At 49.3% G+C, this 71,380-nt stretch overlaps 5 gene segments (V, D, J or C); all 5 read left to right on the top strand.

Annotated features, from left to right (window-relative positions):
• Nucleotides 1-10,938: 10,938 nt before the first annotated feature.
• On the top strand, nt 10,939-11,450 carry LOC118997237 (probable non-functional immunoglobulin lambda variable 11-55). The segment is given in 2 exon segments: nt 10,939-11,016; nt 11,092-11,450. Coding segments are annotated over 2 exon segments (390 nt in total).
• Nucleotides 11,451-35,967: 24,517 nt separating this feature from the next.
• On the top strand, nt 35,968-36,606 carry LOC118997222 (immunoglobulin lambda variable 7-46-like). The segment is given in 3 exon segments: nt 35,968-36,066; nt 36,152-36,460; nt 36,545-36,606. Coding segments are annotated over 3 exon segments (420 nt in total).
• Nucleotides 36,607-41,329: 4,723 nt separating this feature from the next.
• LOC118997238 (immunoglobulin lambda variable 1-40-like) lies at nt 41,330-67,602 on the top strand. The segment is given in 4 exon segments: nt 41,330-41,336; nt 42,914-43,013; nt 46,649-46,776; nt 67,369-67,602. Coding segments are annotated over 3 exon segments (420 nt in total).
• LOC118997236 (probable non-functional immunoglobulin lambda variable 5-48) lies at nt 50,582-51,089 on the top strand. The segment is given in 2 exon segments: nt 50,582-50,627; nt 50,737-51,089. Coding segments are annotated over 2 exon segments (399 nt in total).
• A 3,523-nt stretch (nt 67,603-71,125) lies between the features above and the next one.
• Nucleotides 71,126-71,380, top strand: part of LOC118997229 (probable non-functional immunoglobulin lambda variable 5-48) — an 834-nt gene continuing 579 nt past the window's right edge. The window contains 2 exon segments of the V gene segment in view: nt 71,126-71,184; nt 71,294-71,380. The exon segment at nt 71,294-71,380 is cut by the window's right edge and continues 579 nt beyond it. Coding sequence covers nt 71,139-71,184; nt 71,294-71,380 — 133 coding nt within the window.

Genomic DNA, 71,380 nt, shown 5'->3' with positions numbered 1-71,380 from the left:
AACACCTAGACTTCACCTGTCCCCTTGGCTCCTGTGTTTCCAACACATAAGATTCATTGGTACAGGTGACAAGAGTCATTCTTACAGTGGACGATGCGGTCCAGTGCTGGTGTGACCATCAGGGATTCAGACACATGTGACTCCTCACCCAGGAGAGCCTGAGGACTGCTGGGGAGTGAGGTCACATGAAGGGAACAGAGAACAGAATGGATATGGGACGGAGGCCCAGGCCAGAGCCTGGCTCACTGCAACAGGAGAATCCTGGGACTCTGCAGCAGAGGAGGGTGGGAGGGGTCTCCAGAGAATTCCCTGAGTCTGAGGGCTCCCTGATGTCTCCCACAGGAGTCAACAGAGAAGACTATGGGCATCTTACAGAGCCTGCCCCCACAAGCATGTGTCTCGGGCAAGATGGGCAGTATCTCTGTGGATAGAGGGCCCCATGGGAGAAGGAGGGCACAGCCCCTGTCCTGAGGGTGGGACACAGCAGCTCAGGCCCTGGTGGTGGCCCTGGAAGTGCACCACTCACACCTCCTTCCCAGACACCCTGCAGGGGAGCAGAGGCCACCTGCAGTGCCACAGCCTCCTGTGGCTCCAGGCCAAGAGGGGCAGCACAGAGCACAGGGCCCCACCTTTCCTGCTGGAAGCAGTGTCCCCTAAGGGGCCCCCACCTGCAGGAGACTTCCAGGCACTCAGCCTGCCTCAGCCCTGCCCAGGCCTGCGCTGTGGTGGGAGCTCTTCCTGCCCCATCCTGCCTTCTCTCCTCCTCCTCGGAGCAGCGCTGTCCATGACGGCTCTCCCTCCTTCTCCATCCCTTCCCCTCTTTCCTGCACTGGCGTGCCCACCTCCAAGGTCACTTCTCTACTCATTGACTGTCCTCTACTCCTCAGATTTCACAGGAAAGAAATTCCAGGTCAGAGAAAAAAGCAATCCACAAGAAATCTTTTGTTAATTAATAGAGTTAATCAATTTGTTCATTCATTCAAAGTATATAGTTTAAAAATGGAATTACTGCATGAATGTATATGTATACATATTTGAATGTATATACAAGCATATACATTACATATGCATGTATTTATGAACATGTACAGATAAGTATACACATTCACATACACACAAATGCTTATATTTACTACGACAGGCCCAGCACTGATGTGCTGTCTCTTCTACAAACTCCTCTTAGATCAGGTTCAAGTCCAGAACAGTGACAGTCCCTTGGAGGCCTGTCCCTTCTGTGCAGAACCAGGTCCTCTCCTTGTATGCAATTCTTCCCTTCTGCCCCGAGCTCTCCTCCTTGTGAATGCCCTGCCACCCGAGGAGCGAGCAGGCTCTTCTGTCCAGGGACGGAGGTGGTTGAAAGGAAGGCCCTGTGTGAGTTCCGAGAGGCTGATGTGTGATCCTTTACTGTCTGTCAATGTTCCCATGTGCTTGGACACAACTGTCATTCCCATGGTTCTTGCAAGGTGGCCGCTGGGAACCTTTTCTTCAGGCAGAGAAAGCAGGTTTGCTTTTAGGAGACATTAGCAGTAACTTTCACAAATGGAGAGTTTGAGAAAATATGTGGTTCCTGCTCCAGAATGAGTGCTGTTGGGGCCTGATTAAAAGTCAGAGAAATTGATATGCTCTTATCTGAAAATACGCCCATGCCAGATTGTGATTTTCCCAAAAAGGTCAACTCAGGAAATAACAAAACCAGAGCAGAATAAAATAATGAAATCATTGTATCCAAGGACTAAATTGAAAATGTGAAAATAAAAGACCCTATCACTCATCATTTCTCTGAGGAGGGTGGACATCAGGCTGCTTTGAGACACAGGACTCTGGCCATGTGATCCCCATGTCAAGGAACCACATTTTTCCTCAGGCTGGTGAAAGTGGGGAGCTATGTCTTGGTTCCCCATCTGAGTCCTCTGCCTGCCGTGCTCCGCTATAGGGCAGTGAGCAGTGGGTCGGCCTCTCCTTCAGGCTGCGCTCTGGGGAGGGTCAGGGCAGCTTCGTCTCAGAAATGGTAGTCTGAGAAGCAGGCAGGGCTTCAGGGCAGTTTATTGCTTGTGCCATAAATCAGTGTTCTGGGGACTTGGCCAAACTCCTACTTGATCATCTGCGAATAGTGACTATTGGTGATGGCTCCTGTGCCAGAGCCGCAGGTGAGAGTGACCATCTTTCCTGGGGACACAGTGAGAGATGGAGAGGTACCACAGCCTGAGAAGTTTACCTTTAAATGAAAAGACACACAGGTCAGGAATGAAGGATCAAAGCACAGGGATCCCGCCAAAGGCTCCCTCCTGCGGTGAGTGAGGAAGGGGAGGAGGAGGCCTGGTCAAAGCAAAGACTTTCCACAGTCCTTTGGCCTCAGGGTGGTGTTGGTCTCTCAGGTGTCCCTCTGCCTCCTCCCTAGTCTCTGGGGTACAGGGTGTCTTTGGTGGGGCATTATGCAAATATGAGCCCACAAACACCCTCATTCTGGGTCCTCTGCCCAGTTTGTAGCCTCACTGTCAGGAGGCTGCTGGGATGGTTGTGAGCTCTGAGTCTGTCCCTTGAGAGGAAGCACCTGCTGTCACGTCTAACTCAGGCCAGTGAGCATGAGGCAGGGCCCATCAGTCAGAATCACTGCAGTTTGTTTCAGGCCTTGCAGCTCTGAGAAGATCCACAGCGCCCCCTGGTGACCCTCTGAACAGAATGTTAATGGTAGGAAATGAGCAGAACACAGAGATAGTGGGACAGGGTTGGGTTTTCACGAAGTCCCTTCCTCCCTTCCATCCTTCTTTCCTGTCAACCCATGTTCCTGACAGCCAATTCCATGCCAACAAAGATCAGCAGTTTGGGGTGTGGTCAAGAGGGAAACTTAATTCAGTACCAACAACAGCGATGCAGCATGGCTATGGAAACAGCCCTACTGTGGAGCTGCCCAACTGGGAAGCAGCAGAGCTTTGGAANGTGGTCACCTCATCTTTGACACTGGACATCAAGGTCACTGTACATTTACTTTTGCAATATCATCACGGGGGTTGAAACCAAATTAATTTGTCACTTGGGTACAAGTCTGCATCTCCCACAGTTGTGGATTCCTGGGAGTGAAATGCTACATAACCAGTACAGTGTATCAGTGTCACAGCATCTGGGAACCAGACCTTGGATGTGTGAACAGAGTCAGTGACCTGCTGAGCTGCAGAAACCAGCTCTGCTCTCAAGGTTTTGGTCCAGGGAGACATGTGTGCCTTTTGACCATCAGGGGGTGCTGTGCAGCTGCCCTGTTGAGCCTATTCAGTTGCTCAGGAAGGACCACTCACTAACAGGAGCCTGAGCCTGAGGGTTGGGCCCTGTGCTCACAGATGGGGACTTAGCAGCTGTGACCTCTCCGGTTTTATATGGTCCCCAAGTTGGGAACTTGTGTTCTCTCAGCAAGTGCTTCCACTGCAGGGCTCACTGAATGGGTAAAGCAAACCCTTCAGGCTCTCATTCTGGGTTGTGAGCTGAGCTCCAGCACCAGGGCTCAGGGAGATGCTGGATAGCACCTGGATGGACACACGTTTGCATGGACAGCCCCTCCCCTGGCAGAGAGTGAGGAGAAAAGGAGGCCTGGGCAGCCCAGTTCCACTGTGAGCTCAGAGGCTGTGTGCACCATGGCCTGGACTCCTCTCCTCCTCCTACTCGTCTCTTACTACAAAGGTATGGATGGACGTGGGGCAAGTGGAAATCCCCCAATATTACTTTCTCTTGCTCAGAATCTTGATAAACTTTACCCCGGTGTCTGTCTCATCACCTATGAGTGTCTGTGTGTCTGCAGGTTCCCTCTTTCAGATGGGGCCGCCTCAGCTGCCCTCTCTGCATCTCCTGGAGCCTTAGCCAGACTCACCTGCACCCTCAGCAGGGACATCAGTGTTGGCAGCTATAGGATATACTGGTACCAGCAGAAGCCAGGGAGCCTCCCCAGTATCTGATGAGATATAAATCAGACTCAGATAAGGGCCAGGGTCCTGGGATCCCCAGCCGCTTCTCTGGATCCAAAGACACCTCGGCCAATGCAGGGATCCTGCTCATCTCTGGGCTGCAGCCTGAGGATGAGGCCGACTATTACTGTGCGATCTGGTACAGTGGTGCTTCTTACAGTGACTCACACAGATCGGAAAGTGGGACAGAAACCTAGGCCTAACAGAGTTTTCCTTCAAGACATTGACCATTTCCAAATAATTTCTGTGTATGTAAACTATACTCGGGGGACCTCCTGGTTTATCATGGGTCTACTCCCAGTTTTCCATCCCAAGTCTAGAGTCTCAGGGACACGGAGGCCAAACTGAACACACAGTGGTCACGGTGACACTGCAGAGCTGCCTGGTGTTCACTGTGGGAACAGGGGCTTGCGGAGCTGCCCTCATCCTCTTGAAATGAGACAATGAAGTCTTTTCTCCCTTAAGTCTTTGTTATGATCCAGGGACACCCCGGCAGGTGACAGGCTCCACAGAACCAACTCTGCCAGGCCAGGGCTCTGAGCAGGGACCCACCGGTCCCTTTTAGTTCCATCTGCTCAGAGTCCCCAGGGCACACCATGTCTCAGGGATGAGGCACTAAGCTGTGAGATGCTGTGTGAGGACAGAGAACACAGCTGGCCTGGACCCCTTGTTGGGGGCCTGGGCCTTCAGTTGTGACATCAGGCAGAGGAGGGTTTGGGAAAGGAAAATTCTAGGCCTGGGCCAAACCCTTCTTTATGGGACTTGAGTCAGTGGGGGGATGACCCATAATTGCTGTAAAAATGCTGAGCCCGCCCAAGGGAAAGTGATGACCTGGCTCATGGATAAATGCCCCTATGGCTGACACCACTCAAGAGCAGGGGGACTCCTGCCAGTGGGATCCCTGAGCAGGTTCCCTGAGCCCACTGGCACTGACTGGGCTCCCCTCTCCTCTCACACACCACTGGAGCTTTCCCAGATCCAGGGTACAGACTGGGATATGGGGTATCAGGTGCAAGAACTTCCCAGTGTTTGCCCATTTCATTTACACTTTAAAGCTCTTGATAAGCACAAATGTGAGGCTTCCTTTTCCTGCACAAAGAGCAACCAATGCGTTGGGAGTGATGATGAAAATGGTGTCCAGGGGTCCCAGACAGAGTCCCTACATTGTGAGCTAAGAGAGTGTGATCGATCCTAAGAGGTTTGGCCCTCTTCTCTGCCTTCTGGTGTGTGCACAGGGCCTCCTGGACCAGCTCTGGGATGCAACCTGTTGAGGAGATGGGTGCTCACTGTCACATAGCTCAGGACAATGCACTGCCACCAAAGGGCGGTAGGTCCACAGAGAAGTGAGGTGAATCCTGCTGTCCACTCTGCATCCTGTCTCATCAGGGCTGTACCCCTGATTCTGTCCACACCAGCGGAGGTTTTGGCGTCTGCTTTCATGAACACTGTGAAACCAGGAAGCCTCAGGTTCTCACCCTTATCTGTTGTTGGTGCTCAATGAATGTCCCCTTCCTTACTGCTACCCAATGCAAACAGAACCACTGAGGCTACCCAACTACTTGAAGACACCTGGGCAGACACTGTCAGTCCAAGGCTCTAGAGTGACTCCATCACGGCCCAGACTCCTCTCTTTAGCATTTCAGTCAATGGACCAAGCCTTCACTTTAGGGGACAAGAGAATATTATTAGGAGAAGGGGACATATGCTGCTACAGTCTGGGCACAGGTGATTGTCATTCAACTTTCTGCTACCTTCTAACTGTCCTTCCAGGGCCCTTAGGCAGCTGCTGTTGGCTTTGCCATCCACAGTGTCTAGGACTTTGTTTAATAAAAATCATATAATGATAGAGAGGGCAGGACTCCTCGACATATTTTTTTTATTTTACTAATCAGAAAATGCCAACCTGACAGGAGCAGAATGAGATTTGACAATTAGAAGCCAATGTCATTTATGATCATAGCTGATACTTGCACAAGCTATTCAGCACATGAGCAAGAAAAATCTATATTATATCAACAAAACCCCATTTGTCTCCCTGGTCAGATTGGGACTGAGACGAGGGTATGTGTGCTCTCTCTGGGGGGTGTTGGACCTAGAACTTGGGGGAGAGCAGCTGTGAAGAGGCCAGCGTGTTCTTTCAGAGAGAAGAGCTCCCCCAGGACCCATAGGGGGAGCTGCTCTGTCTCCCTATTGCATGTGAGGGGCTCCCTGGTGTGTCTCCCACCCAGTCTAACCATCCCTCCTCACTCCATAGGAATCTCTGTGCTCCTCATTCCCCATTGGTTTTCCTCATGGACACACTAACTGACCTGTGGTGTCTGGAAAATGCCTGAAGACATCTGTATGGGTGACAAATCTCAGAGATCCTTACTGCTAATATGGCTTCCAATGACTCATGATGAAATGCGTTATACTTTCATTAGCCTTTTTTTTGTTATCATATCAGTTGTTTTCTTCTTATTATTTTATTTGTTCTTTTCAATATATTCTAATGACTTAGGAAAACTGATATGGTTTGTGTTTTCAGCTTTGTCATTTTTTAACTTTTGTCTTAATACTCTTCATGTCAATATTTTGTAGATATAATATTACATATTTTTCTATACTATGAGAGGTATACTTCTATAATTGTAATATATTTCAGTATGAACATTTAATGTTAACAGAGTTGGGACTCTCATAATTTATAAAGAGAAAGAAAAAACATCATACACGTTTAATTAACTCAAAACTTAGTAACAATTCCAAAATGAAGACCAAACCATATTTTCCTTTCAAGTGTGCTAAACACCAGTTGTGTAATTCCTCATTTCCAAGTACTTGGGACATTTTAACTATGTTGTTATCTTCACCCAAGGACATTGTTCAAGGCTTTGAGAAGGAGGAAGAAAGAGAGAGGAACATCCATGGGAAAGAGAAACATCCATCGGTTGTCTCCCATTGGCACCCGGATGGGGAATGGAACCCGCAGCCTTCCCAGCACAGGATGACGTTCCAACCAGCTGAGCCACACCAGCCAGGACCTGTCACCTGAGACACTTCACCTTCCTGCTCATTTTTCTTCCATCACAAACGCCCTCGTCCACTCTGCCCATTCCTTCTGCTCCACAGCAGAAGGTAGAGAAAGTGAGTCTTAAAATGTTCTATGATGTTTACCCCAACTTGTTCCAACCAAGTGTTGGGTTTTTTATATATCTGATTATTAGAAAAGTGTCCTCTTATTTTTCGAGATCTGATGTTGCCAGATGTCTCATAATTTCGTGGAGACACTTTGACCTTTACTCCTCAAAACCCACAGTTATACTGAAGAGACCGCATGGAGTCATGGCTTCCGAGGGCACAGGGGGTCTGCCCTCCCCAGGTTTGTGGTGCAGCCCTGTGAGTGCACAGCCCACGGCATGGTCCCACGCTGCTACTGGAGACAGGTTACAAGATGCTGTCAGAGGTAGAAATTCCTTCTACAACCCAGACACAGCACTGTGATGGTCCCTGGGATTCATGAAGGAGAAAGGAGTAGCTTCTAAGCTTTTCCAAGGAAGAGAGAGAGAGTTCTCACCGAGGAAGGGAGATCTGCCTGAGGAAGGAAGAAGTTGTTCTCAGGATCGGGGTTAGATTTGAAATGAACTGAATCACTGGGGACAAAAGGTAAACACACACATCTCATCATTCAGCCTCAGCCACTGCAGGTAAGACTCTCAGGAATAAGGTCACTAGAGTCATGAGGAAGCTGAGTGGGAGGAAGATGTCAGTTGTCCAGAACAGAGGGGGTCTCAGTCACTGTGTGGTCATTGGTCTGTGTGAGATGCCAGCATCTGCCTCTTGCAAGATGACCCCCAGGGGACATCAGGGTGACACTGGGGCAGGACTGGAGAGGGGAAGCTGGTTTGCATGAAGCACCTCTTCCTCCTACTGGGCCTGGGAGGCATGAAAAGGCTCAAAGACACCACCCTCTAGCATAGGACCTGTGGAGACTCTGACCTTGATGTCCCCACCGTGACCTGGACGGGGCTCCTGCTCAGGCTCCTGGCTTACAGCTCAGGTCAGAGGAAGAGGGTCTGTATTTGGGGATGGAGGGCAAATAAAAATTGGATCTGAGTTTCATCCTTTTCTCTTAACACCATCTCTGCCTCTCTGCTCTTGGTGTTAGGTGTGGATTCTCAGACTGCGGTGACGCAGTAGCCATCGCTCTCTGTGTCTACAGGAAGGACAGTCACACTGACCTATAGCTTTAACTCTGGGCCAGTCTCCAGTGGTAACTACCCCAGTTGGTTCCAGCAGACCCCAGGCAAGGCTCCCCCGATGCTCATCTACAGCACAAACAGCTGCCTCTCTGGGGTCCCTCATCACTTCTCTGGATCCCTCTCTGCCAACAAAGCCATCCTCACCATCACCGGGCGCCTGGTCTGAGGATGAGGCTCCTTATTGCTGTGCTCTGTATACAGGTACTAGTGTTGGTACTTGCACATTGATGTGAATCCGTGGAGAAATGAATCCAAAACCTCCTCCTGATTCAGAAGGGCTGAACCATTAGAGGCAGAAGAAAGGAGAGAAGGTGGAAATGGTTTGCACAGTATGGGGATTGGCTCCTTGGCCCTTGTTTCTATCCAGTTCCTCATCTCCATGTGCCTCCTCCAGTCTCCCAGGGTGTGTCCATCTCCCTGTGTGACTCCATTAAGGATGGGTTTTCTCTCTCCTCTTCTTTCTAGGGTGATGCTGGAGAGAACCTGGACCCCAAAATATATTAACCAGCAGTGAGTCTCAAATCCCTGTGCTCCTTGGAAGACTCTTCTGTTTAAAGGGTAGTAACAGGTTTTCTGTTATTTATTTGATGCTTGAACCACACACATACGTCATTTCCCACTCAATTGGAAGCCTTACCTTTGGGCTGGCTGGGAATGCAATTCCCAGACTGGACCCACAGAGACAGAAACTATTGTTTGATGGGAGAGAATTGTTGTTCCAACAAGCTCTCTGTGAAATTTTTGTCCATATTAAAGTTTGCAAAGTACCTCTTCTGTCATTTGTCTAACATCCTTCCTGAGAATTTCTGCTTAAAAATCAATCAGATTAATATCTCAGGGCACAATCTCTTTCCAATAGCCATTCAAAACTACAGGAATGCTAATAAAATGATTTAAAATATTAAACTATATTCATTATAACTTGATTTCAAAGTACAACTGGAATTTCAAAGGAATTTTTTAAAATATATGTTCTCTTAAAATGCATTTTCTGGCTTATAGGGCTGGAAAATTATACGTGAGAACAGATCTTATCTAGATCCCAGAATCACTGATACCTGGGCTGACTGACCCAACGCAGGGAAAGGTTAGAGGCTGCAGGATATCATTGTGTGACTTCCCAAGGCTTCTTGCACTGGGCCTGAGGAGGGAAGCATGTGATACTATGATTTAACTAATTTTTTCCTCTTCCTAAATGTCTCATTGGGAAAATTTCATGTTGAATCAATACAAAATAAATTTAAAGAAAAATGCATTATATATACTACGTTAGGAATATATATATAATGTAGTTGTCTGTGTGCTTGCTTTCTGTAATGTTTATTGCACAGTTGGATTTTTGATTGGCTCTGAACGACTGAAGAATGGAGACTGTGTGCACGGCTGAGCTGAAATACTGAAGTGGTCTCCCCAGAGCAGAGTGAAGCCCACCAGTGCAGAGTGGGGTAAACCAGGGCGGCACAAAGTGCACAACGTAGAAGAACTAAGCAGAGCTAACTAGCCAGAGGGTCCTGGTCCAGGACCCCCGGATCCCAGAGCTGTTCTGCACCCCACTGTTTCCACAGCTCTGCTGCATCACAGTTGGGCTGCTCCAGGGCAGGGCTGTGCCCTTAGCCAAGCTGTATGGCTGTTGTTGGTTCTGAGTAAAACTTTCCTCTTTACCACACCCAAATTGGAGATTCTTTTCAGCGTTGAATTGGTCCTCTGGAACATGAGTTAACAGGAAAGAAAGCAGGAAGGGAGGATGTGAAGAAGGGAAGAAGGAAGAGGGGAAGGGACTTCAAGGAAACCCAACCCTGTCCCACTAGCCCTGCTTTCTACTTAATTCCTACACTAACATTCTCTTTGTTGGTCACCAGGGGGCGCTGTGAATCTTCTCTGTGCGGCAAAGACTGAAACAACTGCAGTGATTCTAACTGATGGGCCCTGACCCATGCTCACTGGCCTCAGTTAGAGGTGACAGCAGGTGCTTCCTCTCAAGGGGCAAACTCAGAGCTCACAACCACCCAGCCTCCTGACAGTGAAGCTACAACCTGGGCAGAGGGCCCAGAATTGGGGTTGTACCTCTGTAAACACCTCCACCCTCCTCTGATGCAGGTTCCCAGGATCTTCCTGTTGCAGTGATTTGGGCGCTGGCCTGGCCCTCCGTCCCATATCCATTCTGTTCTCTGTTCCCTTCATGTGACCTCACTCCCCAGCAGTCCTCAGGCTCTCCTGGGTCAGGAGCCGTGTGTGCCCAAATTCGTGATGGTCACACCAGGACTATGCCTGCATCATCTCCTGTAAGAATGACTCTTGTCTCTTGTACCAATGACTCTTATGAGTTGAAAACAAAGGAACCAAGCAGACAGGTAAAAAGTAAACAATGGATCAGCTTGAAAGAAGAACGATTTGCCTGGTGACCAGCAGAGGGCGCTATGAGAGCATCTCTACAAAACAGGAGCTCCTGGCTAGGCAGCTCTCTAGGGACAGGAGCCCTCAGTGCTGGACTCTTTGATTCCTGTGGCATTTCCTTTCTGGACCCGCAGCTCCCTGTGCATGGCCCTCCGTGTTGTCCCGGAACTACTTGCTCCCAGCCTTACCCAGGGCAAAACTAGTGTGTCAGGCTGGCCTCCCACAGCAAGAGCTCCAGACATTGAGGGTGAACCTGGGAAAAATGCATGGGATGAGGACTCATTTGCATGAACAGCCCCTCCTCCTTGGAGCCAGCTAGGAGCAGATAAAAGAGGCCTGGGCAGCCCAGCCCCAGCTGTGTGGACTGAGGAGCAGCCTGCTCACCATGGCCTGGGCCCCAGTGCTCCTCCTGCTGCTCTGTCACTGCACAGGTAGGGACGGGCCCCAGAGACCCACAGCGCCTGCACCCTGACCTTCTGTTCACTCCCATGTGTCTGTTTCTGCAGGTTCCCTCTCCCAGCCTGTGCTGACTCAGCCGCCCTCTGTGTCTGCATCTCCTGGAGCCACAGCCAGACTCACCTGCACCCTCAGCAGAGACCTCAGTGTTGGTGGTAAAAACATGTTCTGGTACCAGCAGAAGCCAGGGAGTGCTCCCCGGTTTTTCCTGTACTACTACTCAGACTCAGACAAACAGCTGGGACCTGGGGTTCCCAGTCGAGTCTCTGGATCCAAAGACACCTCAACCAACGCTGCACATTTGGTCATCTCGGGGCTGCAGCCTGAGGATGAGGCTGACTATTACTGTCAAGTGTATGAAAGCAGCACTTTCCACTGTGACATAGACACATGAGGAAGTGTGACAAAAACCCAGGGCCTCATTGTGTCCAGCTTCTGACACATTCAGGAGGCGGTAAAAAACTTACTGATAGTAACAACAGACCTAAGCCCTGGAGTGTCTGGTTTAAATGAGGCCACACTATAGCCCCTTGCCATGTTATATAAAATGGTCACAATGACCCTTAAACATTAAACAAATTAAAATATATACCAACATAATAAAAACAATGACAGTCCCAAATGGGTAGAATGACAACACATTTTCAGTAGCAAAAGCCCTAGGGAACAGAAGGTGAAATCCATGATGGGGCCATCCACAGTGCCACAGCGTGTTTCAGGGAAGATCATGTATGCTGGTGTGTGTGTGTGTGTGAGAGAGAGAGAGAGAGAGAGAGAGACTGTGTTATAGAGACTGACCAGATGACTGTCACAGCCCCCGAACTTGGCCTTGTTTGTCCAAAGGGAAAACTAACCACAGAGAGAAATCTCCAGACTGTGCTTACTGCACAGAGAGCATGACCTTGTCAGAGACCAGCGTGGTAACCCCAGGGACCAGCTGGGGGCCTGCGTGTGAGACACGCTGTTCTATGAATGCTTGTAAGGAAGATAAAGTGACATCATTCAGTCAAGCTTAATGAAAAGACATTAATCGATAAACTGAGGACATGCATATGCAAAACCACATCTATAACAGGCTTCTATCAGTAATATACAAAGAACTCCTACAATTCAAAGTTAGAAGGCAATTCAATCAAATTGAGGCAGACACCTCACTATGATGGTAAATAAGGACATGGCAGTATGTTCGGCATCATTACAGGATATGAAAGTAGAAATTCAAGCAAGAATATCACTACACGTATAGCAGAATGGGAGAACATAAAATGCCTTACCATGCCAGCGTTGGAGGGTGCATGGCCCAATGCCTCTTGTTGAACACTTGTGGGGGAGTGAGCAGTCGAAAAAACCCTTTGGAAAACAGCTTGAAAGTTTTTAATGAGGTTGAACATACACCTTCCCTGTGACTCAGCTGCTGTATTTACCCATGAAAAACAAAATGCACATCCATGCCAGGACATGTCCACAGAGATGCACTGTGACTCTATTCATTTATAATGTACATGTTGTAACAAAATTTATATTCATTCATTAATATTAAGCATTTACATCATTGATACTTACATCATGACACACAAGTATAAGCTGAGGACTGACCAATTTACAGTGTAAATAACACTTTATGCACAGTCATACCAATGCGGACACAACCCACATGCCTGTCAGCCGGCAAATGGACCAGCACACTGCGGGAGCTGTGCAATGGGACTCTCTCCAGCAAGGAGTGATCTGTGTACATGCAGATCATGCCAGACCCCAAAGAACAATAAATGAGGGAAACGAGAAAAACAGGGAAAATAAGATTCCATTTCTATACAAAGCTAGGAAAGGCAAACGAAAAAAGGAAGACCAGGTGATTGGCTAGAGATTGGGGAGGGGGTGGCAGGAAGGAGAGACTTCAAAGAGGGCACGTGGACATTTTTGAGCGGGAGGATGTATTTATTATCTAGATGTGGGGATGGATTCAGATATACACACCTGTGAGGAGTTAGCACATAATACGTTTAATTATGGGACATTAATTGCAGGAAGGCCATACCTCATTACAGTGGTCCTAAAAACACCTCTGTCCCTGCCCTATGAACGAGACAGCTCTCTGCAATCTGGCTACCTTGCTGTTCTCCGCCCCGCAGCCATCGAGCCACCAGGACAGCACCATGGGCGCCTCTGTGGTCTGTCACCTGTTCCACCCACAAACTCCGTTTCATGTTGCTGAGTGTCTGCAGAATCTGCTAAACCCTTGACAATCCTCACATCTCATAATATTGGGCCCCATGTTTGGGCACCCGCCGGACCCTCACTGGCCATTCAGACCCAGATCACCATCGCCTCCTGCCCAAAGTCTTCTGCGTGCTCGCCCCTTCTAGGTCCGCCTGGGGCACGGACCACATGGCCATCCCGCTTACTCGCAGTGGCCCAGGAACTTGCTCCACAGGAAGGGCTGTTTATTAATAGCAGCCACCTGGGGGCATGGCAGGGGTCGTGGCCCCTGGGTTCTGCTGAAATGACAGTGACCCCGCCATCAGGCCTACATCTCTGACATCATTTCCATACACAGACAGAAGGTTGAAAGGGGGACAACAGGGGGCACAGTGGGCCTTCCCCAGCCCAAGGGCGCTGCCTGCTATACCATCTCCCCAACTCCCCAGGGTTGAGGCAGGGGTGCCTGTTGCTGGTGGGGACTCAGCAGCTGTGTTCTCAGGGCTGGGCACGGTCTCCTGCTCACTGGTCTGTGGAGGGTCCCAGCAGCTGCTTCCTCCCAAGTGCCTCCCATGGGGAAACTCGAACACTCACCCTAAGGCTCTAGTCTGTCTATAGAAAGAAACTCAGACTTCAGGGATGGGGGGTCAGGGTGGTGCAGGTGCTCCAGGAAGGAAAACAAATTTGCGTGAGTAGCCCCTCCTCTTCGAGGCCTGTGAGGAAGATAAAAGAAGCCGGAAAGACAGACCTCCAGCTCCTGGCACCCAGTACCATGGCCTGGACTCCTGTGCTCCTCCTCGTGCTCCCCTCTCACTGCACAGGTAGGGACAGGCCTCAAGGACACCTGCACCCTGACCCTTCTGTTCCCACTGATGTCTCTGTGTCTGTAGGTTCTCTCTCCCAGCCGGTGCGGACTCAGCTGCCCTCACTCTCTGCATCTCCTGGGGCCACAGTCAGACTCACCTGCACTCTGAGCAGTGGCTTCAGTGTTAGCGGTTACCACATACACTGGTTCCAACAGAAGCCAGGGAGCCCTCCCAGGTATTTCCTGAGGTTCTACTCAGACTCCGACAAGCACCAGGGTTCCGGGGTTCCCAGCCACTTCTCTGGATCCAAAGACACCTCGGCCAATGCAGGGCTCCTGCTCATCTCTGGGCTGCAGCCTGAGGACGAGGCCAACTATCACTGTGCGATCTGGTACAGTGGTGCTCCTCACAGTGACTCACACAGATGGGGAAGTGGGACAAAACCCTCAGCCTAACAGAGTTTTCCTTCAAGACAATTGACCATTTCAAAATAATCTCTGTGTATGTAAACTATACTCCGGGGACCTTCTAGTTTATCATGGGTCTACTCCCAGTTTTCCATCCCATGTCTAGAGTCTCAGGGACATGGAAGCCGAACTCAACACAGTGGTCACGATGACACTGCAGAGCTGCCTGGTGTTCACTGTGGGAACCAGGGCCTGGGAAGCTGCCCTGGGCCTCTTGAAATGAGGCAATGGAGCCTTTTCTCTGTTCAGTCTTTGTTATGATCCTGGGACTTCCCGGCAGGTGAAACAGGCTCCACAGAAGAGACTCTGTAGGGCCAGGGCTCTGAGCAGGGACCCACCTGTCCCTTTCAGTCCCATAAGCTCAGAGCCACCACAGCACACAGTGTCCCAGGGACCAGTCACTAAGCTGTGAGATGCTGTGTGAGGACAGAGGACACAGCTGGTCTAGACCCCTTGATGGAGGCCTGGGACTTCGGTTGTGACATCAGGCAGAGGAGGGTTTGGGAAAGGAAAATTCTAAGCCTGGGCCAAACCCTTCTTTATGGGACTTGAGTCAGTGGGGGGATGAACCAGAGTTGCTGGAAAAAGCTCAACCCACTCAAGGAAAAGTGGGTGACGTGGGTTCGTGGATGAATGTTCCTATGGCTGATAACACTCAGGACCACAGGGACTCCTGCCAGTGGGATCCCTGAGCAGGTTCCCCGAGCCCATGGGCACTGACTGGGCTCCCCTCTCCTCTCACACCCCACTGGAGCTTTCCCAGATTCAGGGTGCCGGGTGGGATATGGGGTATCAGGTGCAAGAAGGTTCTAATATTTTCATTTTCACTTATACTTTGAAGCTCTGGGTGAGTTCAGATGTGAGGCTTCCTTTTCCTGCACAAGAAACAACAGACGCTCTGGGGGTCACCATGGAAATGGTGCCCGGGGTCCCAGACTGAATCCCTACCTTGTGAGCTAGGACAGAGGTGATCGATCCTCAGGGTTTGGCCCTCTTCTCTGCCTTCTGCTGTGTGCACACGGCCTCCTGGACCAGCTTTGGGCACCAGCCTGATGAGGAAGCTGACACTCACTGTCACGTAGCCCAGGACAATGCCCTGCCACCAAAGGGCTACAGGTCCACAGAGAAGTGAGGTGAATCCTGCTGTCCACTCTGCATCCTGTCTCATCAGGACTCTACCCCTGACTCTGTCCTACACCAGCCAGGGTTTTGGCTCCTGTTGTCAGGAGAACTGTGAAACCAGGGCCCTCAGGTTCTCCCCTCCATCTGTCCTTGGTGCTCACTGAATGTCTCCTTCCTTACTGGCACCCAATGCAAACAGAACCACTTTGTGCCCGAATACACAGAACCCCTTCGAGCTGCCAGGACTGTGACAAGGGAAGCAGAAGTCCAGCCTGTGTGACCTGGGAAACTTTGGGGTCTCCCACCAGCCTCTGGCATGTCCCCTGTTCCTGGGTCAGGCTGTTCTGCTCTTCCCTGAACTCGGATACTTTGAGGAAGCTGTGTGTCTCTTTTGCTCCCCAGATTCCACTCTGGAGGGGCTTCCGATCTCTAGCTACACGGGGATCCCTCCATGAAGACAGGTTTTCAGACCCATCCTTGTTCACTTTCCCTGTTTTTACCTTAAACGTTTAAAGCCCTCACCTCTCTAGATATTTTTGAGGTAATATTGGCTAAATATCAATTTTTTGGATGTACATCCTATAAAGTGAATGCTGATTCAGTGCAGGGAGTTCTTAGCAAATAACCTGGATCAGGCCCAATGCAGACTGGGTAACAGGTGAGACGGTTTCTCATATCAAAGATAAAGGAAGAACTTCTTAAAAACAGTGACAGCTCCATTTATAGTAATATCTTACATCAATTCCCATACTGAAGAAATTACCAGGTAGACTACAATATATACATAAAAATCAGACTATTGAAACAAACTCAGTGTGGTCAGGATAACATTCAAGGGCACAGAAGCACCCACACCTATAACCAGGAACACAGGACACCTTCCCCCAGGTAGTGTTAGGTCGAGGGACAGACAGACATGAAAAGCCAAGACACGTGCGAGGGGGACTTTGGCAGCTAACCTGAGGCATGGCAACCACACCAACCAAATGCATCCTCCTGTAAAGGGACCAGGGTGGCATTCTCACCAGGTATGGACCACCTGGATTCTCTGGGGAACTTTAAGCCTTCAATATGTTTCAGTATGGTTATGTCCCTGGGAAGAACCCAGGAAAAGTAAATATCCCAAAATACCTCAGAACGCAGCATGTCACTTAGGTATTTGCAAGTCATTAGTGACCTATAGAAATTAGCAGCTCAACACCAACATCACAGAGAGGACCTGCACGTTCTACTGCCCTGGGTACTGACATCTGAAAAAACATCTGCAAAAGGCAGAAAGCCTTTCTAGGTCAGCTGAGCAGTAGGAAATGTGCTGGAGGGTCAGGTTCTTTGACCAGCAGAGGGCGCCAGTGGACTGTTTTGGGAGCTCAGGATTCTGGGCCAGACAGGCTAGGAGAATACTAGACTGGGTCTTGCATACTTGGACAGGCAGTGTGCCCACTGAGGTGTGACCGGACTGCACCTGGGGCCCCAGGAGCCACATGAGCACTCAGCTCTGACTCACACAATAGCCTCATGTTTCACCCACCACCCCTCACGTGCTCATCCTCCAGGCCTGAATCCCAGGCACAGATACATGCACAATTGCAAAAAAAAAAAATAAACTTTCTTGAAAAACCTTGACCTTCAGCGCTGCCTGGACACAGGATGGGAAACAGTGGGGCAGGTGCTGAGTCAGTCCAAAGCTCTGGGGCGGCTCCACCACAGCCCTGACTCCTCTCTTCACCTTTTCAGTCAATGAACCAAGTCTTCACTGTAGGGGACAGGGAAATATTACTAGGGAAGGGGACATTTGGTACTTGTACCTGGGCACAAATGGTTGTCATCCATTCTTTCTGCCACCTTCTAATCCTCCTCCCAGGACCCTTGGGCAGATGGTTCTTGCTTTGCCATCCACACTATTTAGGACTTTGATTAAAAATAATCATATAATGATATAGGGGCAGGTAGCCTCAACATATTTTCTCATCTTATTATGTGAAGTACGCCAGCCTAACAGGAAATGTCGTTTATGATCACAGCTGATACCTGCCCAAGTGATTCAGCACATGAGTGAGAAGTATCTGTATTATACCAACAAAACCCCCTCTGTTTCCCTGGTTAGATTCGGACTGAGACGAGGGTATGTGTGCTCTCTCTGGGGGATGTTGGACCTAGAACTTTGGGGAGAGCAGCTGTGAAGAGGCCAGCATGTTCTTTCAGAGAGTAGAGCTCCCCCAGGACCCACAAGGGGAGTTACTCTGTCTCCCTCTTGCATGTGAGGGGCTCCTGGGGCAGCCCGGTGTGTCTCCCACCCAGTCTAACCCCCCTCCTCACTCCATAGGAATCAATGTGCTCCTAATTCCTCATAGATTTTCCTCATGGACACACTAACTGACCCGCGGTGTGTAGAAAATGCCTGAAGACATCTGTATGGGTGACAAATATCAGGAATCCTTACTGCTAATTTGGTTTCCAATTAACTCGTGATGAAATGTGTTATAACTTCATTGACCCTTTTTGTGTGATCATATCAGTTGTTTTCTTGTTATTATTTATTTGTTATATTTCAATATATTCTAATGACTTATGAAAACTGATATTGTTTCTATTTTCAACTTTGTCATTTTTCTTTTGACTTTTGTCTTAATTTTCTTCATGTCAGTATTTCATAGACATAGTATTTCTTATTTTTCTACATTATCAGAGCTATACTTGTATAAGTATAAAATATTTCAGTATGAATATTTAATGTTAACAGAGTTGGGAGTCTCATAAAATACATTGGGGAAAAAACATTATACATATTTATTTAAACTCAAAACTTAGTAATAATTCCGAAATGAAGACCAAATCATATTTTTATTTCAAGTGTGCTAAACACCTGTTGTGTAATTCCTCATTTCCGAGTAGTTGAGACATTTTAACTATGTTTGTATCTTCACCCAAGGACATTGTTCACGACCTTGAGAAAGAGGAAGGAAGAGAGAGGAACGTCCATGGGAACGAGAAACATCCATCGGTTGCCTCCCGTTGGCACCCGGACGGGGAATGGAACCAACAGCCTTCCCAGCACAGGACGACGTTCCAACCAGCTGAGCCACACCAGCCAGGACCTGACACCTGAGACACTTCACCTTCCTGCTCATTTTTCTTCCATCACAAACCCCCTCATCCACTCTGCCCATTCCTTCTGCTCCACAGCAGAAGGTGGAGAAAGTGAGTTTTAAAATGTTCTATGATGTTAACCCCAACTTGTTCCAACAGTCTTGGGTGTTTATATTTCTGGTTATGAGACAAGTGTCTTCTTATTTTATTAGCACTGATGTTGCCAGATGTCTCATAATTTCATGGAGACACTCTGACTTTTGCCCCTCAAAACCCACAGTTACACTGAAAAGACCCCCTAGAGTCATGGCTTCCCAGGACACAGGGGCTTTCCCCTCCCCAGGCTTGTGGTGCAGCCCTGTGAGTGCACAGCCCAAGGCCTGGTGCCCTGCTGCTACTGGAGACAGGTCACAAGATGTTGTCAGAGGTAGAAACTCCTTTTATACCCAAGACACGGGCTGTGATGGTCCCAGGGAGTCAGTCACTCAGGAGAAAGGAGTAACTGCTAAGCCTTCCCAAGGAAGAGAAAGAGAGTTCTCACTGAGGAAGGAAGAAGATGTTCTCAGGATCCTGATTAGATTTGGAATGAACTGGATCACTGGGGCCAAAAGGTAAACACATACATCTCATCATTCAGCCTCAGCCACTGCAGGTAAGACTCTCAGGAATAAGGTCACTAGAGTCATGAGGAAGCTGAGTGGGAGGAATATATCAGCTGCCCATCACACAGGGCATCTCAGTCACTGTGTGGTCATTGGTCTGTGTGAGGTGCCAGCATCTGCCTATTTCAAGATGACCCTCAGGGGACATCAGGGTAACACTGGGGCAGGACTGGAGAGGGGAAGCTGATTTGCCTGAAGCACCTCCTCCTTCTAATGGCAATGGAAAGGCATGAAAAGGTGCAAGGATGCCACCCTCCAGCCGAGTAGCCTGAGGAGGCCATGAGTTGTGAGTGTCCCCACCATGACCTGCACCGGGCTCCTGCTCAGGCTCCTGGCTTACAGCTCAGGTCAGAGGAGGGACTCTGCACTTTGGAGGTTGGGAGCAAATACCAGCACCATCTCAGAGTAACCCTTCTCCCCCTTAACAATAACTGTCTCTCTGCTATTGGTTTTAGGTGTGGATCTCAGACTGTGGTGACCCTGGAGCCATCACTGTCTGTGTCTCCAAGAGGGACAGTCACACTTACCTGTGCCTTAGTTCTGGGCACCTCTCTATGTTTAACTACCCCAGCTGGTTTCAGCAGACCCCAGGCAAGGCTTCCTGCATGCTCATGTGCACCACAAACAGCCGGCCCTCTGGGGTCCCTGATCACTTCCCCAAATCCCTCTCTGGGAACAAGCTGACCTCACTGTCACCAGGGCCCAGCCTGAGGAAGAGGCTGACTATTACTGTGCAATGTGTGTGGACAGTAATATTGATGTTTACACAGTGATTGAAGTGCATGGGGAAGTGCATGTAAATCCTCCTCATGACTCAGAAGGGCTGAACCATCAGAGGCAGAATGGAGAGAGGGTGGGAGTGGACAGTACAGTACGGGGATTGGCTCCAGGGCCCTAGTTTCTATCCAGTGCCTCATCTCCATGTGTCTCCTCCCCTCTCCCAGGGTGAGTTCTTCTCCCCTCCCCGTGTGACTCTGTTAAGGCTGGGTTTTCTCTCTCCCCTTCTTTCTAGGGTGATGCTGGGGAGGACCTGGACCCCAAAATATATCTCAGATCCCTCTATTCCCTGGAAGACTCTTCTGTTTAAAGGGCAATAACAGGTTTTCTCTTATTGATTTGATGCTGGAACCACATACATATGTGGTTTCCCACTCAAGGGGAAGCCTTACTGTTGGGCTGTCTGGAAATGCAATTCCCAGACTAGACCCACAGAGACAGAATCCTGTGTTTGGTCTGAGAATTGTTCTAAGAAGCCCTCCATGAGATTTTTATACACATTAAAGTTTGAAAATTACCTCCTCTGCTATTGGTATAAAATCGTTTCTGAGAATTTCTGCTTAAAATTCAATCAGATGAACATCTCATGGCCCAATCTCTTTCTGGTAGCCATTCAAAAATCCAAGAACACTAATAAGCATATTTAAAATATTAAACCACATTCATTATGACTTGATTTCAAAGTACAACCAAAATTTGGAAGGGATTTTTAACTATATATTAAGATGCATTTTCTGGACCACAGGAGTAATTACACATGAGAACACATCTTATTTAGAACTGGCTTCCAGAACCAGTGATACCTGGGCTGACTGTCCCAGTGAGGGGACAGGTTAGAGGCTGCGGGTGTATCATTGCATGAGTCCCCGAGGGTTCCAGCCCTGGGCCTGAGGAGGGAAACATGTGATATTATGATTTACCTGATTTTTCCTCTCCCTAAATGCCTCAGTTGGAAAATTTTAGGTTAAGTCCATAGAAATTAAATTTAAAGAAAAAGAAAGCATTATATGGATGGTGTTAAGAATATATATAATGTAGTTGTCTGTATGCTTGCTTTCTGTAATGTTTATTGCAAAGTTGGATTCCTGGATTGGCTGTGAACACAGAAAAATGTGCAGCCTTTGTGTGTGGCAACCTCTATAGAAACGGCCTCCTTACTGAACTGCCTGCTTCTGGGCTAAGCTGCCTGCCTGCCCTGCGTAGCTGCCATCTGAGCCAGCCTTTAGGAAGGGTTCCTGGAATTCTGTGCTAAACAATAAGATCGAGGCTTTCCACACCCAATCACAGCAGCTCTATTCTGACCAGTCAGGGTGGTGACTTTGGAGCAAAAACAATGCAAGGATTTGGCACCTTCATTTTTATAACAATGGGCCAATCAGGGACCAGGGGTTGTAGGCTTCTGTTCCCATGAGCTAGACGCTGTGTGGCTCAGTGAGTGCACTTGCCACTGAAGAATGAAGACTGTCTGCATGGCTGAGCTGAAACACTGATGTGGTCTCCCCAGAGCTGAGTGAAGCCGACCAGTGCAGAGTTCGGTAAAAGAGGGTGTCACAAAGCTGGGAATGTAGAGGAATCGAGCAGACCTAACTAGCCAGAGTGGCCTGTCCCAGGGCCCCCTGATCCCAGAGCTGTTCCGCACCCCATTGTTTCCAAAGCTCTGCTGCATCACAGTTGGGCAGCTACACAGCGGGGCTGTTTCCATAACCATGCTGCATCGCTCTTACTGGTACTGAATTAAGTTTCCCTCTTGACCACACCCCAAACTGCTGATCTTTGTTGGCATGGAATTGGCTGTCAGGGACATGGGTTGACAGGAAAGAAGGATGGAAGGGAGGAAGGGACTTCGTGAAAACCCAACCCTGTCCCACTATCCCCATGTTTGCTCATTTCCTACCATTAACATTCTATTCAGAAGGTCACCAGGGGGCGCTGTGGATCTTCTCAGAGCTGAAAGGCTTGAAACAAACCGAAATGATTCTAACTGATGGGCCCTGCCTCATGCCCACTGGCCTGAGTTAGACGTGACAGCAGGTGCTTCCTCTCAAGGGACAGACTCAGACACACAACCATCCCAGCAGCCTCCTGACAGTGAGGCTACAAACTGGGCAGAGGACCCAGAATGAGGGTGTTTGTGGGCTCATATTTGCATAATGCCCCACCAAAGACACCCTGTACCCCAGAGACTAGGGGAGGAGGCAGAGGGACACCTGAGAGACCAACACCAGCTTGAGGCCAAAGGACTGTGGGAAGTCTTTGCTTTGACCAGGCCTCCTCCTCCCCTTCCTCACTCACTGCAGGAGGGAGCCTTTGGCAGGATCCCTGTGCTTTGATCCTTCATTCCTGACCTGTGTGTCTTTTGATTTAAAGGTAAACTTCTCAGGCTGTGGTACCTCTCCAGCTCTCACTGTGTCCCCAGGAAAGATGGCCACTCGCACCTGCGGCTCTGGCACAGGAGCCATCACCAATGGTCACTATTCGCAGATGATCAAGTAGGAGTTTGGCCAAGTCCCCGGAACACTGATTTATGGCACAAGCAATAAACTGCCCTGAGGCCCTGCCTGCTTCTCAGACTAACATTTCTGAGACGAAGCTGCCCTGACCCTCCCCAGAGCCCAGCCTGAAGGAGAAGCCGACCCACTGCTCACTGCCCTATAGCGGAGCACGGCAGGCAGAGGACTCAGATGGGGAACCAAGACATAGCTCCCCGCTTTCACCAGCCTGAGGAAAACTGTGGTTCCTTGACATGGGGATCACATGGCCAGAGTCCTGTGTCTCAAAGCAGCCTGATGTCCACCCTCCTCAGAGAAATGATGAGTGATAGGGTCTTTTATTTTCACATTTTCAATTTAGTCCTTGGATACAATGATTTCATTATTTTATTCTGCTCTGGTTTTGTTATTTCCTGAGTTGACCTTTTTGGGAAAATCACAATGTAGCATGGGCATATTTTCAGATAAGAGCATATCAATTTCTCTGACCTTTAATCAGGCCCCAACAGCACTCATTCTGGAGCAGAAACCACATATTTTCTCAAACTCTCCATTTGTGAAAGTTACTGCTAATATCTCCTAAAAGCAAACCTGCTTTCTCTGCCTGAAGAAAAGGTTCCCAGCGGCCACCCTGCAAGAACCATGGGAATGAGAGTTGTGTCCAAGCACGTGGGAACATTGACAGACAGTAAAGAATCACACATCAGCCTCTCGGAACTCACACAGGGCCTTCCTTTCAACCACCTCCGTCCCTGGAGGGAAGAGCCTGCTCACTCCTCGGGTGGCAGGGCATTCACAAGGAGGAGAGCTCGGGGCAGAAGGGAAGAATTGCATACAAGGAGAGGACCTGGTTCTTCACAGAAGGGACAGGCCTCCAAGGGACTGTCACTGCTCTGGACTTGAACCTGATCTAAGAGGAGTTTGTAGAAGAGACAGCACATCAGTGCTGGGCCTGTCGTATTAAATACAAACATTTGTGTGTATGTGAGTGTGTATACTTATCTGTACATGTTCATAAATACATGCATATGTAATATATATATGTGTGTATACATTCAAATATGTGTACATATACATTCATGCAGTAATTCCATTTTTAAACTATATACTTTGAATGAATGAACAAATTGATTAGCTCTATTAATTAACAAAAGATTTCTTGTGGATTGCTTTTGTCTCTGACCTGGAATTTCTTTCCTGTGAAATCTGAGAAGTAGAGGACAGTCAATGAGTAGAGAAGTGACCTTGGAGGTGGGCACGCCAGTGCAGGAAAGATGGGAAGGGATGGAGAAGGAGGGAGAGCCATCATGGACAGCGCTGCTCCCAGGAGGGGGAGAGAAGGCAGGATGGGGCAGGAAGAGCTCCCACCACAGCGCAGGTCTGGGCAGGGCTGAGGCAGGCTGAGTGCCTGGAAGTCTCCTGCAGGTGGGGGCCCCTTAGGGGACACTGCTTCCAGCAGGAAAGGTGGGGCCCTGTGTGCTGTGCTACCCCTCTTGGCCTGGAGCCACAAGAGGCTGTGGCACTGCAGGTGGCCTCTGCTCCCCTGCAGGGTGTCTGGGAAGGAGGTGTGAGTGGTGCACTTCCAGGGCCACCACCAGGGCCTGTGCTGCTGTGTCCCACCCTCAGGACAGGGGCTGTGCCCTCCTTTACCCATGGGCCCCTGTATCCACAGAGATACTGCCCACCTCGCCCTAGACACAGGCTTGGAGAAGCAGGCTCTGTAAGATGCCCATAGTCTTCTCTGGTGACTCCTGTGGGAGACATCAGGGAGCCCTCAGACTCAGGGAATTCTCTGGAGACCCCTCCCACCCTCCTCTGCTGCAGAGTCCCAGGATCCTCCAACTGCAGTGATCCGGGCTCTGGCCTGGGCCTCCGTCCCATATCCATTCTGTTCTCTGTTCCCTTCATGTGACCTCACTCCCCAGCAGTCCTCAGGCTCTCCTGGTCAGGAGTCACATGTGTCTGAATCCGTGATGGTCACACCAGCACTGGCCCACATCGTCCAGTGTAAGAATGACTCTCATTCCCTGTACCAATTACCCTTATGTGTTGGAAACACAGGAGCCAAGGAGACAGGTGAAGTCTAGGTGTTGGATCAGCTTGAAAGAAGAGCTGTTTGCCTGAAGAGCAGCAGAGGGCGCCATAAACCATCCCTGCAAATACAGGAGCTCCTGGCCAGGCAACCCTCCAGGGACAGGAGCCCTCAGAGCTGGGCACTTTGATTCCTGTGAGGACAGGGCCCAGTTCAGGCCCCTGTAGGTGGCCCTTCTTGTGGTTCAAATCACTACACCCTTCCCAGCCTTACCCAGCAGGTAACTAGTGTATCAGGCTGGCCTCCACCAGCAAGGGCTCCAGAAGTTGTGGGTGAACCTGGGAAAGAGGCAGGGGATGGGGACTCATTTGCATGAGCAGCCCCTCCTCCATGGAGCCAGCTGGGAGGGGATAAGAGAGGCCTGGGCAGCCCAGCCCCAGCTGTGTGGACCAAGGAGCAGCCTGCTCACCATGGCCTGGGCCCCCATGCTCCTCCTGCTGCTCTGTCACTGCACAGGTAGGGATGGGCCCCAGAGACCCACAGCGCCTGCACCCTGACCTTCTGTTCACTCCCATGTGTCTGTCTGTTTCTGCAGGTTCCCTCTCCCAGTCTGCGCTGACTCAGCCGCCCTCTGTGTCTGCATCTCCTGGAGCCACAGCCAGACTCACCTGCACCCTCAGCAGAGACCTCAGTGTTGGAAGTAGAAACATGTACTGGTACCAGCAGAAGCCAGGGAGCGCTCCCCGGTTTTTCCTTTACTACTACTCAGACTCAGACAAGCAGCTGGGACCTGGGGTCCCCAGTCGTGTCTCTGGATCCAAAGACACCTCAACCAACGCTGCACATTTGGTCATCTCGGGGCTGCAGGCTGAGGACGAGGCCGACTATTACTGTGGTGCATCGGGCAGCAGTGGTGATACTTACACGATGCTCCAGAGTCACGGGGAAGTGAGACAGAAACCTCCCTGTGCTCTTTCTGCCTGTGGGTGTCACTGCTTATCTGTCTGTGACCAAGTCACACTCGGGTGGCATTTGTTGTCACTTTTTAGTGGGTAACTCATTTCCTAATACCCATGGCTGCACAACTGTTTTCTTATTGTCCATAGTTAAACATTTTATTTTTCCATTGTTAATATCTTTTCAGCCTGCTCATGTCTACAGGGGCCTAAATTAGGCCTCAGGGCTGCGTAATCCTACAGGGGCATGATAGACTAGGAAGGAGGGGGTTGAACCCACCAGTGCCCACCAGGGTCCAGGCCTAGATCAGAGGCCTGAGTTGCCTGCGGGATTTTGGTGCATCAGGGGTCCAGTGTGTCCCAGGTGCACCTCCCAGGAAATTGCTGCTCTCAGGAAAGAGTGAGTTTACATTCCATCTGCATGTGACCACTGTGGCCTGTTTCTGAGACCTCTTCTTTTCTCCTGGGTCTCAGGGGAAGCGGGTTTCTCTGGCTCCAGAGATTCTGAGCTAACAGAATCTCATCCACACTGAAATATGATTGTGTGTGAGCTCTCTGTGCTCACCAGGATGTCAGCAAAAGGCTTCCTCAGGTCCTGCCCAGGTGGCTCGGTTGGGGGGAGCATCATCCTGTGCACCAGAAACTTCCAGGGCTGATTCTGGTCAGGGCACAGACTAGGTTGCAGGTTTGATCACATGAGAGATAATAAATCTGTTATTTCTTCTTCACATTAGTGTCTCTCTCTCTCTCTTTCTCTCTCCCCCTTCCTCTGTCTCTCAAATCCATAAACACACTCAGGTGAGGATTTAAAAAGGGGGCTCCTCCATCACTAATGCAGGATCTGTAATCTCAACCTTTCTCTTCACCCTGTACCCTGTGAGAAGGGTCATGCCCAGATGTCTGTGAGGCTGGACACATGCAGAGTTTGGGGACACTCAGTTGGAAAAGATGCACCAAATAAAACATTTGAATGAGGACCAGAAACGTGTGGGGGAGTTATGTCACACAGCAATGGGTCAGGAAGCCAACTCTTCCTGTCTGAGGACAATCGTGCCCTGTCCTGGAGTCTTACTCACTTCACCCTTCTCTCTGCACAGATGAGCAGCTCAGGGGCTCCTGGAAATCGTTCCCCGGGAGTGCATCCCTGTTCCTCTTCCCCATCCCCTAGGACAGGTTTGGCTATTTGTGTGGCTTTGGATCCTACTTGTGTAAAACAACTGTCTCTGTAGGTGGCTCAAATGTCCCTCTCAGAGTGGCCTGCCCTGAACTCACCGGGAATGCCATCTGGGCCTTCCCCAGGGATCTCACTCTCTTGAGTCCCCAGGTGCCATGGACACAGGTTTGAGTCCCAGCCCTGTGTCTCCCTGAGCTGCTGCTGACTCTCCTCTGTCCCATCTCCTTCCACCCCCTCTCACCCACATCATTATCACAGACACAGCCTCTTGGGGGTGGGGCGCGGTGCTTCTCCAGGAGCAGGACCCCAAATCCATCCAGCTGCCCCAGGCTGTGAGGACATCCCCTTCTCTTGAGGCTCAGGAGAGTGTGGAAGAGATGTGGATTTGTCAAGCCCGCTGCTATAAATGTCCCGAATGAAGCCTGATGGGGGCCCTCACAGGATACTGGGGAGTTCGCAGGGCACCTAAACAAACCTCTGTCTTTTACACCAGTTCCTGTCTCACCAATCTGGCTTTCCTTGGAGCAGAATCCAGAACCCACTTGTTCCTTGTCAGTACTTATTCGTAACAGCGTACATGTGAAGTACTTAAGGGTAAATCTGTGAGAAAGGATAGTCTGATACAGTGAAAGTTAGAAAACATGGCAAGAAATTTAAACTGAAGTAAATATCCTGGTTTGTGGTTCACAATTCTCAGTGTGCCTAAGACAACAGTTTCTCCCAAATGGAAGGAAAAACTAACTGCAAGGTCTCCCAGTACATGGACTGCGGAGGGGGCTGTGGCTGGGAGGCTAGTTCCAGGGCCGAGGTCCAGGCCCAGGTTGTCGCCCCCACATCCTGGATTCCCCTTCCCCTCACTGATCACACCTGATGCAGGTGAAGCTCCCTGATGCTCACCCTCCCTCGGGCTTCCTGCCCCAGTCTGTCCCCTGAGCAGTGTGGTCCCGGCCCTGTGCACACAGGTCCCTGCATCTCTCCCTGCTCCTCCAGCCTCCTTCAGGGCCTGGGACCCAGGACAGACAGTCAAGGGCGACTGTCCTGGCAGAGGCAGCAGCAGGGATACAACACGGTGATTCCGACACATGAAGTTCCTGAAATCTCATCAATGCTCTGAGCCCATGGAAACCACCACAACCTCTGGGAATGTTGGTTCTCAGGGGAGTGAAGCTGGGGACAAAGGAGCAGGGGCCCCACATCTCAGTCCCTCTTTATTTATGTCTTCCAGGGTCCTGCCTGTGGGCTGTGCTGGCTCATGCACCCACCATGTGGGGCCTGGTCTCAGGAACAAGGCCACCTATTGTCGAAGGAGCAGCACCATGACGTGGAGCCACAGTGTGGCTCGGGGACAGCAGCAGCCCTGGAGTGGGTGACCTGGGACATCTGTCTCAGAGCCTTTTGCGAAGGAAACTGTGGCTTCAGGTTTGTCCAGAAATACTTCCCTTTAATCAGGTACTGGAATTGAGGGTCACCCCGACCATTCTCTGACATCGTTTTTCCATTTCAGGTTTCTGACTACCCCCCACACTACATCATCACATGCTTCTCAGACTGGAGAATGCAGAACCCCAACCCTGTGCCAGGGGACTGTCAACAACTGAATATCTGGGTGTGGAACAGCTTTCTGGAGCATCCATTTCCCTGAAAGATTTGAAGAAATTAGTTCAGTGAGTGGCAATAATCCCCTTCCCTCCGGCCACAGGCAGGTAGGACGAGATGGCGAAGAGCGGGACATGGGAGAAGTTCCAGAGAAACACTCCAGTCTCTGAAGCATCACCGGGCGGCCTGGGGTGGGGGTGGGGCGTGGGGAAGCGGTGGTGGCTGCAGTGAGGGTGGCAGCCCCTGCTCTGGACTCCAGACAAACCTGGCAGCTTATTCAGCTCAGTGGCTATTTTGGGCACAATACTTTTGAAGGCCATAGAGGTGGCAGCCAGCCTCTCTATAGGAATCTTACTGAGTGAGCACCCAACCACCTGCAAACCTCCAACCTCCCAGGCACCAGGTCCTCTGCCCTGGGTGCGCTGTGCACACGTGGCCGCGCGTACTTCTTGAAGAGCTCACTCTGCAGCTGGTTGTGCCAGCACCTGGCTGGCCTCCTTGGACTCTCTGCAGGTCATGGTCTTCCAGCAACATGTGATGTGCAGGGAGTGTGGCTTGTCCTCTTCACGTCCTTGACCCTTGACCTTGCAAGGTGAGTACTGATCCTATGATGGAGGGAACGTGCAGGTTGATAGTTCAGAGCATCAGAATTGCCATGTCCACACAGTGACTGTCCCACTTTAAGAACCACAGGGCTCGCGCCACTGATATCAGCACCTCGATCTCTCCATCCGCTGAGATGGAAAAACAAACAGAACTGCAGGTGGAGCTGGGATGTGTGTTGTCTGAGTTAATTTAAGAAAGTGCTCACTTGTCATGGAATTTATATCAGAAGGTTGATGCTGACATCATGGTGGTGTGAATGAGAAACAACTCCCAGGAAGACACGCAGGCTCATGAACACAACTCACACACACATTCATGATCTCTCCTCACATAACAGCACAGGACACCCTTCCCCAGTGCCCACAGCCCTGTACCACCTCCAGGGAGCACAATTACTTACAGGTGCTGTAAAGTAGACAACATTTATTATTCTTATTTTTTTATTTGGAAAATCAGCTTTTTTTTCAAGGCCCCAATTTCCACTCTCAGTAAAACCTGGAATCATGTTTGAGCTCCAGGATGAAGGCAGTCAGGATGTCCACTTGTCTGATCATCTCGATGTCTTCCTCGGAAAGAAAAAGTGGTAGAATCTGTACCACTTCCTTCTGGTCTTGACACCACCTGCAGTTATGGAGGAGACCACAGCGGCCCTGACCAGGCCACGGATTGTTTGCGCATCTCTCGGGTCTCTTGGCGAGTATGGGAGCAGTACTGGAGGCCCTCACAGCAAGCTTGGAGGGCACCTAGGGAAAATGCATTTGTTTGGTTTGGATCGACTTTTCCCTCCCAAAGACTTTCTGGTGGGACTTCCCTCTGCAGAAATGCCTGTTGCTGAGACCGGGTTAACACACCCCTGGTCCCTTGAGTGTCCTTTCTGTGTCTGTTCTCAGTGTGGGTTTACCCTTCATTTAGTCACTGGCAAACACGCAATTTCCTAATGGTTAAACCATTCATTGCAACAGTGTGATAGGAAAATCAAACATAAGTTGAGAAATAAAAAATTATAAAATACACTTATACCTACAGAGCAATTTGGGAAGCAGAACATGGAAAAGAGACAATACAGATATATTGACAAAAAATACCCATTTGGAGAGATATCACTTGGAAGATTAATATAAAATATCTCTACAGCAGCCATTCGCATGTGCCATCTGCTGGGACTCCAGATTGGAGTCCTAACAAATTTAAATATCATGGCTCACTGAGTGACATTTGGGATACTAGGCCAGGTGTCCATCACCACCTAGCCACAGCCACTGGTGTACCCACGCACGGAACTGTGAGAACTGTGGATGAAATTTCAGTAGTCATGTTGAAAACCAGTCTGTGCACCTCTAGGAGGCTTAGCCACTGTAGAGGGCAGGGCTGCCCCAGTGGGAGACACGGAAACATCACTCAGAAAAGCCTGAACTGGCGCCTCCTCTGGGAACATCTTCAGTCCTGGAATGGTCATGGTGTTTCTGAAAATATGGTCACTCTCTTTTCCTAATGTTGTTACCTACGTTTCTGGGCTAGATTTTTACATCGTAATCTTCTTCTTAAATCCTCCCCCAATTATATGTTTACTGATTTTAGAGCAAGCAAAAGGGGGAGAGAAATACAGATGGGAAAGAGAAACACTGATTGGTTGTCTCCTGTATGACCGTTGACCTGGGATCTCACCTGCAACTTACGTATGTGCCCTGATGGGTCATCGAGCCCACAACCTTGTGGCGTATGGTATGACAGGACAACCAACTGAGCCACACGGCAGAACTTCCTGGGCTAGTTTTGCACATGCTTAGCAGGACTCTTATTTCGTTCCAGGTCACAGGAAGGAGTGGCATCTGTTTGACACATCACTGAGGAGGGGCAAGGTACAGAGAAGGGGCGACTGAGAGCAACTGACTCTTGGAATATGGAGCTGAGGACATCTACGAGGTCTTAGAGACCTTCTTTTTCTCACCCCGAACACACGCAAAAAACACATTATTCACCAGGCAATGACAGGGTCAGTTACTCGTGGAATGAGCCGTGGCCAGAGGGAAAAACAGGGAGCAAACTTGGAGCCCAGCTCCACTCAGATCCCTGTGAGCCTGAACTTTGCTGCCCAAACACATTCAGTAAACATCCACCCTTCACTCAGGCCCCTGGCGGTTGGGCATCCAGGCCTATGGAGTTTGACCCTGGGCCCAAACCCTCCATAGTCTCTGGGACAGAGGGAGACAATGGACACAAATAACTCCATGGCAGAAGGTGCGAAGGAGCACCCGTGAGTCGCCATGTGAACGTGAGGACTTGTGGACTGCCTGGTGCCTAGAGAGAAGGACACTCCACCAGTGTCCCTGTCCCACCTGAAAACCAGTTGGTTCTCTCCCACTCTGCTGTGGACATATGTGCATTGGGTAGTGTAGGCCTAGGGAATACCTGGCTCTTGTGAGTCTATTCCTGTGACCCAGCGGTTCCTGTGACCCACCTTCTCCAACATCTGTCCCTTCCAGAACCCTGACTGTGAGGAGCCACGCCACAAGCGCATGCGCAGTTGGAGCCATCAGAGGCTTTGGGCGACTGAGCCTCTAGGTGCAGAGCCAGGGCTCATCCAGACAACCTGCCAGGCCTGCGTGATGGAGAGCACTCATCCCCCTCAAGATGCTTCCAGGCCACAACGGGCGGCCAGACCCCCGTGGACTGGAGCGTGGGTCCTGGTGTCCGCATGCAGGGGGCTTACCTGCCTCCCCCTCATTACCATGCCCTCAAGGAAGATAGACAGCTGGGACACAGCAAGGTGATTCTGGAAACAGAGAAAATATGAACTATGAGCAAGAGAAAATATGAACTACGAGCAAAGCTAGCATAAATACGCAGGAAATTTACCAGGAAATCTTTTACATCGTAAGCACAGAAATGAATTAATGGTAGGGAGGTAATATGTACAAGTAGAATTATAGGCTTTTCATGTAAGGGATTCATTACCAAGCACATCTAATTCATTAATTAAGGAAGGCTTTGTGATGGAGGAGGGATTTCAGGCAATATGTAAAATCAGAAAGACAAGCCTAAATGCACTCGTGTGGAGTCCGTGGTCCACTGAGCCAGGATGGCAAGTGGGTTAATCTCACCGAATTGCCTGGGCTCCTAAGAGAAGTCAAAGGACACATGTGCCACGTCCCCCACCTCACTGAACTCTCGGGGACTCTGAAATGTGAGGGAAACTACAAAAACACGCAGAGGGCAATGTCGAGTTTCTCATTCTCTGTAAACTTACAGCTCTCAACTGCCTTTGACACTTGAGGTTGCTTAGATGCTGAGGCAGGAGAAAAAGGAGAGGCATGTAGACAGGGAGGCTTCCCCAACGCCCCACCCCCACCCTGAGCCCGGATTCTGGCTTCTGCCCCATGGGCTTTGTCACCTCTGTGAAGTCATCCATGTGCAATACAACCAGAGCCTGAGGAAATTCCCTCTCTCCCTGAAATGAGGTAACAGCCCTTCCTGGTTTTTCTCCTTGGTCACAGCCCAGGACCACCCCACAGGGGGCAGTTGCTCACTGCAAGGACTCTGTGCTGTGAGGGCTCAGAGCAGAGACTATCCCATTCCCACCCAAACCCTGAGCTCTGGGAGGGCCGAGAGCCATGGTGTCTCTGGGACTGGAAACTCAGAGGTGAGGTGTTGGGTGAAGACTGGGGTGCAGGAGGAATTTCAGGGGCAGGGGCAGCTGTGAGCCTTGCTGGGGTCCTGAGTCTTCACTTGTGAAACTGAGGGATGGGAGGTGCTCAAGGGGAAATATGGGGTCCTAGGCATGGAAATTCTTTTGGTCCCAAGGTGGTGGGGGAGGCTCCACAGCAGCTGTGGAAATGCTGATCCTGCTGCAGGGCTCGTGGGGGAAGTGGGTCCATGGATGAGATGCTCTCACAGCTGCCACCACTCAGGACTATGGGGCATTTGTGAGTGGTTTTCCTGAGCCCACAGGCACTGACCGTGTCCCCTCTCCTCTCAGATGTAATTGGAACTTTGTAGCCCTCCAGGGTGGGGGCCAGGCTGTGGGCCAACAGGAGTAGGACATCCCCAGGGTGTTCCTGGCTCACTTCCCCTGGGAAGCTCTTGATGAGCCCAGATCCACCATCCCTTCTCCTGCACAGGGAGCAGTGAACCTACTGGTCCTCAGGGCTCCCAGGCAGGCCTCTGACCTTGTGACCCAGGACAGAGGTCACTGACCCTCAGGGTTTCAGCCTCTTCCCTGGTTCCCTGTTGGTGTTCACGACCTCCTTGCCCACCTCTAGGCACCAGCCCAATCAGGAGGCCGATGATCCCTCCCACATATCTGAATATAACCCCAAAGTACTAAGAACTCCCATTACATGGAGCAGTGAGGGAGACATCTACCCACATCTCCCTGGTGACCCATCACCGCCCTGTCCCTGACTATAACCAACACCAGCTCATGTTTAACTTTTTTTTAAAGATTTTATTTATTTATTTATTTATCTTTAGAGGGGAAGGAGAGAGGGAGAAAAACATCAATGTATGGTTGCCTTTTGTGCATTCCCTTCTGGTAGTCAGCCTGCAAGGAACCAGCCTGCAACCCAGGCATGTGCTCTGACTGGGAATCGAACCGCGATTGTCTGGTTCGCAGGCCCGCGCTCAATCCACTGAGCTACACCAGCCAGGGCCTCATGTTTAACTTCTAATTGTCACTTGTGCTGTCCACCAGGAGACCTCACGTCCTCACCTGGGTCAGTCTAAATGGGGTCAAACTAAATACATTCTTTTTTGACTGGTCTTCCTAATGCAAACAACATCATTACGTGACTGCTTCAAAAAACATTCCTCAGAGAGGCTTGTCAGAATGACCAGGAAGTAGAGAGTCGCTGACCCAGTTTCCCAGGTTCACCTGCTCCCAGGAAAGCACCAGGAGACCATGGGTGGTAGAAATATTTTACTAACTCTCAATGCCGCATGTGAGATAAAGTTTGCACTAAAATTGAAAATGGATTTTGTCAGCTGCTACTACTTTTATCTCAAAACACATTATCTTCATTAAAACCATTGAAATAGTTTTTTTGAAAGATAAGCATGCCATTTATTTTCAATTCAATAATAACATTGAATGGGAAATTATACCTGTTGAAAAGCTGGCTTTGTTGTACTGTGTGGTTGCTGGCCACTGAAATGGGAAATCAGTTCTGTTGAATCTCGGGTACATAATTGCACATTTTTAATTAATTAATTTATGTATTTATTTATCTTTAGAGGGGAAGGGAAGGAGAGAGGGAGAGATGTATCAATGTATGGTTTCCTCTCTTGCGTCCCTTGCTGGCAACCCAGGCATATGCACTAACTGGAATCGAACAGCGATTCTCTGGTTCACAGGCCCGCGCTCAATCCACTGAGCTACACCAGCCAGGGCCGTAATTGCACATTTTAAGTACACTATCAATGTAGTTTTAAATCGTCAAACTCACTTTACTTTTTTGCTTAATTTTATCGAACACTTAATGAGGAAATAACTATTTTATAACAAATTTTAATAAAAAGGGGGAGCAAGGAATGGTTTCCAAAATATATCAGGAGGTCAAGTGTTCTTTATTCATAGAACCAGAAATAATAGTTGAAAGTGAACACCCAGCTGGCATCTGTGATTCTGGTGGCCCAGCAGGAAGCTGATCTTCATTCCATTCAGGGCCCTTAGCAATGACTAAATGAGGGGGTACAAGGCAGTGCTAGTCTGCAGCCCTGCGCCCCCTGCTGGTGACTGTGGGATGAATGTGAGAGGAGCCTTGAGTCCCCTGTGTTACCAGCACTGAAGAAGGGGTGGGAGGCAGGAGAGTAGATCCACAGTTGCCCCCTTCCTCCCTGGTTGTCAGTGAGGACAAAAGGTCCCAGTGGGACCTAGTGAATGCCCACCCCCAGCCCTTTGACTGAGCCCTGTACTTCCCTCCTTGAGGCCAACAGTGCCTGAGCAAGGGGCTTTTCTAACATGAAACTTGAAGGGAACCAGCTTCTGACAGACACTTCCTCAGAGTCCCCACAAGGTGTCAGAGCACAGAGCAGTGGAGTCAGGGCTCCACTTTGCTGTGGTCAGTGGGAGTGGAACACACATACCCTGACCTTCTGCTTAGCCCCATGGGAGGGTGGGCTGATTAAAGGAAGAAACAACAGGACCCAGGGCCTCCTCCTATTGAAAAAAGCAAACAGAAAGGTCAAAGGCTGAATGAAAAATAAAAAATCAATTGATATGACTCTGACTTGATTCAGATGAGGAGAACTGTGACAGATATTATTTTGGCAATGATGCTAAATCCATGTGAATAGCAACAATAAGTGTTCTTGGGACAAATGGGAAAAGAGAAAAACTGAACATAAACAGGAGTCATCAGACAAACCAAATGGACATTGTATTGTAGAACTGAAAGGCACAAAAAGTGAAATTGAAAAAGGGTACTTTCAGCAGTGAATCAGGACTATGTCTACTTTTCTTCTCTCCTTGCATCCATCCTTCCTTCCTTCCTTACCTCTGTTGTCTCTCTCTCTCTCTTTCTTTTTCTGCCTCCCGCCCTCCCTTTTCACTTGCCTTCCCCTCTCCTCCCTCCCTCCCTCCCTCCATTCATTTCTTTCTTCCCCTCCATTTCACCACCATTACTTTAACAGTTCCCAACACCATGAATGTTCCCCAGAGGACGTCACCAGGGGGCGCTGTGGGTCTTCTCAGAGGTGCATGGCTGAAACCAGCTCAAAATGCTCTAATGGAAAGGGCCCTGTGCCCACATTCATGGCCTGAGTTAGACCTGACTGACAGCAGGTGCTTCCCCTCAAGGGACAGACTGGAAGCTCACCCAACCACTGCGTTCTGCTCACAGGAAAGCTAAGAACTGTCCTGAGGACCCAAAATTGGATGGTGTTGTGTGATCATATTTGCATAATGCCCCACCAAACACACCCCTCACCCTCGGAGCTGAGGAGGACATAAAGGGACACCCAGAGAGCAGTCCCAGCCTGAGGTCAGGGCATTTGGAAAGTGTCCACCATGGCCTGGACTCCTCTCCTCCTGCTCCCCCTCCTGACCCTCTGCCCAGGTCTGTAGACTCACCAGAGACCAGACTTTGGAGGGATCCCTCTGCCTTCCTCTTCATTCCTGACACGTGTCTGTTTTCATTTCAGGGTCCAGGTCCCAGGCTGTGGTGACTCAGGAGCCCTCACTGAATGTGTCCCCAAGAGGGACAGTCACTCTCACCTGTGGCTCCAGCACTGGAGCCATCACCAGCAGTAACTATCCATACTGGATACAGCAGAAATCTGGCCAAGTCCCAGTGACACTAATTCATGATACAAACGGTAAATACTCCTGGACCCCTGCCCGGTTCTCAGGCTCCATCGTCGGTGACAAAGCCGCCGTGACCCTGTCGGGGTCCCAGGCTGAGGACGAGGCCACCTATTACTGTGCTCTGTGGTACAGCAACCATCACCACAGTGATACATGCAGAGGGGGAAGTGAGACAAAAACTGGGCTCAGTGCACCCTCTGCTTCTCCCATCCCCCATCTCCTTCTCACAGAGGCTGGTCTAGCCAGTGTGGGCTCAGGTTTGTTCTCCATGGCCTCAGGGGGTGCAACCTGATCCACATTTCTAAGCAGTGACATGATATAAGCCAACTTTTCAGGAAGACTAAGTCCTCTTTAAAACAGGAGCAAATGTCATCAACAATTTCACAGGTAATGGGCAGGACAGCAAAGGAAAGGTCATTCCCATGTGGACACACGCACACACAGACAGTCAGGTGTAATGGTGGGTTGGCCATCATTTAATAACCAAGACACACTCCATAATCTGGTGTGAAGAAGCAGAGGAGGCAGAGACACTGGGAAATGGAGCGGGAGCCCCCTTCCCAGAGGAATGTCCTTGCTTGTCTTCCTTCTCCAGCCTCTGTGGTGTTTAGGGCAGGAATGCCTGAACTCTGTTCTGGATCAAAGCAACTGCCTGTTCCAGACAACTGTTTGCAAAGGTAATGGGAGAACAGACAGACTGACTACAGGGCTCACAATTCAAGACGTTCTTCACAACTGGTTCCACTGTGTTTATTTAAAGAACAACTTCACTTATTTTCACTGTAGAAATTTCTTTGTAGTCTCATTAACATAATTCCACAGAAACATATTCCTCTATTTACGAAATTGTTCTCTCCCCATATGGGGTGAAGGCAATTTTGGGGTAAAGACAGTGGTTTAACTGCCTTCCTCCCGTATTTGGACACATTGTGGCTTTCTGCATGAAACTATGTCCCAGGCCTGCAATTACCCTTTATCCCAAATAAATGCTTGAAGTCTCTCACATTGGCTTTTAATTTGAGGGGAACATTAGTGATAATCATACAGCCATTATATATAAAAAGAAATGCTTGGGTGAATCATAATAGAAATATAATAAAAAGTAGCCCACATCTTGAGAAGGACAAGGGTTTGGAGCACATGGGCATACAGAACTGATTTCTGGTACCTGTTACCAGGTAGAAATCTGGACCAGGTGCTAAGCAAAGGGGTGGGGCATCCATAATGGGAAGTGGAAGAAGAGGACAGTGAGCATCCTTATAGCTTAAGACCAGCTCTACCAGCTGAATCTGTGGTTCTTCCCAAGCATGGCATCTTGCAATCCCACCTCCCTCAGGAAAACAGGCCAATCAGATTCCTAAAGCACATCCTCCTGGGACTTACATCAGAAGGTACAAGGTCCAAACAGAGCCAGCGATGATGCCAGCAGATGCAGGGGTGCAGAGCTGTGAGCTCTTTCAGAACTGCTCCTGCCTTGCCGGACGGCCAGGAGTCATCCCCCAGTAGGTCTAAGCTGATACTGTTTCTGCAAGTGCAGTAGGGTGAAGGGTTGCTCATGTCTCTTGTAAGGACAGTGCTAGAAATTGGGGGTTGGGAGGGTCGGACAAAAGTTTAACCCAAAGATCCAGAGGTAAGTTTCAGTTTAGGCAACAGGGTCCACGTGTGCTCGTTTACAAGTTACAGACAAGAGATGGGAGGAAGGAGACAGGACCCAGTGCCAACTGACACCAATGCTTTGAATGAGATACTAAAGATTTCCGCTTAATTATTGTAGAGACAGTATGTATGAGAAATTTATCATCAGACAGGGGACTCACCCGATGTGCATATGTGAAATATAACCAGTAAGTAGTCAAAGAATCCAATAAAGTGAGGATGAATAATAGTCCAAAGTAGATGGGGTAATTGTGTAGATGGAAATAGGCCTGTAGCTACCCGGAATGGGACAGGGAGGTGTGGGGACTGCAGACATACTGAGTGCAGGACTTTGAGAACAGTAGCGTCATTGGAATTTGAGAGGCATGTGTAGGCATTCCTTCTCAGCAGTCAGGAATGAGACATAGTCGGGGCCTCCATTTGGGAATGAGGGACTGTGCTGTGACTATACACAGTGGATCAGAATCACAGTGTCGGGGAGTCCCTCATAGACATGGGGGTACAGTCAGTGACCTACTGAGCTGCAGGGACGAGCTGGGCTCCAAGGCCTTCAGGGAACATAGAGATGTGTGTCCTGCCAACACCAGGGGGCGCTGTGGGACTTTGCTGTGGTCCCTTCCCAGCTGCTCAGGGATGACTGTTCACTCAGTGGGGCCTGGGTTTGCAGACTGGGCTCAGTGCTCACTGCTGGGGACTCAGCATCTGTGTCCTCTGAGGCCTGGCAGAGTCCCGTGAGGAGGAACCGTTCTGTGATCTCAGCAGGTGCTTCGTCCAAGGGCTCTCCCAAGGGGTGAAGCCAACCTCCACCCTCCTCAGTCTTTGCTGTGAGTTGAGCTCTGGGCTCACAGGAGGACTCAGGGAGGGCCTGGGAGGTCCCTGGATGGACACACATTTCCCTGGACGGTCCATCCTGTGGCAGAAGGTGAGAAGAAAAGGAGGCCTAGGGCAGCATAAGAAGTCAGTCTGAAGTTAAGGAATCAAATCTAGGGGACACAGCAGAGCGGTCGCATCCCTTCCAGGGACCTGAAGCACCCTGAGTCCCTGAGACAAGGCACTGCAGGTGCTGTGTGAAAATGCAGGTCTCAGAGTAATCCAGGCACAAAGCTGTTCTGGCATTTAGGCATGTACCTGAGTTGTGATGTCAGGAAGAAGGGCGTCAGGAAAGAACAGGTGTGCAGATTGGGTGGCTGAGGACATGAAACCCCTTTGTGGAACATGAGAGGATGAAGGTATGGTCCCAGCTTTGCTTGAAAAACCATGAGTCTGCTCTGGAGAAGGTGGGAGAACTGGGTCCCTGGACGTGACTTTTCTACAGCTCATTATCCTAGGAATCCATAAGAATTGACATGAGGGGTGTTTTCTGAGTCCACAAGAACTGGACTGTGTCCTACCCTTCATTTATCTCCCATTGTAACTTTTATCCAACTTTTATTCAAAAGTGAACTTTGTACTATCAGGGAGCTCAGCCTCCCCAGGGTGTGCACAAGGAGACTCCAAGCTGGAAGGTCCTGTGGAAGCTCTCACCAGGGGAACAGCACAGTCACCGTGGGTGTCTCTGACACTGGTCCAGAACCCCAGACAGAGCCCCTAAGTGTGTGACTTCAGAGGCATGGTGGACTCTCTTGGATTGCACCCTGGCTCTCCAGAGTCAGGTAAGTGCACACACCTTCCGTGATCAATCACACAGGGCTGCAGCTTGAGGAGGGGCCAGACTGGTGGTCACAGTCAGAGGAGCTGAATACAACCCAGTGACCCAGGAAAGTGCGAGAACATCTGCCCTCCATTTCCCCCAGGACAACCCCACACACCTGCCCCTGCCTGTGGGCAGCAGCAGCTCAGGTTTGGGTTCTCTGTCCCTGTGCTAGTGAAGCTGCAGGGACTGATGCTTCTGAGTCCCTCCACCTCTAGGAATGCCACAAAATCACTCCTGTTCTTCCTGCTTGTCCAATGGAAAGAGCATTTCTTTGTCACCAGAAGCTACAGTATCTCCACTCTCATGCTAACTGGGAATGGCAGAGAGAATCCCTGCTTGTGATAGCCAGGAGTTTCAGGTACCCCGAGCCCAGACTGTATCTGTCCCCTGAGCCTGGCCCAGGGTGCGCTGATGACTCCTTGAGCTCTGACATCTGCACACAGCAGAGCGTCCACTTTGTACTGAGGTCACATCCTTCAGGAACTTCCAGTTTCTCAGGCACAGGAGGGACCCCTGTTCCTTTAAGGCCATGACTGGCAAGCTCATAACTTTTACCAGTATCAAGTTTAATAACACAAATCTTAATTATTTAAAGGGTTTTCAAAACATTTCAGTTTATAGGCATCTAAAGCCTATGAGGCAACCCTCAGTAGCATCAATTATCAAAAACACAAGGAAATTTCAAGAAAGCTCTGGTTTATCTTCAAGGTCAACATTGGAGGCATTTTCATACAAGTTGATTATGACTTAGTGTGGAATGAGGTCCTTACATTGAAAAGGAGAAGCAATATACACAAAAGAGATGTTTATAGTAAAGGTGTAGTTTTCGACCTTTAGAAGGAACATAATTTTAAGATTAGACTGAAAATGGGTAAAGGGAAAAGCATCATAAATATATAATATAGGTGACAGAGGAAAAAATGAAGTATCAGAATAGCACTGAATAGTCCCCTCAGTGGGACCTGATGGGCTGGAGTGGAGAGCAGGAGGACACTTTCTCTCTGGCAGTGTTGATTCTAGTGACAGAGAGGGACACAACCCGCCAGTACCTGGCCAGTGGGGGGTGGGACTCGAACAGCAGTGTCACCAACACACATCAACAATGTGATGTCATCGAACAAGTGTAAATCCCATAGACATTCTGTCATTGAGAACCAGCAGCAGAACCAGTGAAGGTTTTGAGACTCAAACTTGCATTAAGAAGTTCTTATGTGTGAAATGGCATCGCACAAGCAGAAGAAGCAAGAGGACATGTCAAGGAAACCTGAAATATCTGACAACATAAACACGGTGAATGCATCCTGCATGTAGCCGCCTAGAAGTCATTAGTTATCTAGAGATAATGATGTCTTAGTTCCAAACCCCATGGAGGAACCCACTCATCCTCCTGTTCTGGGTAGTGACATCCCTAAGGTCCCAGTGCCAAATCAGGTTGCCCTGCAGGAGTATGGAGTGTGGTCCAGGGGCTGGTGGGCCCTAGATCAGAGACCAGCAGGTGGCGCTGTGGGGCTGGTACTGCCAGGACCAGGTTAGGAGAAGGCCAACAAGGGAAATAAGATCAAAGTGAGCCTGACTGAAATAATTGACATTCAGCTCTAATTCAAATATACATTGGACCAGAGTTAATTACTTATTCAATTTATAACCTAATGAAGATACCAGGTTTTTGGAAAGTGCCCTGCCTGTTTTCACAAGATGTAATCCCTCGTGACTGAGGCTGAGTAAAGGACCTTGGGACCATAAGCTTATGTTCCATAACCTTTCGTCATGTTGGGACCATAAAGAAGACAAAGCACTTTCTCCCTGGCAGGAGCATCGCCTCTGCCCCCTTTCACTTCACCCTCCTTGGCCCTGGGGGATGACTGGTTAGCCAATGACGGGTGAGATTCCTCAAAAGAGGGAAGACCTAAGACAGGCATGGTCAGAGAGGGGCCCTCGGGGAAGGGCTTGGGAGGCTATAGAAGAAGTAGGAGGATGGATCCTGTCCCCTTGGCTGTGACATAGCCTGAGTCCTCTTCTGTCTGCAAGAAGTCTCCTAGTCTCTTGTCTGCCTTACTTCTCCTGCCCAATTGAGACTGAAACTATGCTGGAGGTGAATGCTGGAAAGGGCTGGTTCTCAGGGGTGATCAGGCCTAAGAAAAACTGCATAAAGTCCTATGAAACCTACTTTACTAATACCCTCAATTTAAATGATAAGGGTCCAATGAGTTTCCCCAAAGTATTATGGCCCTTTAGCTCTCTGACCCTCACACAAAATAAGCCCTCATATTTCTTTGAATGTTATCTATTGTTTGATCATTACTGCCTGACAATGATTGGTGAGCTTTACGTAGATGCAATGTATTTCTGTGCAAATAAACCCAATAAAAGCACATTGAGGAACAGGCTCCAGGTCCTTCTCCTTTGAGAGATGGGTCACCTTTCCTCCCCAATCAGATGATGTCTTGGAAGACTTATTGTCACCCAGAGCAGATGGGAGGGCTCCTCAGGCAAAGCCCCCCACACCAGATAATAAGAAAAGCTTGATCAAAATTATAGGCATAAGAATATACTTATTGCCTGGTAATAAAAAGGAAGTACACTAAAAGAATGTATATTTGGGGGGCCTGGAATTAATATGGATTAATTACTAGCAGGGGAGTAATCACAGTAAAAAATAAAACTGCCTTGAAATAGGGCTCATGCTCCTGTGGGACAGTCACTGCTCTAGGTCTGATCCCCTCCAGGGGAGATGACAGGAGGGAAAGCAGTGCAGTGTTGACCATGGACCAGCCGAGGGACATGGGGACCAACTCTTCCTAGGAATTTGAGCAGGACACGAAAGTGTCCTGGAGTGATAGGGACCCCCCATAAGGGGGCACAGGGACTACCCCTAAGGGAGCAGGTCAGGGAATAGGGCTGTGGGGAGGCAGGGTCTGTCTGTGATGGGCCTCAGCCCGCAAATCACACAATGGTGTGTCTATGTCTGGGCACCAGGTGGCGCTTGGGGACTGTTTCTGAAGGTCTGGGGTAATAAGAGCTGGGACCTCTGACTTGGAACTCCTTGGTGCCCTCTGTTCAGGGCACATAGCTGTGACCTTGCCACACCCTAGGCCACAACCAGGCTCACCCCTACCCTCCCTGAAATCCCCAGGCACAGGTACCTGCTAGAGGGCCCAGTGACAGATCAGAAATTGGGAGGATCTTATTTGCATGAGTGGGCCCTCCCTTTTCCAGAGTATGAAGAGGGGAAGGGTGAGGCTTGGGGGAGGCTCTGCTTCAGCTGTGGGGTCATAGAAGGCAGGACTCAGGGATGGACTTCACCATGGTCTGGTCCCCTCTCCTGCTCACCCTCCTGGCTCTCTGCACAGGTGACCAGATAAGGGAACGGGGAAGAGACCTCGGGAGGATACTTGGGGGTCTTCTTCCTGTTTCTGTCTCTGGACCCAGAATCACCATCTCTGTGTGTCTCTCTCCTCCAGGGTCCTGGGCCCAGGCTGTGCTGACTCAGCCACCCTCAGTGTCTGGGAACCCAGGACAGACTGTCACCATCTCCTGCACTGGAACCAGTTCCAACATTGGGGCTGGTAGGTATGTGTACTGGTACCAACAGATTCCAGGAAAACCCCCTAAAACCATCATCTATGATACTAGCAGCAGACCCTCGGGGGTCCCCAACCGGTTCTCTGGATCCAGGTCTGGCAGCGTCGGCTCCCTGACCATCACTGGTCTCCAGGCTGAGGACGAGGCTGACTATTACTGCCAGTCTTATGAAAATAGCCTCAGTGCTCCCACAGTGCTGCAGGGCCATGGGGAAGTGAGACAAAAACCTGCTGTCCCCTGCAGTGTGCTTCACTGGTGGAGTCCCCACTGTTCTGAGAAGATAGCTGCTTTNCACATTCCCATCTCTTCACTCTGCCAGGCACATACTTTATCTGGGGACACAGGTTCCTCCTGGAGAAGCAGTGGAGGGGTCAGTGGGAGGCTGATGCCAACGTCCTCAGCTCAGGAGGGAGGAACCAACCAGAGTCTGACACAAGGGATCCAACAGTCTCATATTGTCTCTGTCAGGAGCCCACAGGTGTGAGGACCTTTCCCATCAGCACCAGCCCCTGTGTCTGGGCTCTGTCTGTCCTCCTGAGGCCACGAGCCGTCCCCGCCCCCCTGGCATCCTGGGCCTGACCCTCTGCTCTGCACACACTGCTCCCCATCAGCACCTGTCCTCAGACTCTGGGCTCCCTGTGAGGATGGGGTCCCTGCAGGCCCAGGAAGGCGGGGGTGGCTGCTGTGAGTCTCGGGGATCAGCTCAGCTGGGGGGAGGGCAGGGCCTTGGTGCCTGTGACCCTCATCCTCACTGCTGTGTGCGCCCTCGTCCTCCAGCTGAGCTGGGATGTCAGTGTGTGGGCTCGTCACACAGAGCAGAGGAGATCTCTGACCCTTCGTGTGGCAAATGGAGCTCATTGTCCTCATCACATTGTCACTCGAGGCCCTTTGTGAGGTGTGTCCGTTTCTTACATATTTCTCAAAGTGAAAGAAAAAGACTCCACCACAGATGTTGGGAATCGAACATGAGAAGGTTCGTGACTGTGAAGGTTTGTCATAAACCAAAGACACACACAAGTGGAGATTCATCGTGGGGTGAAAGGAGTATATTTGTTTCAAAGGGAACTTTTTTCGCTATTTATTTTAAAATTGCAGTAGCCTTATGTAGTAGAAAAACACACGTGCCATTTCCCATAAACGTTTAAGTAGCTGCCACTTGCATTAAATTGCTCGTTCTGTAGAAGGAAGTACGGACGTGGGGAAATGAAGAGCACCTCCTTGTGGTACTGACGACTGTGCGTCTTTCATCCAGGGGTGTTGGTCCTGAAGCTCCCACGGCAGGTTTGTGGCCCTTGACTCAAGGGCTCTCACGCTGGCTGCTAGCGCAGCCGCTGTGACAGGTGTGACCACGGATGCGTCAAATCAGTAACAGAACAAGAAAAATCTTTGGAAGTGAGGAGTCAACTTAAGTTTAAAGTGATGGAAACTACTATCTGTATGTAGGAGTCTAGAGACTGAATTGATAGTTTATTTAACAATAATTTAAAAATTTCCCATGTACAATAAATAAAAATGCTGTATAATTCTAAAAGGAGTTCATAGTATATGTTAGTCTTTTCCCAATATTAAAAAATCTTTTACTAGATCTTTAGAAAAATAAATACAATATACAGAAATCAGTAAGAAGAAAATTTGAATGTGTTGTGAAATACCTTCTTACACACAAACACAGTAAACTGTCAGCACTGAGCAGGAAGGTTATAGGAGCACTTTTCCTTTTTACGTTGTTACTGATTCAAACTCTTCCCCTTGAGAGGGCGCTTTGGTGGGTGTCAGCAGAGGGGACAGTACAAGTTTCTCACTGTTACTGGGATTGGTGTATAGCAAACTCTACTGACTGACAGCAGGCAGGGTCGCTGCACCTTCTCTGGGCTGGCTTCTCCTCAGGTGTGCTATGTGGTCCCTTCCAGGGCCTTGTGGGTGGTCTGCATTGTCCCAGCTGACTGCCCCGACCCCCATGGTTGAAACATCTGCTTCATGTGCCCTGGAAGAAGCTGCTGAGTCAGGCTGCACTGTGTCCAGGCCCCAATGGCTCCCACACAGGAGCCCCCAAAAGTCACACTGGTGTCCTGGACTCTCAGGGTCCCTAACTGTTCTCTTGTTTCTGGACCTGGTCACTTATTCTTCTGACACCTTTGGACTCCTCTAGGAGGATGGAACAAGAAGGAACAAGGGTGACAGTGGGTTTGAGATTTGCAGGGGTTGCACCCTAAGCCAAGGCACCAGCCCAAGAGGAAAATGAGATGCAAGTCTTCCACTGAAACCCCAGCCAGGTCCATAAACCCACCTCACCCTGTGTCTGACACTAGACCCAGGAGCCTTCCCTACAGTCATTTGTCTCTCAGGATCCAAAGTTCAGAGGCCCTTCTGTGATCCGTGGCCTTTAGTCCAGTCCCATTATCACACTGGAATGTTCTGATGACACCCCAGCCCCATTATGGCCTCGTAGGCCAAGGCTCAGGTGGAAAGTGCTCGTGAGCCTCTGGAGGCTGCACACGTGGTCATCGAGTCCACTTCTGCCCATGGAGGTTTGGGAGGGACTGCTTGGTTCTGGGATGAGGACCTAAGTCATACTGCCTGGTCCCCATCACAGAAATGGTCAAGTCTTTGTCACACGGCAAATATGACTGTGGCCGGTCACTGCTCTGGATTGATACTGGCCTAAGAGTTTGTGTGAGAGACATCACTGCAGTCCTGACCACTGAACAAGGGAGTTGAGGACAGACACAACAGAGAATGCTGAGTAGAGCACAAAATGCCCTGAGGTGACGGGGAGGCCACTAGAGGGGACCCCTGGCCTAGACCTAAGGCAGGGTATATTGGACAGAGAGTCCTGGGGTGCAGAGGTTGTCTCTGATGGGTTCTGGACACCAGGTCACACAATGTTGTGTCTAACTATGGACACTAGAGGGCTCTTGGGTGTTGTTATAAGGAACGGAGGCGGGTGGGGAGGATAGGGGTGGTGATTTGAGCTGCTACCAACCTCCTGGCTCTGCCTAGTGTCCTCCCTCGTCTAACAGCTGTGACTTCCCCCACCCATGGACCTCACACAGCCCCACCCAGCAAACAATGGCCTCCTCAGGCAGAGGTGCCTGGTTTGGGCCCAGGGAGGAATTATACATCTGGGGGTGGGGGGTGCCTCATTTGCATGAGTGGGCCCTCCCTCTCTCAGAGTATGAAGAGGGGAAGGGAGAGGTTTGGGGGAAGCTCTGCTTCAGCTGTGGGGCCACAGAAGACAGGACTCAGGGTTGGTCTCCATCATGGTCTGGTCCCCTCTTCTGCTCACACTCCTGGCTCACTGCACAGGTCACTGGATAAGGGGACAGAGGAAGGATGCTGGGATGGGTTCCTCCTCTTGCCTCTAGACTTCTGATCACCATCTCTGTGTGTCTCCCTCTTCCAGGGTCCTGGGCCCAGTCTGTGCTGACTCAGCCGCCCTCAGTGTCTGGGAACCCAGGACAGACTGTCACCATCTCCTGCACTGGAAGCAGCTCCAACATCGGGAGTTACTATGTGAACTGGTACCAACAGGTTCCAGGAAACCCCCCTAAAACTGTCATCTATAATACTAATAGTCGACCCTCAGGGGTCCCTGATAGATTCTCTGGCTCCAAGTCTGGGACCTCGGGCTCCTTGACCATCACTGGGCTCCAGGCTGAGGATGAGGCTGAATATTACTGCTCAGCATGGGACAATAGTCTCAATGGTCCCACAGTGCTCTAGGCCTGTGGGGAAGAGAGACAAGAACCCCTGTGTCATCTGTGAGCTGGGTGAACACTGCAGCCCCTGCTGCTCAGCCTCAGCCTGTGCCCTGTGACTTCTGTCCATTCTCTGGCTTCTGTCCTGGGATCAGGTTTCCCCAGGGACACTTTCTGGGATTGAAGGGTCCTCTCTCCTTTCTGTCCTCAGAGTCACTCACAACAGCCCTTTTCTAGACTAAGTGTCCTAGATAAAACTGAAAGTCTATTTTCCCACAAGGTGGAGACAGTTTACAGCCAGACTGGTTTGTATTCAGTTTTTATTGTGATGTTCAAATAAATAAAACATTGTGTTGGGCCCCTGAACCTACCATGGGGTGTGAGCACTGTGTGTGCTATGTGTGAAGGATGAGTCAGCCTGTTCGCATCTCATATTATAATGTCCTTTAGTGTAATTACTGCTGACTGCTGTATTGTCTTCTGATTCTCAGTGTAAAATATGTCTACGTAGAAAGTACAAAATTATTACAGATTGGTAGTGTCCAGAGGTAACAGCTGAAGGAGGTGGCCCATGTGTTCAAAGGGAGTGAAAGGGGACCAACATCCAACTGTGAAATGAATGGTTCTGGGGACGTCATGGACAGCACGGGAGGAGGGCAGAGATGCAGTGAATGTGCCTGTGTGAACGCAGCTGAATGTGCAGACTCCAAACATTAGCAACACAAGAAGTGATAATATTTGTATACATATGTAGTGACAAATGTCAACTAGACTCACTCTCCTGGAAATTTTTTGCAATATATATCCATAGAGGACAATAATGTTGTACCCTTAAAACTAATGTAATATGGTCTGTTAATTATACCTCAATAACAATATAAAATAAATGGTAAAAATAAATTCAAATCTTCTTTCCACAGAAAAACATGTATGTGAATGTTCACAGCTGCTTTGTTAACAGTCTCCCCAACATGACAGCAACCAATAAGCCGTGAGTGGGCGTGTTGTTACAGCTGTGTGTCCACTCACCCAAGCTGGGAGCAGTAGTGATGTTCTCCAACAAGTGGCCTCTTTTTAAAAGGCAATGTGATTCAGATTATGATTCTAACGATACCACATTTAGGAAGAGGCAAAACTCTAGGGAGAGTGTGAACATCGGTTGTAAACTTGACTACGCGAAAAAAAAGCAGGAACAACAAAATTATTCTATATGACAATGTAATGGCACCTAAATGGCACTACGACCTGTCAAATGCATTGAAAACTGAGAAGCACAATGACAGACCTTAACGTGTGCACATGACGTGCAGTTTAGGAGGTTGAGGGCCCCGTGGGGGGGATGCAGAAATGACAGGAGCCCATCAGTTGACACTGTGAAGGCATGAGCCACTGCCCTGGGATGGGGAGGAAAGTCACTGACTAAAGTACCTGTGACAGTGAGGTTGCCTGTCACACAACCAGCAAAGGAACCTGCACATGAAACTGTTCTCCAGGTGACAAAGTGGATTCCCAGGGGATAGAGATAGCAGTACAGGTGCACTGTCATTACATAATCACATGAGTGGGTGGGCATAGGTGGGAGCCAGACTGCTGATTCAGGAATGGAAATCAATATTTATCACCAGGGGGAGGAGGCGTGATGTTCCCAGCAGTGACCAGTCAGAGTTGCAGATACAAGGAACATGAATTCAGGTTTGGCTCATGGGCATGCCCGATTGCATATGGAAATATTTACAAAGGTGCATGTCCTGCACTAGTTTACTCTAAATATTTTACTGTATTGTCCATTAACTGGAATTGCATATGATGGTGCCCAGTGTGATGAGCCTGCCTTTTCCCAGATATTGGCTTCTAGAACATTCTAAAAAAATAGTGATGGTTTCTGTGGAGAAATGACATTAGAGAGGAGAGAGAGGAAAGGGGTGGAAGAGAGACAGAGAGCAAGAAAAGGAGAGAGACACTGAGAGAGAGACACACACACAGATGTGGATGCTGTTATTCCACTTGTTGACGCATTCATTGGTTGCTTCTTATATGTGCCCTGAACAAAGGTCAAACCCACAACCTTGCCTCATCCAGACATGTTCTAACCAACTGAGCTACCTGTCCAGGGTCTGATTTATGTTCTAACTGCAAATTTGTACCTTTGAACTTTCTCACTCATTTCTGTAACACCCTACCTCAGCCTCTGGCAACCACTGATCTGTTCTCTGTATCTTTCGTTTCTCAGGGGTTTTTTTCATGATGACACATGTAAGTGAGATAATGGTATGTGTCTTGCTGTTTGGCTTATTTATGTGGCATAATGTCCCCAAGTTTTTTTCATGTTGTGTCAAATGCCAAGATTCCATTTCTTGCAAAGGCTCGCTTATACATTGATTTAACATTATATATTATGGATGACATGATCTTTAGCCATTCACCCATCAACCAATACTGAGGTTATTGGCACATGTTGGCTATTGTATAAAGCTGTCGTGAAGCTAGGGTTGCACACGTCTTTTAGAGATGTTTTAGTTTTTCTCAGATAAACACGCACTAGTGGAATTCAGGATCATACAGTCGTTCTACTTTTAGGAATGAAGCCCAAGGAATGATGTGCAACCTGCTGAGCTGCAGAGACCAGCAGGGCTCTTAGGGCTTCAGGCCCTGGTGAGGAGTGTGCGCTGGGACCAGCAGGTGGCGCTGTGGGACCATCCTGTGGTCCCTACACAGCTGCTCAGTTAGGACCCTTTATTCAAAGGAGCCTGGGCTGGGGGAGGGGCGGGAACTCACTGACTGTTACACTGCAGATGGGTCCTCTCTGGCCTGGCAGATCCTCTGAGCAAGGACCTTCATGTTCTCTCAGCAGGTGCTTCCTCCTCAGGCTTTTTCTTTCTTTAATGATATTTTTCCATTACCATTTAGTTCCCCCCAAAGACCCCTCTCCCCACAATCACCCTGCCCTTGTTCATGTCCATGAGTCCTTTTTTCCTTTTTGCTCAGTCCCTTCACCCTCTGACCCTCCCCCCTTAGCTGTCACCTTGGTCTCTCTATTTCCCTTGTGAGTTCAGTTTGTCTGTCTCTATTTCCCTTGTGAGTTCAGTTTGTTGCTTGGATTCCACATGTGAGTGAAATCATATGGTATTTGTGTTTCTCTGACTGGCTTATTTCACACAGCATAATATTCTCCAGGTCCATTCCATTTTATTTCAAAGGGCAAAATTTTCTTCTTTTTAATTGCCAAGTAGTATTCCATTGTATAAATGTTCCTTAGTTGTTTTATCCACTTATCTACTAATAGACACTTAGGCTGCTTCCCTGTCTTAGTGAATGTGAGTAATGGGGCAATGAACACAGGGGTGTTTATGTTCTTGAGATTAAGGTTAAACGTTCATGCAGATATATTCTGTAAGGCCACTGTACCATAGATGCACCTGATCTTGTCTTATTCCTGTGATTTTTCAAGGGGTGAAGCCAATCTCCATTCCCCTCTGTCTGGGGTGTGAGCTGAGCTACAGCACCAGGGCTCAGGGAGGAGCTGGGTAGTCCCTTGGTGAACACACATTTGCATGGACAGCCCCTCCCCTGGAAAGGGTGGGGAGAAAAGGAGGCCTGGGCAGCCCAGCCCCATTGTGGGCTCAGGGGCTGTGTGCACCATGGCCTGGACTCCTCTCCTCCTCGTGTTCCTCTCTCACTGCACAGGTAGGGACAGGCCTTGTGGAGTCCGCTAACTAAGCTTTGTCCTCTCTTGTTCATAGTAACCTTATGCTGGCCCATGCCCCATCCCTGCTGAGTGTCTGTGTTTCTGTAGGTTCCCTCTCCCAGCCTGTGCTGACTCAGGCACCCTCCATGTCTGCATCTCCTGGAGCAACAACCAGACTCACCTGCACCCTCAGCAGTGGCTTCAGTGTTGGCAGCTATAACATATACTGGTACCAGCAGAAGCCAGGGAGCCCTCCCCAGTATCTGCTGAGGTTCTACTCAGACTCAGACAAGCACCAGGGCTCCGGGGTTCCCAGCCGCTACTCTGGATCCAAAGACACCTCGGCCAACGCAGGGCTCCTGCTCATCTCTGGGCTGCAGCCTGAGGACGAGGCCGACTATTACTGTGCTGTGTATCATAGCAGTGGTGGCAGTTACAGTCACTCACAGTGGGTGAGATGACGAGGAAGTGAGACGAAAACCTCTAGGCCTGAAGAATTTGGCTTTGAGCTTCCCTTTCATTGATGGCCCGTGCAGGGGAGGCTTCTCTGTGGCAACACCTGTCCCTGAGGAGGAAAGTGTGCCCCGCAGCTTAGGGCTGTCACCTAAGCCAGCAGGGCATCCCAGGAACACACAGCGCATCACAGAGCCTGAGGTCAGAGACCCACTGAGTCTGAAGTAAATCAACAAGAAGAAATATATTTTAAACTAAAAACTCAGTTTTGTCCTTTAGTTGTATCTCCTTTACTGCTCATGTAGAAAACTTCACTTCTCACACTCCTGGCCACAAAACCTGAGGGAATTCTTCAGCACAGCAAGAGATTCTCTCAGACACCAGCTTTATTCCCCGTAGTTTATCTCAATCCTAACACTGTCTGCCTGGAGTCAGTGTGAGATGCACAGGTTAAGGCTGCATCCCACAAGACTGTCCCCACTCAGATGCCAATCACAAACAGGATGTCTGCAGACAGCCCCAGTTTCTGTGGGATTTGGCTGCATCGGGAGATTTCCATGACCCTGACTTTAGGTTTGATTAGTTTGCTAGAGCATCTCATGGAACTCAGGGGAACTCTTACTTTACCACATTTTCAGAGACTGGGATGAAGGGTAGAGACGAACAGGCAGAGGAAGAGGTGGGTGGGTGACGAGATCTGGACAGGTCCTGAGCACAAAAGTCACTGTCCCTGAGAAGCTGGCCTGTGTCACCCTCCTGCTGTGACTTCATTGGTCAAACTAGAAGCTCCACAAGGTCAGATGGTGGGGAATTGTATGGGGTTTTCATACCATAGTCATGGTGAGTTATTGTCTCCTCTCTCAGCCCTCCTCTGTTGTTGAGAGAGTGGGAGTAGAGCTGAAAACTCCAACCTTCTAATCCTGGTTGGTCACTATGGTGACCAAGTCCCACCCAGGAGCTGTCCCAAAGTCACGACATTAGGAAGAGGGACACTGGTGCCATCCATGGGCTTTACAAGTTTTTCAGGATTTCTCCATCAGAAAGTAGGGCAGGAATATATATATACACACACAGAGATATATATATATATTTCATTATGATTTAAAATAATTGCACAAAATATTGAAAAGCCCAGTCCCCTGGATTTCTAAGAGGAGGGTTAGCCACGCCTCCACATTCAGGTCTGCCCTGTTCCACTGGAGCCTTGCAGTGACTTTTACAACATAACGGACCAACTTTGAATTCCGTGCAGCACCTCAGATCAGGTCAAATGAAGGAAATTTTAAAGCTTTGTGGAAAGTTCTTCTGCTCATGCTTAAAGCCTTGTTTTAAGGGCAACTTTGGGTTAGAGTGTGCCAGGCTGATAAACTATCACACACTAGTCACTGAGAATCGTGAACTCTGGCTTCTACCCCCCCCGCAAAAAAGAAGAGAACTCACAATCATTTTGGTGACAACCGGAATTCTCTCCATTTCAGAAGCCTCAATTAGGTTTCCTGCAAGATTTGTGTAACCAGCTGCTTCCCAGGAGACAAGAACGAGGATAACAGTGGATTTGACTATTACGGTTACACTCTGATTTCATTAACTCAGAGGCACTTCACAAAAAGATGCAAACATGGCCTTTAATAGGGATGCTGTACCTGAACTAGACACCAAGCTCACAGATTTGAGGTTTTACATTAATCCCGAGGATTCTACCAACACACATTATAAATGACAGCATGAGAGCTTGTTTGCACCCCAACTGCAAGCTCAGCTCTGTGACTTACCCTCCCAGGGGCAGGGTGCGGGTGTCTTGCAGAGTTTCCATTTCCCAATGAAGAATGTTACAAAGGGCTGTGCATTCACACAGAGCAGTCACATGCAGAAGTTTGTCTCTTTATTTTGGTTTGTTTGCCTGTTCTAATTTTAAGGCAGCTTTTGTTGAGAAGATGTCTCAGTTATGGCCATGGCTCTCTCAGAGCTGCTAGTCTTGCAGGTCTTCCCTAAAATAAAGGTCTTCAGAATCAGTCCTTTTTGTATGTTTGCATCAGAAGACTGTCAGCCAGGACTCAGTGGGGTTGATGGGTGAATTGGTGCTTTGCTGCCCCCTAGAGTCACGTTACCGAGGTCCATACAGTGAAGAGGCAGGGAGTACTTCCAATCCTCACCTTCCAGTAAGGAACCTCCTCCTGCTTCTCCTCAAGGTCCCTGTGAACCAGTCAGACCTGACACCTTGCTCCCTACCCAGCCCCTCCTGTCCATGTCTGTCTGTGTTAGTGACTCTGCTCTTACTTCCATCCCCACTGCCTGATTTAAGGAGGGTCTTTCTGGTGTCCGAAAGTCTAAGGAAGCCCCCTAATATGCTTCAAGCCTGGTAAACAATCACAGGTAACATCACCTATTCACAGCAGAGAACCATCCAGAAGATGTGGAGGGAGAAGAAGCTGCCTGAGATGGGCAGAGGCCCAGAGGGCCACATGGCTTAGGGACTCTGTGCATCCAGGCCTCAGACAGCGTGGGATCCCATGCAGGACAGGCCCCACTCCCTTGACGGTCTTCCCAGAGACATTCCTTCTCCTTTTACCTGGTGAGCTCACACCCAGAGGGCCCCCCTGACTTGCAGTCCGGTGAGGGACCCAGGGTCCTGGAGCTGGTGCTGAGGTGTCCGCAGCTGTGCCTGCCCCCAGGGGCCAGCAGAGCCCCTGTTCATGCGTCTGTGGTGGAACCAGCAGCTGTGGCCTCTGTGACATAAAGTCCCCGAGGATCCCTTTCTTCTCACTGGCTCCTTTGACTTCTTCATCTGTGGATTACGAGAGACATGTTTTAAACCCTGGCTCATGTGGTAACCCAGGAGTAAATGACAAGAACATATTATCACTATAAACGAGAAAACATCCTGTATGCTAGAAATAGAACTGCTAAACTTTAGACATGAAAACACAATTCCACCAGGAAATGTGTACAGAATCTCAAGCTGGCAAAACGTTCTTAGCTAGAACAGCAGAAGAAAAACCACAGACGAATCCATTGTGCTTTACCGGGATGTAAACACTGTGCTCTTTGATGGACAATGTTGACAGAATGGCAACTGCAGCCACAGACCATTTGCCAGTCCTACACCTGATTTAAAAAAAAAAAAACTTTAATGCAGGTCACTTAGTGCTGAAAAAGTGATTTCAAAAGAAGCTCCACCAAGTACAATATTAAGATGGCGAATAAGTACAGGGAGAAATGCTCGGCCTCATAAGGCATCAGTGAAGTGCAGATGAGGCCACAGGACACACTGCACGACATTCCTGAGAGCATCTGAAGGTCCCGTGACTGACCGTGCAGAGTGCGGGCCAGGACGCTGCACAGGTCCCGCTCTCAGGTCCCGCTGGTGGGAGTGAAAGTGATGGAATCACTTTTCAGGAAGGTCTGGTAGCTCCTAAAACGTTACCGACGTGCCTTCTAACTCATCCCACTGACGTGAACCAGAGAGAAAGGTGTGCACACGGCATTTGCTTACCCTGGTGCCACACAGACATTCAGAGCAGCTTTCCTTCCAATCACTGCCAACTGGAAACGACCCCCATCTCTCAGGGGGCGGTTGTTGAAACGCACTGTGCAACATCCACAGACTGGGCGCTGTTAGCAACGAAAAGATGTAGCATGGATTCAATTTTAAAATGCCAGATGAAATATAAAGACAATGAAATATAATAATGCATTACTTCAAATTTATGCAATGCTAAAATAGGAAATTGAGGGTGGGGAAAATGCCAATCATTGCATGCCTGGGAACTGGGGAGAAATGTTGGAAAAGAAAGGAATTTCAAATAATGTGGGTATGTTTGTGACCTCAACAGCTACATTCTTTCTCTTGAAATTCGTGGTGATTTCTCAGGTTTACACAATTCCAAATTTATGAAATAGTTCACACTAAACACGCGCAGTTGGTTGCCTGTCAAAAACACCTCCCTACATGGTTGTGCATATTTGACGATTACTCATTAGGACAGAGAAGGTTCTTTTCAACCTGGATGCCCTGGGCTCACTCGTACGGCCAGTGCATTGCCATCTGACACGGTGGTGCTCAGTCTGCAGGCTTTGTCTCAGTGCCTCACCTTCTCATGCATCTGAATATTTGCCAACCCTGGTACACCATCCCACAAACCTGCCATCTTCTGGAAATTCTTTGTTCTCCAGGACGATCCCACTGTGCAGTCTAAGCCCCTATCCCAGCCCTGTCACTGGAGCCCTGGTTGAAATAACAGCTCAAGTGTTGCTCCCAGAGCCCTCCGCTCTCTCCCTCCCAAAACCTTGGCCACATGCAGTGCTGGTCCTGATTTCTACATCTCCTCCCCCTCATATTCCAGGAGACCGAGCACTGGAAAAGGTGGTTCCTTTATATCAGAGACCTGGGGCAAAGCACAGGCTGTGCCCGGGGTCGTCTATGGACCCAGAGTGACCAGGTGTTTCCATCCAGAGATGAATTCTGAGCAGTGAGCACAGGGGTGCTGTGGGCCCACCATGGCTGGGCAGTGGGTGCCTCCCGTTGTGGCTTGGGGCCTGTGGTTACTGATGGGGACCCTGCAGCTGCATCCTCACTGGGCTGGGCAGAGCCTCCTGCTCACTGGTCTGTGTAAGGTCCCAGCAGCTGCTTCTGTCCTAGGCCTTCCCAGGAGGCAAACCCAGTCTCACCCATCAGCTCCTCTGTCCAATCAGCTAGGCTCACACTTGGCTGGTTCTCAGGGTGGACCAGGTTCATCATCATTGAGGGAAACAAATAAGTGTGAACAGCTCCTCCTCTTCCCAGCCAATGGAGAATATAAAAAGGGCTGGCCCACCTCAGACCTCATCTGGGGCTACAGGAAGCTGTCTACACCATGGCCTGGACCCCTCTCTTGCTCATGCTTCTCTCCCACTGCACAGGTACGGTGAGTCTTCAGATGCCCAGGGTCACCCACCAATCCTCTGTCACCCCTGTGGCTTAGATGCCTAAGTAGCTTAAACTTTATGCCGACCCCAGCTACCATGAGTATCTATGTGTTTGCAGGTTCCCTCTCCCAGCCTGTGCTGACTCAGCCTCCCTCCCTCTCTGCATCCCTGGGAGCCACAGCCAGACTCACCTGCACCCTCAACAGTGGCTTCAGCGTTGGTAGACACAGGATATCCTGGTTCCAGCAGAACCCAGGGAACTCTCCCCGGTATCTACTGAACTACCACACAGACTCAGACAAGGGCCAAGGCTCCGGAGTCCCCAGCCGCTTCTCTGGATCCAAAGACGCCTCGCTCAACGCAGGGCTCCTGACCATCTCTGGGCTGCAGCCTGAGGACGAGGCCAACTATTACTGTGGTACATGGAACAATAATGTTCCTCACAGTGACTCACACAAATGGGGAAGTGGGACAAAAACCTTGACCTGCCCAGGGTGACTGTGGGTGGAGGCGTGTGGAGGTGAAAGAGGGTAAAGAGGGACAAATGAAAATGGAGAAAACATAGTAAGAAATGAACGATCTTTTAAAAACCTCAGCCTTCTCAGTGTCTTATTCAAGATGATTTAATCCTTTAAAGGTGAATTGCATGTACACAGACTCTCCTTGGATGGCTGGCTGGTGCACGGTGTGTCAACTAGCCTCCCCCCCACAGCAGAGACTCTGTGCTCCAGGGGTCGGGGCAGAGACAGCCCTGTCTCTCTGGGGCTGCTGCGCTCAGGCGGGCCCAGGGGAACCGTCTCTCAGGGACCAGGGGCTCAGATACCAGATGCCAGGTGAGGACGCAGTCTTCTGAAGAATGGAAAAGGGGAGAACCTCCCAATAGACGAGAGGTCATAAAGGGGAACCAGATGAAAATGTAGAACAGAATATGTAATAGATTAAATTTAAAAAGACAACTCTGTGGAGGGAGCAGGGATAAGGAATGCTTATTTGTTATTTTGTGTATCTATTTGTTGTGTGTTTGAATGTTTGTGGTGGAAATCCTTAACATCATCATAAATATTCTCTAGACGATGTCAGTGGGAGTACTGTGGATATTCTCAGAGCTACAACGGCTGAAACCAAATCTAATGGTTCTGATTAAATGGGCCTTGCACAGATGCTCTCGGCCCAAGTTAGAGGTGACATCAGGTGCTTCCTCCAAAGCAATAGACTCAGAGATCAGACTGACCCAGCCTCGTCCTGAAGGTGAAGCTCAAAGTAGGCCCAGGACCCAGAATCAGATGGCCCTGTGAGCTCATTTTGGATATGGCACCACCGAAAACACCCTTCACCAGGGGAGCTGAGGAGAAGATAAAAGGACACCCAGAGACCAGTGCCAGCTGGAGGCCAGGACATTTGGAAAGTGCCCACTGTGGCCTGGACTCCTTTCCTCCTGTTCCCCTCCTCATCGTCTGTCCAGGTCCATGGACTCTTCAGAGACCAACCTTTGGAGGCATCCATCCCTCTGCCTTTACTCTTCGTCATTGACATGTGATTCTATTTCTTTCAGGGTCCAATTGTCAGGCTGTGACTCTCAGGAGCCGTCACTGACTGTGTCCCCAGGAGGGACAGTCACTCTCACCTGTGGCTCTAGCACTGGAGCATTTACCAGCAGTCACTATTCATACCGGTTTCAGCAGAAGTCTGGCCAAGCACCCAGGACATTCACTGATTTATGATACAAACAAGAAGCAATTCTGGACAACCTGTCCCCTGCCTTTGATTCCAGGGACCCTCCTGGGCAACAAAGCTCCCCTGACCTTCTTGGGGGCCTCTCTGGGGGACAAGGGTGGAGTAGTACTGCCTATTACTCTGTGGTGGTGACCGACACAGATACAGTGTCAGAAGAGGTACCATCTGCCCTTCGAAAAGCCTGGGCACAAGCATGGTCACGTGATGTGAAATCACATGTCCAAAATCTGAACTCACAGGGCAGCTGGAATGCTGAGCGTCCACAGACAGTGGGGGATTTACTGACATGGCCTCCGGTGACTCCATGGGTCCGAACTGCTTCTCCTGAAGGTGCTGCTCCTGGTTTGCAAAGTGTCTTCCAGGCACTTGTTGAAAACGAGAGTTTGTTCTTGGATGTATCTGGTTTTCCACGTTCAGCCGATGGTCGGCATGTCTCAATCCTCCCCTGTTTAGATTAATGTGGGGACAGGGGTAATGAGGAACCTGCATGTCACAGGGACAGTGCCCTGCAAGAGACTGTGCCATGAATTTCTTTTTATGTGTTGCAAGCAAAATATACCCAAGAAACTTTAAAAATATATTAGAAATACACTGATCTTTGCCAACCAAAAAATTAATGACATTATTGAAATGCTAGGTCAGTGCCAAGAGGACAGCATTGCAGGGTAGGGAACAGCATTGCAGGGTAGGGAACAGCATGCATAGTTTTGGGAGCTGGAGGAAACCTGGTGTAGTTAAAGGAAAGGAAGATGAATGGTGGAGGTGGGAGGAGGGGAGCCGACAGAGGGAGGCAGAGAGAAGTCACACCTGTACTCGAACATGGACACAAAATGCGGAAGCCCCAAAAGGCGGCTGCTGGGTGGAGGTAATGTGAGTGCCCAGTCCACACTGTGTCCCTATTTCATTGGACACAGTGTAGACCCCCAGCCCCACCCTAGCAAGGGGAGTGTGGACGGCATCGTCAGAGTGATTAGGCAGGTCAGAGCGGGTGTCTCATGAGCTAAAGATCTAAGAGTGTGGAGAAGCTGGGATGCTGCCTTCGGGATTAATGTCAACCCAGTCATGCACATGTTATCATCGTCATCCTCATCCTCATCGTCATTATTACCGAACTTCAGTTTGTGAAAGATGACAATGCTCTCTTTTTAAATCTTGTTAACACCTATCACTTGGGATTTGTAGTCACTACTTATGTGATTTATAAATAAAATTAACAATAAGGAAGAGTTCCAAAACATACAAAATAGACAATAAAATAAGAATCCCCTGTATCTATTAACTATTAATATATTCTTAACTATTAACCATCTATTAATTTTAATAATTATTTCATTTATGAGCGACCTTGACTTTGGTCCCCACTCCCATGCATAGAGGGTAGATTAGGAATTAAAAGAAATTTACCACAGCTTAGCATTTATTTAGTTATTTTTGGTTCATACTTAGTTTAATGCACTGAAAAGGAAGAGAGAGGTGAGCAGCGTCCCAGGTTACAGTGAGCGTATCTTTACTGTAACTAATCTCTGCCCTTGTGGGCAGCAGAGGGAATGAAAGACAGGAAAACATCAAAGTGTGACCATAAAATGGTGACCCAGATGCCTCGGTCTGGGGACAAGGGCTCTACAACCCTGGAGGCAGGGCCCGTGACTCACAACTGGGTAATGAGAACAGGCAACAGTTAAGAACATTAAAAAAAAAACCTCGGAGTAGCTTTTTAAAAATCAAGCACAGAGACTGACAGTGGAATACAAGGTAATGTGGGTGCCCGTCTGCTCTGAGTCTCTCTGGAAGCCACCACCTGGCCTGGCTGGTCTGATGTCTTCCGTTTAAGCAGCGTGCCTGATCGCCCTACAAAGGGCTGGTCCTCATACTTGAAAAGGTGCTCCTTCCGCCTGGTGCCCCACATCGGCAGCTCCCCAGGCACATCTTTAAGGGTGATATAGAATCTCTTGGGAACATACTTGGCAGTGAGCACCTGATGGATGTAGTTCCTGCAGATGTGAGCAGGTCTGAGTGGTTGCTGTTCCTTAAAGGACACACTCTCCATTGGGGGGAAGAAAAGAACTGCCTTTGTCCTGGCCACCGATGATTCTGGAGCTGGTCCTTGGCCCCTGGGGGAGGAAGGTGAACCCCACCCTGATCTCCTATGGAACCCTTGCCCACCTGTCTCTGCCCCACGCTCACCTACACCCTCGGGGGCTGCCCTCACTGGGGTCAGGTCTGGTCAGGGTCAAAAAGGGCACAGAGACAGAAAGGCAGGGCTGGGCAGGGCTGGGCAGGCAGCTGCGGTGAGTCATGGTTTTCTGATCCATTGAGAAAACAAACGCGACCCAACATTTTCTTAAGTTTCACTGAGANTCTTGGGGACGTACTTGGCAGTGAGCACCTGATGCATGTGCTTCCTGCAGATGTGAGCAGGTCTGAGTGGTTGCTGTTCCTTACAGGACACAGTCTCCATTGGGGGAAAGAAAAGCACTGCCTTTGTGGTGGCCACCGATGATTCTGGAGCTGGCCCTTGGCCCCTGGGAAAGGCAGGTGAACCCCATCCTGATCTCCTATGGAAATGTTGCCCACCTGTCTCTGCCCCACGCTCACCTACACCCTCGGGGGCTGCCCTCACTGGGGTCAGGTCTGGTCAGGGTCAAAAAGGGCACAGAGACAGAAAGGCAGGGCTGGGCAGGCCTGCTGTCGTGAATGACAGTTTTCTGAGTGATTGAGAAAGCAAATGCAACCCAACATTTTCCTCAGTTTCACTGAGGTATGATTTTTTTCTTGAGGTATAATTTATATATTGTTTCCAGGTTGTCAATATAATGATTCATATTTGCAAACATTGAGAAATGATCATTACAGTAAGTCTAGTTAATATTCTTTGCCATACACAGTTGCGGATTTTTTCTTCTTATGATGGTGTATTAAGATCTGCTCCCTTGGTACTATGGTTTCTAATATGCTTATTAACTGCTGTCCCTGAGTGGTGAATTGTAACCCCGTGACTCATTTATTGCATACCTGCAAGTCTGAACCTTTGAACTTGTTCATTGGTCTACCCCACACCTATTCCCAGCCTGTGACAGCCACCAATCTCTTCGCTGTAACTCTGAGATTTTAACTTATTTCCTAGTCTGGTTTTTGCTTTGTTCCCTCAGATTTCACACATAGGTGAGATGTTGCTGTTTGTCTTTGTCTCTAATTCATTTTTTGTAGCATCGTGTTCTCAAGTTCCATCCATGTTGTTTCAATGACAAGATTCCATTCCTTTTCATGGGTGGGCATTATTCAGTGTATAATATGTATATAGAATTTTATATTCCTCATAATTAACACTTTAGTTTTCCAATCATCCACTTAAGGGTACATTGGTGGTTTTCATTTCTCACTTATTGAAACAATGCTGCCATGAGTATGGGATTGCAGATATCTTTTCAAAATAGTGTTTTTTTTTCTATAGATAAATACCCAGAGTTGGAAGAACTGGATCATAAGGTCATTCTATTTTGGAAATTAGACCACAGATATGTGAATAGAGACAGAGGCCTGGGGAGCCACAGAAACCAGCAGGACTCTCAGGGCTTTGGGCCATGGGGAGGAGTGTGCTCTGTGACCAGCAGGGGGTGCTGTGGGACTTCCCTGGGGTCTTCCCACAGCTGCTCAGTGAGGACCATTCAGGCCAAGGAGAGGAGCGGAGGTGGGACACAGTAGTGGGGAGACCCAGGCTGTGCTCCCTGATGGTTAATTAACAGCTATGTCTTCTATGGCCTGTCAGAGTCCTCTGAACAGAGATGTTTGAGTTTTCTCAGCAGGTGCTTCTTCTAAGGGCTCTTTCTTGGGATGAAATCAATCTTCATTCTCTTCACTCTGGGGTGTGAGCTGAGCTCCAGCACCAGGGCTCAGGGACGGGCTGGGCGGCCCCTCGATGGACACACATTTGCATGGACAACCCCTCCCCTGGCAGAGGATGAGGAGAAAAGGAGGCCTGGGCAGCCCAGCCCTACCTTGGGCTCAGCGGCTGTGTGCTGGACCATGGCCTGGACTCCTCTCCCCCTCCTGCTCCTCTGTCACTGCACAGGTAAGGACGGGCCTTGGTATCAGGACTCTGTTCCCATTTATTCTGTTCATACTCCATCTCCTAAGAAACATCCCCTGGTTTTTCTCTCATCACTAAAAAGTATGTAGTTCCCAGGTTCCCTCTTGTAGCCTGTGCTGACTCAGCTGCCTCCCTCTCTGCATCTCCTGGAGACATAGCCAGACTCACCTGCACCCTGAGCAGTGGCTTCAGTGTTGGTAACTACTATATACACTGGTACCAACAGAAGCCAGGGAGCTCTCTCCAGTATCTGCTGAGGTTCTTCTCAGACTCATACAAGCACCAGGGCTCCGGGACCCCCAGCCACTTCTCTGAATCCAAAGACACTTCGGCCAACAAAGGGCTCCTGCTCATCTCCGAGCTGCAGCCTGAGGACGAGGCCGACTATTACTGTGCAACCCTGCTCAGTGGTGCTCCTCACAGTGACTCACACAGATGGGGAAGTGGGACAAAGCCCTCCCATGATTTGTTTTACAACAATAGAACATATTAAAATAACTTGTAAATAGGTAAAATGTACTTGAAAGTACCACTTGATACACTATGAGTGACTCTCACTTTTTTCTCCCATGTTTTGAAGTCTCAGGAAGCAGAAACCAAACCATAAACATAATGCTTATGACACAGCAGTGCTGCCATGTGCAATGAAACCAGAGCCTGTGGAACTTCCCTCTTTCCCTTGACATAAGATAACAGCCCTTCCTGCCTTTCTCCTTGGTCACAGGCCAGCACCATCCCAGTAGGGGGACAGTTGCTCACCTCATAGACTCCATGCTGTGAGGGCTCAGAGCAGAGACCTTTGCGTTCCCATTCCTGCCCCTGAGCACCAGGCAGGCCAAGGAGTGCCTTGTCTCAGGGCCTGGAACTCAGAGGTGAGTGAAGACTCAGGCCCAGGAGAAATGCAGAGGTAGAGCTGCCCTGTTAACCTGGCTGGGGACCTGAGTCTTTGGTTGTGAAGTTGGGGGTAGAGGGGACCTTACAGAGGAAATATGGGTCCTAGGCCTAGATATCTCTTTGGGTCACAAGGTGGTGGGGGAGGCTCCACAGCAGCTGGGAAAATGCCAATCCTGCTGCAGGGCTCGTGGGAGAGGTTGGTGCATGGATCAGATGCTCTCACAGCTGCCACCACTCAGGATCATGGGGTCACTGTGAGAGGGTTTCCTGAGCTCCCAGGCTCTGACTCTGCCCTCTTTCCTATCAGACGCAACTGAAGATTTTAAGAACTCCAGGGTGTGGGCCTGATTGTGGGCCAGGAGGGGCAGGATGTCCCCAGGATGTTCCTGGGTCCTTGCCCCTGAGAAGCTCTTGATGAGCCCAAGTCCACCATCCCTTCTCCTGCACAGGGAGCAGCGAACCTACTGGTCCTCAGGGCTCCCAGGCAGGTCTCTGACTTTGTGACCTAGGGCAGAGGTCAGTGACCCTTAGGGGTTCAGCATCTTCTCTGGCTCCTTGTTGTTGCTCACGACCTCCCTGCCCACCTTTGGGCTCCAGGTTAATCAGGAGTCTGATTATCACTGTCACAGGGTCAATACAACCTACAGCCACCAAGGGCTCCCATTGCCTGGGGAGGGAAACATCTGCCCAGCTGTCCCCAGTGACCCATCACTGCCCTGTCCCTGAGTGTGATGAACACTCAAGTTTCATTTCGGCTGCTACTTGTACTAAAGATTAGGAGACTTCCTGTTCTTACCTGGGTGTATCTTTATGGGGTCAAAAAAAAAAACAACCCTTCTTTCTTACTGTTTTTCCTGACACAAACAGAATTAGCCTGTGACCAGTTTCAAAAACACTCCTCAGAGAGGCTTGTTAGAGTGACAAGGGAAGCAGAAGTGCAGCTTCTGTGACCTGTTTCCCCAGAGCCTGCTGCTCCCAGGGAAGTGCCCGAAGACCACGGGCTGGTAGGAGACACCGTGTTCGCTGTCAGTGCCGCCCTTGTGGTAAAGTTAGTGCTACAGTCGAAATGGGATTCCGCCAGCTTCTAGTATTTTTATTTCAAAATCCATTCTGTGTATTAAAATAGAGTCTTCAAAATATAAAAATGCTGTTTATTTTCAACCCGCAATGACACTAACATTGAATGTGAAATCACACCTATTCAAAATGTGGCTTCTTTGTTCACTGCGTTTGTTGTCCAGCAAAATGAGAAATCGGTTCTGTTGAATCCCGGGTGTGTAATTACATCATGTAAGTGTTTTATCAATATACTTTTACACCTCCAAACTCAGGTTACTTTTTCGCTTAATTTTATCAAGCAATGAGGAAATAACTGTTCTACAGCAAATTTTTAACAAAAAAGGGGAGGAAGGGATGGTTTCCAAAATATATCAGGAGGCCAAGTGTTCTCCATTCATAGAACCAGAAACAACAGTTGAAAGTGAACATCCACCCGGCATCTGTGATTCTGGTGGCCCAGCAGGAAGGTGGCCCAGCAGGTTCTTTGCAGAACCCAGAGCCCAGTGGTCCATTTGCCCCAGCCTGTGTTCCCGTATCAGAAGTGGTTCCAAGGAACAGGATCCTCTGTACCATCAGAAAAAGCTGAAGTAGGACAGAGATTTGAACAAAGGGCTGTGTCTGACTTAGTGTGTCTGCAGGGCTGAAGCGATAGGGCAAACACCTGTCTCTCTCTCTCTTCATATATATACACAGGCATATACACACACATACATATATGCATACACACATATGTAATCTCAAGAAGGTAGTAAATGCACAGACACACATATATACATATCTCAAGAAAGTAATTTTAAGGGACTGTTTCACATGACTGGAGACTCTGGGGGACCCTGAGCCCTCCGTGTGGGCTGGCACGTTGGAGGCCTGGGGAGGATGAGGACATGTGTGGTTGGACTCTGAGGGCCGTCTGCTGGCAGAGCTCCGTCTTGCTGGGGAAGGTCCATCTTGGCTATATCAGCCCTTCCACTGACTGGATGAGGCCGTCTCACATTTATAGATGGTAGTCTGCTTCCATCAGCCTAATGGCTGCAGGATTAACCAACTTCAGACACATTCACAAAAACTACTAGAATAAAGGTTGCTGTGGAAGCCAACAGAGCATTAACCTCCCCAGGCCGCTCCCTCTCCTCTGGCTGTGGAATGGGACCGAGGGTGAGAGGCTGCCGGGCTTAGGCTCTGGGCCTGGGGGAGGGGGGGATTCCGACTGCCTGCCCCAAGTCAGGGACCCTTCTTCCCTGACGTTACACATGACACAGGTGAAGCTCCGGATGCTCAGGCTCATGCAGGCACCCCTCCGTGCTCTGTCCCCTCCCTGCAGTGTGGTTCCTACTCTGTGCACACAGGTCCCTGCATCTCTCCCTGCTCGTCCAGCCTCCTTCAGGGACTGGGGCCCAGGAAGAAAGCCGAGACCTCCCGCCCTGGAAGAGGCAGTGGCACTGGATGCAACAGTGTGATACTGCTACCTGGGTCCTGGTGATGCCTCATGAAACTCTGGGCTGACTGAAGCAACCACGTCCTGGGGCTGTTGGTGCTCTGTTGGGTGTCCATGTCACCTGCAGCAGAAGCCCCTGAGCACAGCTGGAGGATGAAACTGAACATACTGACCAGCACACTCCAAGGCCCTTGTCTTCCTCCTGAGCCCCAGCCCCAGGGGAATGTGAGTCCAACTCAGGGGCTCCCACAGCCTTTCTCCCCAAGCAGCCCTAACAAGAGGGTCAATTCTTATCATTATTGTTACATTTGGAGAGCATTTTATCATTTTATCAAGTGAGCACTTGAGAAAGGGTTTGTAACTCATTGCTTACGTCTTCCCACCCCCACCTCACACAGGGCTTCTCTCTGAGTTTACATGTGGATTTGAGCTCCCACACTGATGACTCTCTCCTCTCAGAAACCCCTTGGTCACTAAGCTCACTTCCCACTGCCGCTCCCAACATCTGTGCTGTGATTCCTCCAGTGAACTAAGCTGTGGGCAAAGTCAGCCCCAGTTCCCAAATCTTAGCTCCTCTATGTTTCATATCATTCAGGCTCCTATTTGCAGGCTGTGTTGGCCACACACCCACCATGTGGGGCCAGGTCTCAGGAACAAGGTCACCTGTGGCAGCACCGTAGAGGTGGACAGCATGGCCCGGGGACAGCAGCAGCCCTGGAGTAGGTGGTCTGGGACATCTGTCTCAGCGCCACCATTTCAACCAAGAACAGCATTTCCAGTGCATTACTATGGTATTGAAATACAGTTTCCATCATCACTATTTATCATCTTGAATTCACAACTCAATCTTATTGAGGTGACTTGTGTACATAATAACATACCTACATTTAATTAAGTTGGGTAAACAGCACTAATAAAACCCTATGCCAGCAATATAAATTTTTCACAGACTTTTTCAATTTTTGCCCTTTTTACTCATACAGACATACCACAAAGAATGCCATAGGGCAAGGTCCCAGGCAAGTTTTGACTGTGAGCTTGAGGACAGTCTCCCAGGAGGGATCGCTGCTCACAGTGTGTGGGGAACGAGGGTCTCCCGCAGGTGGGATAACGACAGACAAAGATGCACACAGTGTCGTACACTAGGAGTGAGCAGGGGGGATTTCCCGCACAACTGTCCCGTCCCTAGAGAGAAGGGGCCCTTTCTCCTCAGTTCTGCTGAGGACCCAGAGAGAAGGAGATCTCTAACACCCAGGGAGGAAGGAACCCATGTCCTGCACAGAAGGGGACATGCCTGCCTGGGGCTGGTCACTGCTCTGGACTTGATACTGGCCTGAGGGTTTATGTTAGAGACACCATGTCAGCCCTGAGCATGGACAGCCCAGGGAGGTGAGGAAAGGCTCACCCTGAGGTCTCTGAGGACATCACTGATGTGTCCTGGGGTGATGGATGACAACAAGAGAGGACATGTGGCCTGGCCCTCAGGCAGTTTTCAGTGGACAGAAAGTGGAAGTCAGAGGCTGTGTCTGAGAGGGTCTGGTCACCACACACAATGGGAGTCTATGCCTGGACACTAGAGGGCGCTCGGGTGTTGTTTCTGAGGGAACTGTGGTGATCTGAGCTGGGAGAAGCCAGCCAGGTGAGGCTGAGAGATGTGACTTCCCCAAAGAACAGGTCTCATAAAGCCCCACCCCTGCAGACACCCCTGGTGTCCCCAGACAAGGGCAGGTGGTTTGGGCTCAGGGAGGAATCAAATAGCCGAGAAAATGGGGTGGGGAACATTTGCATAAATGGGTCCTCCTCTCTCAGAGTACAAAGAGAAGGGAGAGATTTGGGGAAACTCTGCTTCAGCTCCGGGACCACAGAAGCAGGGCTCAGGGATGGTCTCCATCATGGCCTGGTCCCCTCTCCTGCTCACCCTCCTGTCTCACTGCTCAGGTGACTGTATATGGGGACTGGGGATGGTCCCTGGGGAAACTCATGCTACACTTTCTTTTTTGTGTCTAGACCTGTAATTACCATCTGTGTGTGTCTTTGTGTTGCAGGATCCTGGGCCCAGTCTGTGGTCACTCAGCCACCCTCAGTGTCTGGGAATCCAGGACAGACTGTCACCATCTCCTGCACTGGAAGCAGCTCCAACATCGGGAGGTATGGTGTGCAATGGTTCCAACAGCTCCCAGGAAAGGCCCCCACACTCCTCATCTATGGTAATAGCAATCGATACTCAGGGGTCCCTGACCAATTCTCTGGCTCCAAGTCTGGCAGCTCAGCCACCCTGACCATCACTGGGCTGCAGGCTGAGGACGAGGCTGATTATTACTGCGAGACCTATGATGACAATCTTGATGCTCACACAGTGCTGCCGGCCTGTGGGGAAGTGAGACAAGAACCCCTGTGTCCTCTGTGAGCTTGGTGAACAATGTAGCTGCTGCTGCTGCTCAGGCTATGCCTGTGCCCTGTGACTTCTCATTTTCTCCTGCTGTCCTGGGCCCAGGTTACCCCAGGGACACTTCCTGGGATTGAAGGGTGCCCTGTCCTATCTGTCCTCAGAGTCACTCACAACAGCCCTTTCCCAGACTAAGTGTCCTAAATGAAACTGAATGTGTATTTTCCCACAAAGTGAAGACAGTTTACTTCCAGACTGGTTTCTATTCAGTTTTTATTGTGATGTTCAAATAAAAAAAAATTGCTTTGGGCCCCTGAACTTACCATGGGGCGTGAGCACTGTGTGTGTTGTACGTGGAGGATGAATCAGCGTGTTTGCATCTCATATTATAATGTCCTTCAGTTTAATCATTGCTGACTGCTGTATTGTCTTCTGATTCTCAGTGTAAAATATGTCCATGTAGAAGTACAAAATTAGTGTCCAGAGGTAACAGATGAAGCAGGTGGCCCATGTGATCAAAGGGAATGAAAGGGGACCAACATCCAACTGTGAAATGAATGGTTCTGGGGACGTCATGGACAGCATGGGACCAGGACAGAGATGCTGTGGTCATGGACCTAAGAATGCAGCTAAATGTGAAGACTTCAAACATTTGCAACACAAGAAATGATAATATTTGTATCTATGTATAGTGACAGATGTCGACTAGACTCACTCTCATGGGAATTTTTGCAATATATATCCATATAGAACAATAATGTTGTACCCTTAAAACCAATGTAATATTGTATGTCAATTATACTTCAATAACAATATAAAATAAATGATAAAAATAAATTGAAATCTTCTTTCCACAGAAAAATGTGTATATGAATGTTCACAGCTGCTTTGTTAACAGTCTCCCCAACCTGACAGCAACCAACAGGCTGAGTGTGAGTGTGTGTTACAGCTGTGTGTCGACTCACCCACGCTGGGAGCAGGGGAGGCGTTCTCCAACAAGTGGCCTCTTTTTAAAAGGCAATGTGATTCAGATTATGATTCTAATGATGCCACATTTTGGAAGTGGCAAAACTCTAGGGAGAGTGTGAACATCTGTTGTAAATTTGACTATGTGAAAAAAAAAGCAGGAACAACAAAATTATTCTATATGACAATGTAATGGCACCTAAATGGCACTACAACCTTGTCAAATGCATTATAAACTGAGAAGCACAATGACAGACCTTAACATGTGCATATGACATGCAGTGTAGGAGGTTGAGGGTCCCGTGGTGGGAAGCAGAATTGACAGGAGCCCATCAGTTGGCACTGTGAAGGCAGGAGCCACTGCCCTGGGGACAAGGGGAAGAAAGTTACTGACCAAAGTATCTGTGACAGTGAGGGCGCCTGTCACACCACCAGCAAAGGAACCTGCACATGAAACTGTGCTCCAGGTGAGAAAGTCGACTCCCAAGGGATACAGGTAATAGTACAGGTGAGGTGTGCTGTGCGCTGTCCTTACATAATCACATGAGTAGGTGGGCACAGGTGGGAGCCAGACTGCTGATTCAGGAATGGAAATCGGTATTTATCACCAGGGGGTGGAGGCGTAATGCGCCCAGCACTGATGAGTCAGAGTTGCAGATACAAGGAACATGAATTCAGGTTTGGCTCATGGGCACGTCCAATTGCATATGGAAATATTTACCAATGTGCATGTTCCTGCACTAGTTTACTCTAAATATTTTATTGTCTTGTCCATTGACTGGAATTGCATATGATGGTGCCTAGTGATGAGCCTGCCTTTTCCCAGATATTGGCTTCTAGAACATTCTAAAAAAATAGTGGTTTTTTTTGGAGAAATGACTTGAGAGAGAGAGAAGAAGGGGGTGGAAGAGAGACAGAGATAAAGAGAAGGAGAGAGACACTGAGAGAGACAAACACAGAAGTGGATGCTGTTATTCTGCTTGTTTACACATTCATTAGTTGCTTCTTATATGTGCCCTGAACAAACGTCGAACCGCAACTTTCCTCATCCAGACATGTTCTAACCAACCTAGCTACCTGGCCAGGGCCTGATTTATGTTCTACCTGCAAATTTGTACCTTTGAACTTCCTCACTCATTTCTGTAACACCCTACCTCAGCCTCTGGCAACCACCGATTTGTTCTCTGTATGTTTTGTTTATCAGAGTTTTTTCACGATGACACATGTAAGTGAGATAATGGTATGTGTCTTGCTGTTTGGCTTATTTATGTGGCATAATGTCCCCAAGTTTTATTCGTGTTGTGTCAAATGACAAGATTCCATTTCTCTCAACTGCTGATTTATACACTGATTTAACATTATATATTATGTATAACATACTCTTTAGCCATTCACCCATGAAGGGATACTTAGGGGATTTCCACATGTTAGCTATTGTATAATAATGCTGTCCTGGACCTGGGGTTGCACATGTCTTTTAGAGATGTTTTAGTTTTCCTCAGATAAACATCCACTACTGGAATTCAGGATCATACAGTCGTTCTAGTTTTAGGAACGAAGCGCCAAAAATGATGTGTCACCTGCTGAGCTGCAGAGACCAGTAGGGCTCTTAGGGCTTCAGGCCAAGGTGAGGAGTGTGTGCTGTGACCAACAGGGGGCGCTGTGGGACAGTCCTGTGCTCCCTACACAGCTGCTGAGTTAGGACCCTTTATTCCAAGGAGCCTGGGCTGGGGGAGGGCCTGGAACTCACTGTTATTCTGGTGATGGGTCCTCTCTGGCCTGGCAGATCCTCTGAGCAAAGACCTCCGTGTTCTCTCAGCAGGTGCTTCCTCTTCAGGCTTTTTCTTTCTTTAATGATATTTTTCCATTACCATTTAGTGCCCCCCATGACCCCTCCTCCCACAATCACCCTGCCATTGTCCATGTCCAGGAGTCCTGTTTCCTTTTTGCTCAGCCCCTCCACCCTCTGACCCTCCCCCCTTAGCTGTCACCTTGGTCTCTAACGAAGGGTCTGTGTCTATTTCCCTTGTGAGTTCAGTTTGTTGCTTGGATTCCACATGTGAGTGAAATCATATGGTATTTGTGTTTCTCTGACTGGCTTATTTCACACAGTGTAATATTCTCTAGGTCCATTCCATTTTATTTCAAAGGGCAAAATTTTCTTCTTTTTAATTGCCAAGTGGTATTCCATTGCGTAAATGTCCCTTAGTTGTTTTATCTACTCTTCTCCTGATGGAAACTTAGGCTGCATTCATGTCTTGGTGAGTGTAAGTACTGGGGCAATGAACACAGGGGTGCTTATGTTCTTGAAATTAAGGTTTGAGGTTTATGCAGATATACTCTGTAAGGCCATTGTACCCTGAATATATCTAAACTTCTCTTGTCCTTGTGATTTTTCAAGGGGTGAAGCCAACCTTCATCTTCCTCTGTCTGGGGTGTGAGCTGAGCTGTAGCACCAGGGCTGAGAGAGGAGCTGGGCAGCCCCTGGAAAGACACACATTTGCATGAACGCCCCTCCCCTGGCAGAGGGTGGGGGAGAAAAGGAGGCCTGGGCACCCCATCCTGATGTGGGCTCAGGGGCTGTGTGCACCATGGTCCGGACTCCTTTCCTCCTCATGTTCCTCTCTCACTGCACAGGTAGGGACAGGCCTTGAGGAGTCCACCAAATGACATTTGTCTTGTGTTGTTCAAAGTAAGTTTATGCTGGCCCATGCCCCAACCCTGCCAAGTGTCTGTGTTTCTGCAGGTTCCCTCTCCCAGCCTGTGCTGACTCAGCCACCCTCCCTCTCTGCATCTCCTGGAAGCACAACCAGACTCACCTGCATCCTCAGCA

This window comes from Sturnira hondurensis, unplaced genomic scaffold (assembly GCF_014824575.4).
Source record: "Sturnira hondurensis isolate 20B ecotype Veracruz unplaced genomic scaffold, ASM1482457v3 Scaffold0012754, whole genome shotgun sequence".
NCBI classification, from domain to species: domain Eukaryota; kingdom Metazoa; phylum Chordata; class Mammalia; order Chiroptera; family Phyllostomidae; genus Sturnira; species Sturnira hondurensis.
This window is presented reverse-complemented; position numbering and strand designations above follow the sequence as displayed.